Source organism: Rhipicephalus microplus, chromosome 5 (assembly GCF_043290135.1).
Source record: "Rhipicephalus microplus isolate Deutch F79 chromosome 5, USDA_Rmic, whole genome shotgun sequence".
In the NCBI taxonomy this organism is placed as follows: domain Eukaryota; kingdom Metazoa; phylum Arthropoda; class Arachnida; order Ixodida; family Ixodidae; genus Rhipicephalus; species Rhipicephalus microplus.
In genome coordinates, this window is record NC_134704.1 from 79,955,143 (window position 1) to 80,027,231 (window position 72,089).

Here is a 72,089-nt window from a genome sequence, read left to right on the forward strand (position 1 = left end):
GTGTTCATGGGAATGTCCTCGTGACAGTTAACTAGGCTATCGCCGCTATTTTGCAAGTCAAGCGAGGCATGCTAATCCTTTTTTCTGAAAAACACTATATATGTCGCACTAAAGACAGTGCGTCGGCTTGCTGAACGCAGTTATACAGATAAAAATTGTTCAAAAAAGGTACAGAGAGTCAAAAAGAAGAGACGACATAGGAGGCTCGTAGGTTGTCTTGCTTCTTCTTTTGGGTCGGTCTTTTTGAGCTATACAGATTCTTGATGATACAGGATCAGCAGACCTAGATGGCCACAGTTGTGGAGCGCATGTTCGGCTAGATAAAACGTCGGAATTTGCATCTGTGACGTCATAATGCGTGCCATCTTACGCATCCAAAGGAACAAAAAAAAAAAACTTACCACAGATTTTTCACCTCTCTCCTAACCCTTAGAACGAACAGAAGAAGCTGATGATGCAGAACCTGTGGTTAGCAGAGTTCGCGCGCCACTACAACATCGACGTCATCGACACCTTCAACATCACGGTGGCACGCTACAAAGACTTTCTGCAAGGAAAATGTGCTTGCCACTTTCACAAGGTACGATACACAAGGTGGTAGTTTTCATTCAGCGTGTTTTTTTTAAATGGTTACCTGCTTACGCTTCTTTCGCGCTGCACTTCTGGCACGTGTAATTGATGCGCTAGCACTGCAGACCCTTCATTATTATTACTGGCCTTACTTACACCCTCTCAGAAATCTTGATTTACGCGTGATGACGACGGCCCACGCATTCCCGGAATGAAGTCATTCACTGTAAAATGTGTAATAAGTAGGGTTTCACGCACCAAAACCAAGATATGATTATGAGAGACGCTGTAGTGGAGGGCTCCTGAAATTAGGACTATCTCGTGTTCTATAACATGCACCGAAATCGCACAGTACACTGTGGACCTCTATGATTTCGCCTCCACTGAAATTGTGAGCCGTAACCGTGATTGATCCGTGGCCATAGGATCAGTATCCAAGCACCTTGGCCACTGATCCACCGAGGCGGACAATAACATCACTCACAAATAAGGCAATATAATATCAAGAAGTTCACATTGCTCATGCTTAGAATGCTCAACGTTTAGATATATCTGGGGCTTGAGCACTGATTATGACACGGAATCGTGTATGAAACACAGAGCACAATTATACTTTAACTGTGTGCAACATGCTCCAGACAATTTATAGAAATGCATAACATAGCATGTAACAATGAGCAAGACGACGAAAGACAAGCGCGTTATCTACGCGCTTCATCGTTCCGATTACAGCATCCCTCTGCAAACGCCATGTGTAATAAGAAGACATTACGAGCTCGCATGATTCCCGGATATTACGTGGTATGCTCTGGCCAGTTCATAAATAGATGTGCCCGTGGGGCCAAGGAGTTCAAACGGAGTTAAAGAAGTAAAGGCATAGAAATTATGGGAATGGAAATAGCCCATTCGTTCATCATCCTTATAAAGGGGAACGTTGAATGTATATCCACCTAAACATTGCCTGCAAACTCCTTTCTGAAGAACTGGAGAGGGGTCACAGTTGGTGCCGGTTTGCAGGTGGTCCCCGTGCAAGCGCCCAAGAACCGGCCTCCGGGGAAGCCGCCGCCACCGCCTTCGTACCACGTGGAAGGCGACATCAACGCCGTCTACAGTGAGATCCTGCTCAACCGCATATGCGCCAAGTACGCCAAGGACAGCTGATAAGGCGCCTGGTCGAGTGAAGAATGTTGTTTTTGTGCTTACGGGTTCACTGGGCGCTGTTGCATCCCGCGAGTTGAAGAAACGGCGAGGATGCGTGGACTACCATTTCGACACGTGCCGTACTCCGCCACCGACTCTCAGCCCCTCACTACAGTCGTCTTCAGTTATTACCCATCTGCTGCCAAAGTGTTCGCGACAACGCCACACCAGCAGAACAAAGCGAGGCTTTTGTAATGTCAGGAGGGAACTCAGGTAGTCAATGACAAAACCCATTGCCCTTTCATTCAATGTCCGCGAAGTGCAGGTCTTGAAAGTTACGTAGTCGCACCACATGGCCATGGAAAAAGCAGTGGTTGTAGATTATTTAAAACTGTTCGCAATAAGCTAGCTGCTTTCATGAACAGATCGATCATTATCATCATTTGCAAGCCACCTATTCTCACAGATCACTCCAAATTATGCATGTGGTCGATAGATAGATGTGTGGGGTTTAACATCCCCAAACCATCATATGTTTATGAGAGACGCCATAGTGGAGGGCTCCGAAAATTTCGACCACCTGGGGTTCTTTAACGTGCACACAATTCTGAGCACACGGGCCTACAACATTTCCGCCTCCATTGGAAATGCAGCCGCCGCAGCCGGGATTTGATCCCGCGACCTGCGGGTCAGCAGCCGAGTATCTTAGCCACTAGACCACCGCGGCGGGGCGTGAATACGTTCGATGATTGATTTGTGGGGTTTAACGTCCCAAAACCACCATAAGATTATGAGAGACGCTGTATAGTGGAAGACTTCGGAAATTTCGACCATCTGGGGTTCTTTAACGTGCACCCAAATCTAAGCACACGGGCCTACAACGTTTCCGCCTCCATCGGAAATGCAGCCGCCGCAGCCGGGATTTGATCCCGCGACCTGCGGGTCAGCAGCCGAGTATCTTAGCCACTAGACCACCGCGGCGGGGCGTGAATACGTTCGAGAAAACTAGTATGACGCCCTTTTGCACGAACCGTGAAAGTGGCATCTTCGCTCGTTAGCTTGCTGGTGCACCTTTTAGGCTCGATCGAGACACCTCAGTGACTCGAGTCGGTTACAGCTTCAGAAGTCCGGAGGGGCCACGTCAAGATGACAAAAACGCGGCATCCGATAGCCTCCCCAGCTAACGGTATAGTTTCAATCATGCATTCGGTAGTGTTCGCCGCAGGTGGCGTTACCAACATTCCGGCACATGATGTCATTCTGGAGTGCGTGAGCATGGGTGTGGAACTGCGTGTGTGCGCATTCGAAAAAGATATGTACCAAAGTTGTACCCGATCATAGCTACTTTTTTACGATAATTTCAATGGAATAAAAATTACAGAGAGTCGCACATTGCATGACAAAGTTGCTTCAGAAAGAAAAAAAAAGAACATGAAACTAAAACGGAGAAGAATCGGCAATCTGGTGACATTAAAGCATAACGTGTGAACATAGGCATTGCCACCTTGAGGATGACTTGCTCTCCGCTACAGGCACTTGCAGAAACATCTGAACACTAAAAGACAACCGGTCACCAATAAATTATCAATAAATAACAGTCAGGTAAATAATCTCAATAGATTAAATAATCAGTCAGTCAGCCAACTGATCAATCAATTATTCAATTATTGTATTATTCATAACTAAAATTGATAATACTGTTTTATTTTAATAAAATATTTATGCAACTAAGCAAAACTTCTCAAATAGAGGAAAATTTACCGAAGCCGCGGTGTGTCCCAAAAGTGAGAATTCACTTTCCAGGTAGATAGTTGATGATCACTGAAAATTAAAGCCTGCAACGGGACACTGTCCTGGCCCTTCTTCTAGCACCGCTTTTCATTTACTGCTTCCAATATTGAATCGTCACTGTTCTGTCTGAGCGAAATTTCGAGAGGTTGATACACTTTTGTGCGTCATACACCCAGACACCTCTTTTTGTTCCGGTGGTGTGGTGATACTCTGGCTGTAGTTATTCAGCCATGTCCAATACGTATACCAGCCAAAGTATCTGCTTTTATAAAGCTACTCGCCTTTTTTTTTTTCGCTCTCTGCACTAATAGTGAGACCAAGGACCCACAACAAAAACAACAAAAGTTCTGCCCTGTGTCTCTAGCGCTGCACTTGACACATGAATATTAGTGGTTTAGCAAACTTTTGTAGGTACTGCACATTCGCGATCAGTGCTTGATGACCTTAATCGCGTTTCTTCACTGAAGTTCTCGGATCTGAAGTGATGCAATGTTAGAGTTTCAAAAGCCACTACCGATAGTTCATTGCAATATCACTCGCCCCCACACGTAATCTATGTGGGCTATGTTCTACTACAGTGTTCCTTTACGGGATGCTTTGTACGCCGCTAGCTTCCTAATGCTTGAGAATTCTGTCTCAGTGATGGTTGCGAAAATAAGTGTCTAACCATGCAGCCGATTCCCATGTTGACCCAGACATCATGAAGGGCGGAGAACGCATTTGTCGCCCGGGATAGCATTCAACCTATCGCAAGAGAGCGCTTAGTATCATATGCCAGAACGATACAAAGTGAGGATTGACACTGCTTAGTGGTTGCTTAGCACATTTTTTTTTTCAGACGAACGACGTCTTTCTTTCTGTTTTCTTTTTTTTCGTTTAGCTTGTGGACCAGAAAGTGAGTGTCGCACGAATAGCGGTGGCCTTCAGAATGAGTGCGAAGCTCGCAGAATGAATGGGTTGACGCTGTGAGAAAGTGGCACTTCTGTAGAACTGCTAGCATTCTAAATCGCGCCACACTGTTTTCGAACGTATACAAGACGATTGTGAGAAGCGGTGTTAGGAATTGCAATAACGTATTTACAATGTATGCAGGGTTACTCTGCGCTAACACATGCTTTCGTCATACAATGTGAAAAATATTGGATAAGAATTCAGAGAGAATTCGCAGTACTAAGGAAGACTTACAACGTGGCAGAAAGTAGCCATGTACTGCCAAAGATACCTTCGCGCTCTTCTCAAAAAGCTTAGCAGATAAATAATAGCCCTAGATGAGGAGTTCGAAACCGGTAGCATCAGCTGAACGGTGTTGTCGCTTTATCGTTTGAGTTAACTAAAAGGCTGGGAGAGTACTAGGCGAGACGGAATTAACAAAAAGCGCCGGAACGTTAATTATGGCTGAATGAGTTTTGCACTATCACTGCCACAAATTATCATACGTGAAATCTTTTCAATGATAAGCACGTGCTGGATTCTTTTGTGTGTAACTTCGCGCTACCAATGCACAAAATTGGTTTTATCAGTAACTTCGCATTCAGTTGTGATGGGTGCTACAAGGGTTGTATTTTAAGAAAGAAAGGTGAACTGTATTCATTGTCAAGGTCAATTACAGCCAAAGCTGAGGCTGAAAGTATAGGATGTGAAAACCAACTAAAGGTGACACTAACAATTCATAAACTGGCTTTGTGACGGCGGTCCTAGCCAGTGCTGAAAGAAATTGTGGTGATGTACAACAGCGTAAATAATGATAGCAACTGAGCAGCCTACATTGAACAATCTTGCAACTGATAATCATTAGTACTGTCTTTCCTATTTGACGAAAAAAAACAATCATTCGGAGAGAGAAAATTTTGTGAAGAATATCTGTAAATTGAAATGATAAATACATTTAGCGTTGATCATATTTTTTTTTCACATGACCTGTTCCCATCGACTCACCACATGAAATGTATTTCAATAGAATTTACGCGCGTGGCAACGCAAGTGTAGGTATTTTATGCATGGTCACGGGGCTGGTCATTATCATCAGCATTTTTACACAAGTAATCATTTTGTGTCATTGTGCTAAATAATAAAATGAAGTTTTGATGTAGTCGCTTAGGCCACTAATATTAGCCAGTTGTTGATAATGGAAGTGTAGAATTGTGTACCTTCTTACGTTCTGAACCACATTCTTCAATCTAGCCGTCACGCGTCAACTCGACAATTGATTGATATGTGGGTTTTAACGTCCCAACCTCAACTCGACAAAGTTGTGTGAAGAAAGTAATCACGGAAGCTCACAGGTATGTAACGCGATATAAGAGTGATAACTAGTCATATTAAATCATTGCGAGTACCAGAGCCACAGTTATCTACGTCTAACCAAAAGCTCTATATACTACTAGGCCACGTTCAGCAGCGTATTGTATCTGGTGCCTTTGCGAAGACCATGAGCTGCGCATGTGCCAGAACGAAAGTAATATATATGGGATCGCCTCGCTATCGCAACACATAGTATTGTATAGTTAAAAAGCATAGCTGGTCAAACGCTGATGTTTGGAAACAAACACCGTCCTGCAATATTAACCGGAGAATTGAAACACTTAGAAGCTTGTAGAGTTAGAGAACATGTATTCGTGAGTTTCTTTTTGTTAGACCTTACACAATGGATATCGATAAGCAGATGCTTCTCCGATGATCTTGGAACGTTTGAGGAAAGGTGTGAAAGCTGCTGAGACGATGAGCAGCGAGAACCTAGCCGAAAAGGCATCTATTTTTCTCTACGAGACAGGAATCTGCTGTTAATAAAGAATGTTACTGAAAAAAGTGTGTTTTTTATTGTTCATTCGCCAACATGTCCGGTCATGAAGTGCACATATATGAGCTCAAACGATCTCTGAAAAAAACTTTTTGAAGCCAACCTCAGTCATTCATTTACGGCTATACTTTGTTGTTAAACTCCTTGCCCTCTGTCTCTGTTTCCTTTTCTGGTTTACGCTTATGCAGCTTCCATTCTTTGTTAATAGTCAGCAACCATAGTAAGTGATTTACTACTCCAATTACTCGCCGATCAATTCGATCGCTTAATTGCATTCTAGGCGCAAAGAAAACACTACGCTGATGGTCTTCCTGGGAAACAAGCTGCAAGAACACCGCTTGACGGAGGTGGGGGGTAGGGGTAGATGGGGTGGCGATATAACTGGCTGTAGTGTCAATAAGTTAGCCAAAGTAGAAATTCTCGGTACATGAAATCACAGGACTGAGTATTCATGCTACAAAATACTCCTAACGTAAAAGTTGTGCGTATAGGGGCATACTAACTCATGTGACTAAGCCCTACCCACTATAGTAATACACACCAACGACGTACAAGAGCCGTTAAATGCAATATGCACAGATTAATGACTGCAGCACACAATGATGCGCAGTGGTGTCGGGGACAATGTTCGTAGCGTTGAAAAACTAGTTTATCAATTCTGATATATATACAAAGAAATTAAAGTGGTCTAATGGGAAACTGGAGGCTGGTATAAGAATTGAAGATGCAGCCGTCGGATGCGTTCGTACGCGCTGCAATCTTCAGCCAGGTTACCCGTTATCACGTCAAATAGTTTAAAAGGGCTACGAATGATAATCTGCCTACTTTCTTTGGCCGCTTTGTCAGTCGGTTCCATCAGGCTGAGTCTAACGAAGAGAATGAAACCTTGATCCATTCCCTTTCTTTCGAAAATTCAATTAACCTCTGTATGGCTACCAAGAATGCCCCCTGGATGAATTGAGATGGCGTCGTTGCGCCCGAGCATTTTGAAAGCGCTGCAAGTGAGGCCCGCTGAAATCAACTTGTGACCACACTGACTCCTACGTCTAGCGCAGTTTTGATTATTGAATAACGAGCTGGTGGACGTTACAACGGCATCGACTGCCCAGTATAAAGACGAGCAACCCGCTTCGCAGCTCAAGCAAACTCTTAGGTGCACACCCGGCATTAAACATAAAGCGAATAACGAAAAGAATAACTTCGCTCGAAAACGTCTCGACGTTTTCTTACCAGTACTAGCGCTGTCCATAGCGTTTCCGATATCGCAGTAGACTGAAAGGTAATGAGGAGGCCCCTTCTGACTGCAATGTGTGCCATGATCGGTTAGCTTTCTTATACGCGCAGTCGGTTAAATGTTTAGCCATTGTGCATGTCAAGCAGTTTTTTCTGAGTGTTTTTGCCGTACAACTGAATCAAGTTTCATAAAAGGTGTGGAAAAGTGCATGCCCGCAAAGCAAATGCCGACTAAGCGATTTTTTGTAACTACGTTCCATGATGTCGCGCTGAGAGACAACAAAGCGGCCACTGCGCACGATATATAGTTAAGGTTTTGGCCGACTTTACATTCATTTGGCTATCCCAGTTGTTACGTGGTCACGCGCAGCGAGGGGCCCCCTGTCGCATTATCGATAGGCTAAATCTGAAAAGAAAGCACCCCCACCCCCCAGAAAAAAAAAATGAGTTCGTATATAAGCAAAGCTCGTATGAGATCCACCAAGTACTGGGCAAGTTGGTATGACTGATTTTAACACTCATCTCATCTGTTGTGAGAGTAACAGACTAATAAATCACAAATCTTCGCTAAAGGAACAACCGGGTTCTAACTTTTCTTAGCGTTGTAGTGACTGCGGCTGCGCACCCGTGTTCTGTGATACGACATGGAAATGTAGATTCAAGGATCGTGTAATTGATTGATATGTGGGGTTTGACTTCCCAAAACCACTGATGAATATGAGAGACGCCCTAGTGGAGGGCTCCGAAAATTTCGACCACCTGGGTTCTTTAACGTGCACACAAATCCGAGCACACGGGCGTACAACATTTCCGCTTCCATCGAAAATGCATCCGCCGCAGCCGGGATTCGATTCTGCGATATGTGGGCCAGCAGCCGAGTACCTTAGTCACTTAACCACCGCGGCGGGGCAAGGATAGTGTAGCACGTCAAACCGAAGAAGCCTATTTTATCAACAAAGCAGGGGATGAATGTGTCGGGATACCCTCGGTCACACAACTTCCCATTGAGTTAGCTACCCTGAAGGAGCGTAATTATGACAATCTTTGTCTGCTAGCGCAATTGCTTCATTAACACGTGCTCATCTAACCACTTATGTATATATTTGTTGTTGTAATTAATTCTCAGCTTACAGTTCGCACCGGAGGTGTTTTGCATCTCTCCCTTTGTGCTACCGTTTCTTGCACGCCAGCGCCTTAACCAGCACGACGGAACACCATGTACCTGAGGCACACAGCCACAAAAAAAGAAATCTCCATCAAACTAAGAGACGCAAAGTCCGTAGAGCTCCATTAAATCAGCGAGCGAGAATAGCAACTTTCGCAGGACATGCCGAGAATGTTCAATGCAAAAAGTCCATATTCAAAGAAAAAAAAAAAAAACAGAAGAAGAAGGCAGTTGCAGGGCATATGTCTACTTTTTTTTGGTTAACGTCTGGCGTTCTTAGTTTTCTTACTCTATTTTTCGTTTTCATTCTAAGCACTTTTTTTTTCAGTCTTTATTCTTTTGTTTTCTCTTTTCGTATGATAGGATGAGCAAGGCGTGCCAGTCTGGCGGAGTCAATTCATGCCATTGCAGTTACGAGCCAGATTTGAACGGGACCCCTGGCTATAAAGGGTCCTGATTGAAGCCGTGGGTGCGGACATCAGTGCTCAACGAAGACGTCTGGAATCACTCCCACATCCCCTGCGACGATGGCAGTCGATGTTGCGAAAGTGTCACTCGTGGACGAGAACGATGGTGTCATTTGTCTGATTCCACTAGAATTCGCGAGCGCCTTTTCGTATGCATGCGTCCGCAGGTGTTATCTTTTTCTTTTTTTTTACATTCGCATGTGGCTGGAACGTTCATAAAGGACTCTTTGTAATGTTATGTTAAATTGATTGCTTTGCTTGATTCTAGTCGTCGTGTATTCGGCGCATGTGCTTACCCAGAACACCTTCATCTGATGGGGAGAATCTGAAATACAAAATTATAAAGAGGTAGTTCGAGAGCAAGTAGAGCTGCGAAGTTGCGTGTCGCAAAATTTCTAGCAAATTTGCAACTGCTGACTTCTGACAACATTTCAAAACACGCATTCAGTTTTTGTTTTATTATTGTTTTATTACTGGTACAAAAGTAGCGTTTTAACGCGTCATTGATTGCATTCAAAAAGTGGGTCAGAAGATTCAAACAGTGAATAAATAAATATATTTATCAACAATATCCTCATCATAAAGTATACATGAATGTTTAGAATTGAAGCAGTATGCTTCGTATTCAGAATTTTTTCTGATTGACTAAGTTGCTGTTTCTAATTAGTGAATAGCACCGAAAGTTTCAACACGGCCCTGGAATTTTTTTTTTCTCCTTGTCAGCTTCAGCTTTCTTCCACCTGTTTTTTGGTACGTTTCATTTATCATTCACGCTTGAGTTATTCTTGCTTTTTTTTGGTGTATTGTCTCAAGCACTGAAGTTTTCAGACAACGAATTTGCATCTCTTCAGCGAACAACGCTTCGATTTTTGCGGCAGCCTGGCTTTTCAGTTGCGTCAGTATGTGTAAAAACTGCACTAACTTATTCTTGGTATTATTCGATTGCTGTGAAAGAAGATATGCTCAAGAGCAACACGCTCCGGGTATCTAAGAGTCTTATCTAAGGGAGACAAGACGAAAATAATCAACAAATAATGTTGAACAAGTTTCCGGAGGGTTAGTTCAGAAAAAAAAGACGTACGACAGTAGGAAGAAGTTTTAACGCTACGTATTGCCTCAACATTATTTCCGCAACCCGTGGGAGCATCCCTCAGATGAACGATTACAACTAAACATGGACGACATGTCAGCCGCAGCCGCGGCGGGTTGTCGTCTTGCTTCTGCAACGTGATTCTCGACATGTCCGGTGCGCGTCTGCGAACTACATTTTTTTTTTTAGATGCGGAGCATCTTATACTCGCGCCTTGTAGTGCGCCGTCCGCACCGCTTCTCGAACATTCGACAGCTGACGCGCGCGCATGCGCCGTCGCGCCGTCGCCCACTCTTCCACCATCTGTGCATCCCTTCCTCCTCTACACACCGCGCGTGCTTCACTCCTCCACCATCTGTGCACCCTTCCTCCTCTACACACCGCGTTCGACATCTACAATTCTCCTGATTCTCCAGTGGACGCGCATGTGGCGTCGCGCTTCGAGAACATTCAACAGCTGACAGTGCATGCGCCGTCGAGCTGTATATGTACTCAAGGTCAGCGCTCGCTCGCTCAGTTGCCGCTCGTCGGTTGGTTTGTACGGCGCGTCGACGTCCAAGGTCGCGGTGAAATGAATTCCAACGAATCCACAAACACAATGATCGACGTCCCTTCGACCAGCGCCGCCCTTTCGCATACGTGTGTACGTGTTCACTCATTTACCACCCCCTCCTACAACCACGTTAACCAATTTAGCCATCGACCCAAGTAAGTCGCAATTTAACACCCCATTTCACAACCACGTTAACCAATTTAGCCATCGACCCAAGTAAGTCGCACTTTAGCACCCCGTTAACCAATTATATGCTCCGCATCCTCCCCAGTGTTCCCCCGAGGGAAGCTGCGGGCAATTTTTTGCGACAAGGCGAGAGGCATCAGGACGCGTTTTTCACTTGAGACGCGCGGGCCGAACATCGGCGTAATCTTAAAATTGAAACGGCGAGCCTTCGGAAAAACATGCTTCTTATCGTGTCTTACAAAATATCACGGACCAACAATGCAGCGCTGCCTTTCTAGACTTGCTGAACTTGTGAAGCTGGCATTTGGGTGCAAACAGAATGAAATAGGGACCGATACATTGGAAGACAACAATAACATAATACAATGCAATGAAAGAAGTTTATTTCACTCTGTAAGTAAAGCGTGTACATAAATGCTGCGTACAAGACAAAGAACGTGCAACGGCAGCCTGAGTGCTGCAACCATCTTACGGCGTTCATGGCAAAACAAGGTGATATTGTCATCTTACGCAATTTATACAGCCTAAAAACACGTAATGAAAACGGAAATTTTCTTGTTCGGTGAGCAGAACACACCGAGTCAGTAAAAACTTCAACAGAAAGAAAAAAGAATAACGAATGCAATAGACCTGATGATTCTTAAGCATTTCATGCGTAAAATTGTCTTAACTTCTTCGAAACGTGTGTTCGTTCGTGCGCGTGTGTGTCACACAAACTAAAAGTGTGAAAACCACGCTTACTGTATTTTTTCTTTCTTCTACTTCGTTATATTTTGCATTTTCTGATGATATCACGAACAGCATTTTTTTTGTAACACACTTTATTTAACGCACCAAGCAATCACACAATGATATTAAAATGTCCTGCTTGTCGTCATTGACTGAGCCCGCGCAGTGCTCGGGCGTATAGTCGCACGCGGTGTGAAAGTTACCGCGCCAGCGTCGACCGGCCTTGCATCTCATCAGCCTAGAGGAACGTCTTAGAAGTGGAAAAATCAGAATTGCGCATTCTTCTCGCCCTCGTTGGCTGTCACACGCTACAACTATCACCTCCACGGCGAACTCTACACCTTTTCTTTCTATATTATTTATATTAGGCCTTCGCTCAAGCGCATAATTCGTGATCTCTTATCTATGCAGACGGTAATGGAATCACCATGGAGAATGTGGGACAGCGGGTGCTTGGCACGGCTTTGTTGAAAATGCTTCCGCTGACGGGAGTGATTGCCGCTTAAGGAGCAGCCAAGAGAGAGAGAGTAATGCTGGCTTGATACTTCTTTATTCTAGAAATGCTATTGTGGAACGCGGTGCTGTTTTAGTTCTTGGTCGCCGCTCGCGCGATAACCTTCAAGCCGCGCTCGACTCTGCATCATCGAACTAGCCTGCACTCCTGCAGACCTCACGTAGAAGTCTTAGCAGTGAGGGCAACCAGTCCAGTCATCCAAGTGAACCGTCTTGCAGGGTGAGTACAATTCTATGAATATTGTCTTATTTACGCTATGTTACGGCGTGACCCGAAATCACTGAGCCCTTGTGCAGTCACTGCGGTCCGCTAACTCTTGGAAAGCTGTAGCACTTAGTCATTTAGGGAAGCCACGCTATGTTCTCGGAGAGAAGGCGTGGCGCGCAGGTGAAGCAAAATTAGTTATGGAACGACAGTGAAGCCGGACCATGGCACGTCTTGCTTCAACTGCATCGACTCTTCAATAGCAATCAAGGAAATTGCTGATGTCTTTTAAGGACCAATCAACGGGCTCAGACTTTGTTTTTTACCCCCCCCCCCCCCTAGAATCTCGGCAATTTGTAGATTAGACCGTGTCGATCACGTTTTTCGCATAATACAACGCTGTTCGCCACGCAGTGAGTCTATTTCGAAAAAATCATTCCCGAGATACTTTTTTACGCCTGAGCAATCCTCATTTCACGCGCACTGTCACAAATTTGCCAATCGACGTAGCACGCAGCTCTTCGATTGGTATGAACCAGTTTTAGAACATTGCTAGTACCTGCACGAGATGCACGTGTTCTGCTGTGGCGTGCTAGCGTAGACGACGTTGACGAAGACACCCACGCGCAGCTTTATCTGTGTGGCGCTTGTGTAGCCTGTGTGGCATAAGAGTCCTGAATTTAAGTAAATTATCTCTCTTTATATGGCGCTTCGTGTATTTAAGGACACCACGAAGGCAACACCAGTCATGACCACGGGCAGCGCGTTTCTTCCTCGCGGCTCCTGCGACCGTCTCCATCTTTCCTATCTCCTCCTCACTTCCGTTCTTCGCTGTCCCTGCGCCTCGCTATCTCCTTCCTCTTTCTCTATCTCTTTACCTTTTACTCCTGTCTTTTTATTCCCTCCTTTATCGCCACCCCTCGTGAGCTAGTGTTGAGGTGTGCTTTTTCTGAGAGAGAGCTACGGGGCTCACTTTTCTCTTCTTTTCATTTAAAGTCAGTTTCCCCCCTCCCTGTGAGAGAGGAGGATGGTGAAGCCACGCGAAACTTTGAAACCAGCTGAAAGCGATGTTTTAGCCCCTGTAAATTCCTTAATATAGCACGCATTCGCGAAATTCTTGGTGCAGCATGTTCACAAAGCAAAAGTGCACATATTTGTTTTCATAACCATTTCGGGCCTAGGTGTTGTTTACTGGCCATTTAAGGAGCGGTCCGAGTTTTACCATTTCCGCTAAGCTCAAGGCAAAGCTAGACGAGGAAAATTTGACTTTGAATTCAAAGCACATCAATGCTAAGTATATATAAAAGGTAGTTCTGCTGAAATGAGCGATGTTGCAGAAGCGTTCGCGAGAGTCAAAATTGTCGCTTCACGTGGGTGTCCGCAGAACAAAAAGATGCATCGGAAACAAATGAAGGTCTGGCATATAATATAAAAAAAATAAATTTTCGCATTTGTTCTCTCCCGCAATAGTCAGTTAGCTACCACAAAATAATGCAGTATTTAGAGTTTAACAAAAACAGTTGATGAGTGTAAACTAGTTAAGCTTTTTTTTTTTGCCTTGATCAGCTGTGTTTTCGTGAAGAATAAACAAAGCGAAGTTAAACAAGCTACTATGGCACTGTGCTAGGCTTCTCATCCATACCCCAATGTGCGAAAAAACAAACGAAAAAACTTGAGAAATACATTTTCAAAGAAAGTTCAGAGAAGCAACGATGGCCTAATTCGAGAACAATAATGTTCGAATAATTGCATTGTGAAACAAGACTCAAATGCACAACCAAGAAAACTAACCCTTTGTGCACTCTTTATTTTAAAAGCAAATAGTCCGTGTTCAAACAAAGTTTAAGACTTTATAATTATGCTTTCAGAGCATTTCCTGAATCTCAGCCCTGGAAAGATTCTGGCGTACACGTTTTTAAAACAACAATTTCTCTCATTCTTTCTACCATCAATAAATATAGTGGCTGAGGGCTACGTGTGATTACAGGTTAAAGTTTTGGGGCAATCACAAAGGCAGTACAGTCTATTGAATCGTCTCGCTAAGTCAAGTGCCATGAAGTGTTTATTTGATTGAATACCAGCATGATATTTAGCACTAGGTTGTTACACCGGCTAACTCGTGGTTATTGTGATTTGCTAAGCCAACAGAGCAAACAGCTGTGTTGCTTCACAAAATCAACGTAGTATACAGCATGGGTTGCGTTCCAACTGTGGCCTGCATTGTATTGGCACAGTGCAGTCGAGTTTTCCAATCTGACTGCAGCACCAGAATACATAGCCTAACAGACAGAGAAAAACGATGTTGAAACGGGATTGGTCAAAATGAAAACAGAGTGTCACGCTCTGCTTGAGTGGGTGGATTGTGGCCGGGACACAGAGCACGCGCGCACGCGTTCATTTTCTGCGTGCCCCTAACGGCCTATGTCAGCGACTTTGAGACGGGGCAGTACCGGAAACGCAGCTCTCTCTGGTCAGTGGAAGGTGCCTATCGCTTGCGATGTCATCTAAGAATACAGCTTGAAGCCACAGTCGTCAGAATATTGGGAAAACTTTCTGGATGACGCTCGTGCGACGTGTAGTCACCATACGTCACCAAGAGAAAGCTAACAAGAACGAGAGGATGTGTTATTTCTTCAACATTCATCGTGTTCAAGTCCTAAAAATTCAATGAAGCTTATTGTAAGCTCTTAACAGCTCTCGTACTCGTGCGTTTTTTTTTTTTGTAGTCCGTATTGACGAGACGTGGCCATCACGCTCAGCCGCCATCCTGCTTGAACAGCAAAGGCTTGAACAGCAAAGCCAAATACGTGGTATTTGTTTCCGATGTTTTCCTTGCCATGCTTTTTTTTATTTTCTATTTTGCGCGAGAATCGAGATGAGGCTTAACATGTTGGCTGTCCGCTTATTTGCTCATCACGTCGTCTGCATAGACTGCTGTGGCGTAGCCTCGTTATCAATCACATAGTAAACATGCTATAGAGAACAAGTTGTCTACAAACATTGCTTTCATTCAATCCTATTACAGTGATCGAGTTGTGGTATTTTCCAACATAAAACTAGAGCCGTCATGGCGTAAAACAGCTTCGTTTATATCTAGCTCCGAACCTCAAAACACGACTCCTTGACCTTTTTATCGTGCCAGGTTGTCGGGGTATCAAAAGAATGCAATACTCAAAAGGAACTGGCTCAGAAGGTAGTCTTTAAAGAATTATGCATCAACATCGGACATCTTCTTGCCGGGAAGCGCTGCTCATTCTTGCAACCGCCGTCCTTAGCTAGCAAACAAAAAGCACGCATCGGCGATTCTTTTGCAGTTGCATCGGCTGAAACAACTGTCCATGAAGGGTCGTTGCGTTTTCGCAATGGTAGCGAAGAGCTCCCCTTGTAACTCCATGGAAACAAAGACTGCTGTTCAATGCTGTGGTTTTTGTGTGTTAGTTTCTAGCGGGGTTCCCCATGCAACGCCGTGCAAACAAACGCTGCAGTTGGGCTCCGTGGTTCGTTGTCTCCGGTGGCACGTGCATGAAATAAGCCATGTTTGCCCATTCCCCGAATTATTCTGTTCAAAAGTTTATTGTTTAGTTATTATGTTTTAGGGTTCACACTTCGTTTCCGCAGAAACGAAACTTCAAACGTGAGCCAATACCAAGCGAGTGTATTAGGTACTGAGCTGTTTCAATGTCGCACGTGCATGCGAAAAAAGTCAAAACGATACGGATACAAGCAGACAACTTAGCACTGCAAGTGTACAAAATACTATCTGTGGGTTGAAATTGGTATGCAAGAATGAAAATGGTGGGGCATAACAGTGGGCGCAAGTGCATACTGTTGCAAGTAGCTGTTGAATGTTCGGTGAATAAGCGGATAACAATCCTCAGTGTGCAATCAGTGTGCAGTAAGTACCAAGCTGGTGGCATATGAAACGCAACCGTCATCACTTGATCATGTGCACTTTGTTTAGCTCTTGTCATCTGTGCCTAGCCTAGATGCATTAGTGAAACCAGGAATTTTAGCACGGAGGTATGCTGTGTGTCAACATTGAAAATTATAATCCGGAATTGAGCACGCAATCAATTACCGTCCAAGCATTCTGTGCAGACGGTTGAAGAGAGAGCCTGAAACGTTCCCATCAGCTTTGCTATATATGTGAACAAGCTTCGCGTGACATTTTTTTAATGGGGAGTGGGGAGGTGTTAACCATACTATAAGCATTCTTGTGCGTATGTGTGCGTGCACATATATGTATATAGAAAAGTGAAAATTTTCAGGGGCGGGGGTGGCGAGGGGAGGTTGACGTTCAACTTCCCTCGGCGACTCCAATGCCCACAGCTGTGAATGGGCGAAGGAGCGATTCTGTTTAGTGAATGTCAAACGACTGACGGGGGATTTGGGCGTCTTTGTTTAGGTCAAAATGGCCTTCACTCTGAAACACTTTAAGAATTGGAAGTCTCACGTGCGTCTGCGCGATGCACCCTTTTGTCGCTAGTTTCACGAAAAAAAATATATAAGAAAACACTTTTTCACACAGACCGAAGCAACGATGAAGCACAGCGCCATGTGGGTCTCTTTTTGCGTTCGTCCTGAAAGTAACAGTGCTGTTTAATACTTTTATAATAGAGCTTTTTTGCACGTGAGTATTCGGTGCTGCACAGGTCGTTATCCCCTTTCAGCACTTTCGCTAAACACGTGGCCAGGCAGGAGGGGATAAGGCCGATTCATGGCGACTTGTTTGGCGGGCTCAATGGTTTGACGTTTGACTGCAACTGTCGCATCCTCAGTTTTGCGAGCGAGTTTTTCTCTGCGTAGTATAATTCTTCAGGCGCTTATATGTTGACTGCGAAAATGACACGTTCAGTTCTGAACTGCGTTTCTATGCACACGAGATTGAAGCGACTGAACAATCGCACTGGCAGCAGAAGAAAGGACGCACCTGCGCAGTATGGTGAAGTTAAGCGCGCAGTTTTCGCCGTACAGCTTCAAACACTCGCCTGTGGTCTTTAATGTTTCCACTCAACATCACTTTTAAATGCGAAAAATTTCTTAGCGAACTTCGGCGACTTTGAGCGTATCTATCTAGCCGCCTACGACTTTTAGCTCTCCTGGCCGTTTCCACAGTGGTATCAATACCAAACTTTGTATGGCATAACATGACTTTGTGTAGAACATGTTTTAATAGTAATAACAAGAAAATTATGATAAGTTTGTCATGAATGTCATGTTTTATATTTCATGGTGCTGCAGCTCATGCGGTGGTTTCGTTCACTAGGCATGTTTCAAAACTAGTATGGTATGACATGATTGCATGGCGAACACAAGTGACAGACCCTATATAACATGAAAATCATGACATGCGTGTCATGTAACATGACTACATGCCACGCTATGACGCGCTCGTGACCGTTTCGCTAGCGTCACATATACGAAATTTGGTAATACGTGACGAGAACGGACGACATAGGTAAATGACACGTCCAAATATGATAATCACGACATGCGTGTCATGTAACAACATGACTACATGTCACACTGATGATGCCCTCGCGGCCGTTTCGCTAGCTTCTCCTATGCCAAATTTGGTGTTACGTGGCGGCAATGAATGACGAAGGTACGTGGCTGATGCAAGCATAATAACCATGAGGTGCGTGTCATGTGAGAACATGGCTACATGCCACAGTCAAGGTGCCAATACATTTCGACGTGACGCGGTGCGCGCACTCGCCGGTGTTTATTTCGTCACGTCACGCTGGCGGGGCCACGCCAGGCGCTGGTCCTGCCATATACTCGAAGGCGCGCGCCGCGCAAACATTGCTTTGACGCATGCGCGTTTCAGCGCGTCCGGCGTCCCCTCCCTCACGAAAAGAGGCAGATGCGGTGCTGTCTGGGTAACGCAACGGCGCGCAATTCAGCATGTCGCATTTCGCCCCGGTTGCTATTGAGCCACGCAGATGCACACTGGTCACGCCTGGCGTCACACTATAGAGTTCTCGCGTTTTGCTAACGTAGCATCGCTGTCCCCAACGTGCACGCGCGCAAACGCTACATTGGAGTATGCTGGGCTCTTCATGATGTGCTCGCGGCTGTCTCGCTCGCTCCACATATACCGAATTTGGTGTTACATGACGTCAATGGATGACCAAATATATGAATGATGCAAACATGATAGTTCTGAGACGCGTGTCATGTAAGAACATGACAACATACCTTGCTCATAATGTGCTGGCGGCAGGTTTGCTAGCTCCACATATACTAACGTTGGTATCACGTGACGTAAATAGGTGATGAAAGTAAATGAGACATGCAAGCATGATGATAACGACATGGAATTCATGCACGGCATCATTTACTTCCACCTCGTAACGATGTGCTGATTTTAAATTGACATTAAAAATAGACATTTTAAATTCAGAGAGAGGAAACACAGAGAGAAAACAAGAAAAAAACATGATTAATCCGTTTGTCATAAAAATCAGTATAACACGAAAGCAAAATGTGTATTTTGAAAAACAGCTCCGATAAGTTAGAACTTGCGCATTGTCTCTTGGTATTTGCCGGTTTATAGACACGCTTGATGAGAATGTCTATATGTTAATGCATGACTGAACATTTCTATGTCACGACTAACATCGATCGACTAACATCGAAAGTGTTTAAATGTAAACCCGGACACAACGTACGGTCTATTAAGATGGTATAAACAAGCCAAAGTTTGATCTGTGAAGGCTAGAGATGTTCCGCTGCCCCTCGGCTTGTTGAACAAAGCACTCGCTCAAACAGTATTGAAACGATATGCAATGAAATCGGAAGAGCCAGTCTCCGCTGCGCTGAGACTACCAAAGCGCGTCCTGTCATCGCTCGTCAGTGTAGTGGTGCAGTAGTTCACTTTTCCAATACGGTGACACGGCTCGAACTAGCGAAGCATCTTCGAAAATAAGGTGCGAAAGATATGCGCTCGTGAACGCGCGAACCTGAGGCTCGGTAGCGCGAACGGCTAAGCCCCGGGCTCCTATCTTCTCGAACCAAGAGGACGTTCGTTAAACTCCCAAGTAGTCTAAACTAACCACACTTTTGCTTGGTTAGTTCTTTGTGATCTGATTGGGCACATTTTGCGGACGGTAAATCCGTGAAAAAAATAACATGCGGGAAGTCTTGGTGAACGGCAGAATAAAGACACTTTCATGGTAAAAGCATTTATTGTCAGATGGCTGAGCGACTTTCCTCTTAGTCCGGGCCTATTCGTTCAAGTCCCCATTGGCTAGCGTCACACAAACGTACCCTACGGCTTAGCCGACGTTGCTTCTGAATCTCTGAGCTGGCTAATGCTGTCTCACCGGAGAAACATGACGGGGAAACAATAGCAAATTTTTATAAAACGTACAGATAGACACAGAAACTTCATTGTGGAAATAGCTTCTGTTCCTTCAATGTTTTTTTCTTTGTGCATCATGCATTTCACTCAAGAAAGTTAGAGAAAAAAATGACGAAGCTATCCTAGCCACGACAACCTTGAAACAGCGAAAATGGTCGATTCTGAAGACTAATCACGTTGCTTATAGGTTGTTTTGAGGCCTTATAGTTACGTAATGCGGGTTGTTTTAAGGATGTGTCTAGGTCGTTGTAAGCTTCAGCTAAGGGATATTCTACGTTGATTCTACGTGGATTCTCAGCACAGAGAAGATCGAGTTGAACTACAGACAGTCACAGGTTCGACACGTATGTCAATATTCCAGAGACAGAAACTTGCGCCGAAACGGTGCTTTCACACATCTCATATAGTCGGAAGACACGACACGGATGTTTAAAGTTCAGAGACAGAAACTCGCCGGGCGGAAACCGAGCGTTCGCACCTGTTATGGTTCTACGAGTTGGTTGGCGCTTCAGGGTCTTCTTGCAGCCACCATTGCGTTTTCCGTTGGTTGGCTTTTTGGAAAAAAGAGGAGTGGCTCAACCTACCATGTGGAATCAGCCATGAATCGAGTGGCAGTGGGATTTTGAACAAAAAAAGAGGGGGGGGGGACCTGCTGAGTTAGGCATAGTGTAGGAAGCAATGAGAAAATGAAGAGAGATCATAGAATAGCAAGCTCTTATCTCTTCCTTTACGATTCCCTATCCCACATTTGCCTTTTTTTGACCCCTTGCTATAAAAATTGGCAGATCCCATGTACAATGGGAATCGATGATATGCGAAGCACGAATGAGAAATTATGATATGTCACTTTAAAATCAGCAGAACGTTACGAGGTGGAGGCAAATGACGCCGTATATGACATCCTTGTCATGATTATATCATGTTTGGATGTGTCGTTTACCTTCAACATCTATTCACGTCACGTGATACCAAATTTGGTATATGTGGAGCTAGCGAAACGGCCGTGAGCACGATATCAGCATTATATGTTGTCTTGTTCTTACATGACATGCGTGTCAAGATTATCATGTTTGCACCAGTTATATACTTTCGTCATCCATTTACGTCATGTAACACGAAATTTTTTATATGTGGAGCAAGCAAAACAGCCGCGAGCGCATAATGAAGAACCCAATTTACTCCAATGTAGCGTTGACGCCCACGCACGCTGGGCACAGCGACGCTACGTTAACAAAACGCGAAGCACTCTATAGCCTGACGCCAGGTGCGACCGGCGCTACCAGCGGCCATCGGCGCGGCCCGACGGCAACTGCCGCGAAATGCGACATGCTGCATTTCACACCGATGCGTTACCTAGACACCGCGTTTCCATCTTTTTGTGACGGAGGGACGCCGGATGTGCTGAACCGTGCATGCGTCAAAGCAACGCAGTGAGAAGCGCGCATGCGAGTATATGGCAGGACCGGTGCCTGGCATGGTAACGCCGGCGTGGCCCGACGAAGTGAACGCCAATGAGCACGCGCACCGCTTTACGTCGAAATGTATTGGCGCCTTGACTGTGGCATGTTGTCATGTTCTCACGCGACACACATCTCATGATTATCACGTTTGCACCAACCACATACCTTCGTCATCCAGTGACGTCACGTAATATCAAATTTGGCCTATATATTTACAGCTAGCGAAACGGCCGCAAGCGCATCATGAGTGTGGCATGTATTCATGTTCTTACATGACACGCATGACGTGATTATCAAGTTTGTATGTGTCATTTACCAATGTCGTCCATTCGCGTCGCGCAATACAGAGTTAGGTACATGTGAATCTATTGAAACGGCTGCGATCATATCATGAGCGTAGCATGTAGTCATCTTGTTACATAACATGCATCTCATGTTTATCATGTATGAAACAGTTTCATACCTTCATCATCCATTCAAGTCGTGTAATGCCAAATTTGGTATAAGTGAAGCTAGCAAAACTGCCGCCTGAGCATCATGAGCGTTGCTTGTAGTTATGTTACATGACACGCATCTCATGATTATCATGTTTGCTCCAGTCACATACCTTCGTCATCCATTCACGTACTGTAATACCGAATTCGGTATATGTGACGCTAGCAAAACGCCCACGAGCGCAACATGAGCTTGGCATGTAGTCATGCTGTTGCATGATTTTCATGTTAGCGTCTGTCGCTTGTGTTCGCCTTGCAATCATGTCATACCATACCAGTTTTGCAACATGACATGCGAACACAACCACCGCAAAATCTTCAGGGCCATGAAATGTAAATCATGACATTCATGACATACATGTCATGATTTTCATGTTATGACTAGTCAAATATGTTCTTGATTCAGTCATGTTATGTCATACCAAGTTTGGTATCGATACCATTATCGCAACTGCCAGGAGAGCTAAAAGACGTAGGCTGATAGATAGATAGATAGATGGATGGATAGATAGATGGATAGATAGATGGGTAAATAGATGGATAGATAGATGGATAGATAGATGGATAGATGCATAAATGAATGGATAGATGAATAGATGGATAGATAGATGGATAGATAGATGGATAGATAGATGGATAGATGGATAGATGGATGGATAGATGGATGGATAGATTGATAAATAGATGGATGGATAGATAGATAGATAGATAGATAGATAGATAGATAGATAGATAGATAGATAGATACGCGCAAAGTGTCCGAAGTTTGCTAAGAAATGCTTCGCATTTAAAAGGCTAAGCTATGCTTCCACTTCGCTTTTTGCAGCAGCGCGGAGTTTAGAATTGCCGCCAGCCGCCGCTGGGACTTGAGCTTGAACAGCTTGCCACACCAAATATGCCTTTCAACACACGCAGTAGCAATTCCCTGCGTTGCACGGGAGCAGGGAGTCTCCCTCTATGAAGGCGGACTGAAACTATCTTCTCACTTGCTGAAACATAGGAGACAAGCTTAGGGCCAACTGGAGAGCCCGCGACATGGGCATGAGGGTTTAACCTCCCGTCCCGTCATGTGAGTTACTCGCTGTATCATCCCCTAAGGGTAAGTCGAGCTGCGCCTCAAGATAATTATAATGTTCTTTGCCGGCCTTCCTGCCTACCTGCAGCTGTCACGTAAGAAATATTTTCATGCAGAATGTCCTTCGAGTGTTCTCTATAAGCTACTGCCTTGGTTATGGCACTGGCACTAGATAATAAAACAAGTACAAACAAACAACTGGCAGATCCCACGAACAGCGGGAATCGATGATATGTGAAGCACGAATGAGGAAGGTTGATATGTCATTTTAGAAACACCACACCGTTAGGAGGTGGAGGTAAATTATGCCGTACATGACTTCCTTGTGGTGATTATCATTTTTTATTTGTCGTTTACCTTCATCTACTCACGTCACCTGATGCCATATTTAGTATATGTGGGGCTAGTGAAATGGCCGCGAGCACGCTATGAGAGTATTATGTTGTCATGTTCTTACATGACACGCGTGTCATGATTATAATGTTTGCACCTGTGATATACATAAGTCATCCATCGTTAAAGAACCCCAGGTGGTCGAAATTTCCGGCGCCCTCCACTACGGCGTCTCTCATAATCATATAGTGGTTTTGGAACGTTAAACGCCATATATCATATGTCATCCCTTGACGTCACGTAACACCAAATTCGGTATATGTAGAGCTATCAAAACGGCCTCGAGTGCATCATGAAGGTGCCCAATATACTCCAACTTAACGTTGGCGCACGCGCACGCTGGGCACAGAGATGCTACGTTAGCAAAACACGAGCACTCTATAGCCTGACGACAGGCGTTACCGGCGCGACCAGCGTCCTTCAGCGCGGCCCGACAGCAAGAGGCGCGAAATACAACATGCTACTTTGACGCCGATGCGTTATCAAGACAGCACGGCGTCTGCCTCTTTTCGAGATGGTGGGACGCCGAACGCACTGAAACGCGCATGCGTCAAAGCAACGCAGCGCGGCACACGCCTGCGAGTATATGGCAGGACCGCCGCTTGGGGTGGCAACGCCGGCGTGAAGCGACAAAACGAACGCCTGGACGCACGTCGAAGTGTATTTGCGCCTTTAATGTGGCATGTAGTCATATTCTCACATGACACGCATCCCATTATGTTTGCACCCGGAACATGGATACGTCATCCATTAACGCCTTGTAATACCGAATTTGGCATATGTGAAGCTAGCGAAGCGGCCGCTAGCTCATCATGAGTGTGGCATGTAGTCATGTGGTTACATGACACACAACTTCTGATTATCATGTTGGAACCATTCGCATACCTTCGTCATTCATTCAAGTACCGTATTACCAACTTTGGTATATGTGATTGATTGATATGTGGGGTTTAACGTCCCAAAACCACCATATGATTATGAGAGACGCCGTAGTGGAGGGCTCCGGAAATTTCGACCACCTGGGGGTTCTTTAACGTGCACCCAAATCTGAGCACACGGGCCTACAACATTTCCGTCTCCATCGGAAATGCAGCCGCCGCAGCCGGGCTTCGAACCCGCGACCTGCGGGTCAGCAGCCGAGTACCTTAGCCACTAGACCACCGCGGCGGGGCAACTTTGGTATATGTGAAAGTAGCCAAATGGCTGAGAATGCATCATGAGCGTGGCATGTAGTCATGTTGTTACATGACACGCATGTCATGATTTTCAGGTGTCTGTTGCTAGTGTTCGCCATGCAATCATGCCATACCCTACCAATTTTGCCACAAGTCATGTGAATGAAACCACTGCAAGAATAGCAAGACCATGAAATGTATATCATGATATTCATGACATACATGTCACTGTTTTCATGTTATGACTAGACAAATATGCTCGCAATACAGTCATGTTATGCCATACCAAGTTTGGTATTGATACCTTTATCCAAACGGTCAGGAAAGCTAAAAGTCGTAGGCGGTTAGATAGATAGATAGATAGATAGATAGATAGATAGATAGATAGATAGATAGATAGATAGATAGATAGATAGATAGATAGATAGATACGCTCAAGGTCGCCGAAGTTCGCTAAAGATTGCTTCGCATGTAAGAAGTGCGGCCCGTAAGCCGTTGCATACCCGGAAACAGTAGGTGCAACCTAAGTAAATGTATTGCTGACCTGACACCACAAGGCAGACAGTGCCAAGCTAGTTTACAAAATGCCGCTGGAGCGATTTTGTGTTTCCAGTTTTTTTAGAAGCGTCTAACTTCTGGCAGATAATGTTTGGCATCATGTCGTCTGTGTTCTTCTGAAACAGGGACCATGCCACCATTTACGAGTATGCCGTTTCGGATTATTTCGAACGAAAATGAAGGGTGTCGTCATCAGATATCGGGTATTTTCGTACGACACGAACCGGTGTAAAACGATCAGAGGAAGTTTGTGATAGAGCTACTTGGTACTCTATTATTAGACTGCGAGGTTTGAGGTGGTCATGTAGACTATGCACACGCACGCAGACCACCTTGTTTCAACAACAGATTTTTGGTTGGCGCCAATCCTCTTCATTTCTATGAGTTCTACGTCTACGTTTCCGGCTGAGCAGTTTCATAAACAATAGTTTCAATTGTAAAGAGGTCACTGTTTCTTCCGCTATCCCACCAAATTCATTCACCCACTTCACGCTATTTTATTGCCACTTCAACCCTCTTACTTCGTCTTCAGTGCATTCAGATCGTACTCTATAAATAAGCCAAATTAATGGGTGAAGGGAAGGATTCTTTGTAAGCCATCAGCTTCGTGGTTTAATCAGTGTCCAGCAAGCTAAGCTGCCTGATTGTTTTTAGTTTCAATTTAATTTACTTTGACCCGAAAGGCTGATATGCCTCATGAAACACGAAAGTAGGCCACTGTTCGGTGTCAGCATTCCCCGTCGGCAGCGTACACTCAGTTATTAAAAAAAATACTAAGTGATGACTTCATCACTTCACAAATTATGACGTCGGAAATAGCCAAAAATTATGACGTCACCTTGTGACGTAATCTCATGACATATTCGCTTGGTCTTAAGTTGGCCGATCTTGCAGGCACCGTGAAACCTCGTGAGGTGCGGAAAGCTTTTAGAGTGTGGCCGGGCAGGATCAATACGTCAACTGCGAAGAAAAAGAAATTTGCTCTTGCCATCCTGTAGTTTTAGGGGAATTCTCAAGAGATTCTCTAAGTTTTTCTGTTCATAGATCTGCAAAAAAGTGCTCCTCGCTCGGTCTCACTGAAGAAATATATTCCTGTCTGACCCACTGTAATGTTGCTCATTTTGACTGGAATTAAATGACGAAAGTTTTACTCAACCGAACACACTAACTCACTGGCCACGGATGAGTCCGAGGGAGTCGATTCACGAATGTGTTAGCATATAATTACCTTTTTAGTTGATGATATCAATGACCAGTGCAACACGACAGGGATCCTGATGGCACACTTTCGAATACGAGTAATCAGTGTTTGTAATGCAGTTAAGACATTCCTACTGAAAGGCACGACGCAGACAGCGTATTCTCAATCAAGGACTTCTCGCGAAATAAAATATCGCGGGGAGGAAATCGAGGAGCCACCCCCTTCCTTTCAGTACCTCAAGGCTCACATCAATGAATGCTGGGCAGCGGTGGGAACTCCAGTGTATTAAAATATGTGCGAGTAGACGAGGGCATAGACGTGAGCCCACATAAACTAGATAGAAACACATGTTTGCTAGATAAAGCTGAGCTCACTCACTCATGCAAGAAACAGTTCGTGCCTCGGGCTCACTCAACCTCGCTCTCCCAAATCTTTTTTAGCCGAGCTCACTTGAACTCAAACTCACGAATATTTACTCACCAGGACCCACTCTCAGAGTTTGATCTGAGTGCAGCTGTGTTTACCGACCTATGATTCGGCTAAACAGCGGCAGCTGCTGCTGCATCCATACTCGGCAGAAGCGAGATATGTTTCACTGCGAAAGTAAAACTTGACAATATTATAAACTATAGGCCTCGTTCTACCCTGGCGCCAGACATGTATTTCGCTATACAGCGTGCGCAGTGCACAGATCTGCCAAGTGCGCATGTGCGTCCTGTATCACTCAGTAGCGTGACCTCTCGCTTTCTTTGGCCATTCACCTTTCACATTTGTCGACTACGCCAGAGTTGGTGATATTCTCCTATCTCTTACTGATCCCACTTTGACGGTGGCTCGAGCAAAAGTCGGAGTGAAAAAAGCAGTGCTGAAATGTTTACTAGAAAACAGCAGAGGCATATATTACGTACCCTGAGGTGTTTTTGTCTCCCTCCTTGAATTCTTTGCAGCACTGCGTATTCCACTAAGTGCAACTGTATATATAGTAGACGTCTACAGAAGCCGAGAGATCAGGCTTGTAGTTATAACTTCGGCAGGCTCTAGACATAGTATTGGCAAAATCAGTATGGTGACGTATGCAAATATTGATAACTTATCTTAGTCGCACGTCACATTCCTTAGAGTATGTAGAGGTTAAGCAAAGTGGCGATGGAAACATGCTGAAAATGTTTATTGCTGGGCAAGCAAATGCGAATTTTTCACTGCCGGGTCAAACAAATGCGCGCTTGTTCGTTCCTTCAACGATAGTACAAAATGATAATGCCTGATGCATAGATCGACAGATCTGTACACTTGAAAAATGCACCCTATTTATCAAGAACAGCAAGAGTAAGCTTGAGTGCAGTATTCTGTCAGCGATATATCTAGGGGGGCCACAAATTTTTACGAGGCCACCACGAACAAGTCCGATAGTGGGGTGCCCGCTGTGAGAAAAATTTCGTAGGAGCAAACAGGCGTTGCACTTTTCCTTTTCCTGCCACAGGCGCCGTATATAGATAGAGTGGCTTATATAGTTACCAAGGGATCGATTTCCATTTGAAGTGCATGCAAATGACCGCAAAGGAAGCGTTCAGATAATGTTGAAAAAGAATATAAGAAACACGAAAAAAATACCAAAAACGAAGCCGCTTTCGATGCATTTTCATCTTAAGAAAACGGGGAGCCTTTTCTAAGATTGACGCTCACCAGAAGAGATGGTGGTCACGCTCCTTATAACACCAGGATCAGAGACGGGGTGCTTAGCTGAAAGGATTGCGTCAAAAAACTTCCGTATATGCTTTCAGAATTAGAATGAATGACTATACAACCTGCTTGCGGGTCACGTGACACTCACCAATTTTTTTGTCTACTTCTCTGTATATGTACATAGCAGAGAATAGGCTGGTGGCAAAGAAAGTTTGAGCTTCTCTGTATGAGTCTTTTGGTTGACAAATATACATTTTCTATGCAGCCTCATATTGGCCAGAGGAGACTGAAGTTTTAAGTAAAATGGATGAAACTTAGAGTACTTGGTATGTGAACAAAGGCCCATGCACTTTGACTGACCCTTCTCTGCTGACTGTGACAGTTGCTGAGGGTCATTTATTCTGATAGATAGGCTGTGAAGTTGACCTGTGATTGCCCGTGAAGGAAGACAAAAATGTCAGCTCCACGTAAATGAAAGATGAACGCGAGATAGAATTTACTCTTAGTACTATGAATAACTTGTAAGTAAATGTTGCACTGTAGTTGATTATCATCGGTTTAAATGCCGTACTGTAAATACATAGTGAACGTACTACCGTGAAATTGTGCAGCAAGCATAGATTACGAGCTCAAGACAAAGAAAGCTTTGTTGGCCGCGCAACTCGTTTGCTGATAGTGTATTGCAAATAACGCCTTCTTCGAATTGTGGTATATGTGTCACTTCACACAAACCCGTATATAAAACCGATGATACGGGCTTACACAATATAAACAATCCACTATAACAGAAATGCTGAAGTGAGCATTGATTAAAATCTTACAATAGACAAAATACATCATTTGCTGTCCGTGGGGCCACCTTCTGAGCATGTTGAATTTGTCAGTTCTCTATAAAACGAATCAGTCAGCGCCATCTTGATGCGTAATTTGACAAGGTTCTGTAGTGAGTGTAGCTTGATAGTCTATCACCTTCACACGCGAATAAATATGTGTTCTCTGACAATGGATGCTTGGTATCCAATGCGAGAGCACACATTCCTGTTTCCCTTGGCATCTCGGTCCCGGCGTAGCTTTTAGCAGGCTCACTTGTTCGAAATGAGAGAGAAAGCGCTTGGAACGTGTGCGGCAGATCTCCAGATGTAAGTCTTCTCGTATTGAACGGACTCTAAAAATTTATGCAGCAGACGATTCATGTGACATTATGCTTCTTAACGAAACAATTTTGTCATTACTTGGGAAAGTGTTGCAGGACCTTTAGAATCACTTGTAGGGTACTCACACACTTTCCAAGCTAGCGCTCTAATGTTTGCCACCACGTTGTCTCAGTAACAGGACGATACTGCACGTATCAATTCGTTGCAGTAAAAAGAGACAATTCACAATCCGCGTATGGTGCTATATCTGGGTGGAGAGGGGGAAGCGTATAATAATTCCGCTAAAAAAGCTAACATCTGGGTTTTCCTGAAAAATTCAAGCTACAAAAAATTGCACCTCTCTCAGAAACGTGATGTAGTTTTTTTTTTTTGAGCGGCGCACTTCTTACAAGACAATAACGTATGTAGAGTGCGATTTGCATTGGGTAGATGACGATCTACCGGTAAAACAAGGAAGATAGTCAGACAATTAGACCATAACGCAGCCCAAAGAAAGTAGCTCGCGCGTCTACATGACAAGACCTTGGAGAAATAATGACCAATACTTCCGTGTAATCCGACGTTAATTGCAATGTAGGTTGCCACTTGTACTTTTATTAGACCGCGACAGCAGTGTACGTGTAATAATTTTTTTTCACATAGGAACGATATTATCACCATTATCAATAGCATTTCAAAAGACTTGCGAATCTTGAAATGCAGTATTTTTGACGTATATAATAAATGCGTCCTCAAATATTATATGCCTAACATCCAGGCCCCAGCATACTTGACGTATGTCGAGCTCGCTCGAATCTAATTTCGTTCTCGTTTTGCTATCGAACGAATTCTGCTCCTTCTTACATTGTTTGCACCTTCTCCCTGACAACGAACGACGCAGAAAAAGAATGTTCTACTACTCCATGCAATCGCCGCTCTGCATGTTGATCCGCAGAATTCCGTGCCCTTTTAATAGCTCGCTTCATTGCAAAGGAGTCTGATCTCGCAAGTCCACTTCTTGTTACTCCATACATTTGGATGTGCTTCACGACGCATGCAAATGCGTCAAACCATACTTGTCGCAGATGGTTTGCAGACAGGAGTTACTCGCTGTAAAGAGGCATTCATAGCCGAAAAATCACAGCATATCCATAGAGTGAATGATGATTGGTGGGGCGAAGCGTTTGTCAGTCAGTCCGTGCTTTCGTCTGCCCATTCTTTGTTGCTTTCGTTTGTCCGTGCGTCCACCCATGTGTCCGTTCATCCGTGTGAGCGTTTGTGCATCTGCCCATTCTCGCGTACCTCCATGCATCCGTCCGTACGTCCGTTCTTCCGTCTGTCCATCCGCCCGTTCGTCCGTGCGTCTGTTCGTGCGGCCGTCCCTCTGTCTGTCTGTCCGTCCGTGCGTCCGTCAGTGCATCTGCCCCTCTATCTGCCTGTGCTTCCATGAGTCAGTCCGTATATCTGTATGTCCGTCCGTCCATTTAGTGAACACTCCAAGTATGGCCATCTCACATCTTTTGATCATGTATTCATCATATAGAAATGCCGCCATCCAGCACACATTCGAAGGAATGCTTTTTCGGGTAAGTGCCACCGGTGGCTACATAGACCATCGGAGGATGGATAGAACCACACCCTAAGGAGCTTTGCCCCTAAAAGTCCATTCAATTTCGACTCCATACGCAGATGTCTCGTGTTAAAAATGCTTGTCTCGAGGAAATGCAGCTAGACAGAATGAAGGTTTAATACAATCTAATTTGGTCGTACATGTGACATTCTTAAGAAGCTTTTTGACAAGACCGGGGTTTAGTTTGTGATCAGCTTTGAGTTAAGGCATTGCTGTAACCCTATTTTGAAAATCTCGTTTATTAACTGGCACCCTCAAGATATAAAGCTAGTGCACTTTGAGTATCCTCAGTACGTTCTTGTTATTTCATTGCTATCATTAATGAAAATATAAGAAAGCGTCTTAACTACATAAGTACATTTAGAAGTGCAGTAAGTTGACCGTGTTGACACCCTTAATCTATATATTTTTACTTTTTTTTCGAGTTTCGAAACTATTCGTTCCATGCATGCGATTTTGTGAAGGTTTTCACTGCCTTATGTGTACTCGAAAAACTTCACGTCCAGTGATAACTTTTCAGACTCCACGGCCGTATACAATTACATAGTGGATAACAGCCTGCAAACTTATAATCCCCATCACCCTCAACCTTGAGATAATGTGCGAAACAGACTATCATTTCACCTACTTCTCACCAATCCTTCGCTTTCGAAACGATCGCCTTACGTAGAAAACCTGCCGGTTTAGAATCTAAAAAATATGTTAGGGCAGTGGTCTTGAGCGACCCGAGTCATGGTTCCCTTAAGTATGTACAAATTAAATAGCAGTTACTTCTCTCGATTGCCCTGATTGTAATTATTTTCTTTGCGAAGTTTTGTATTTCGAGATACGTCGGTTAACTAACTTTTTTTTTCGGGTCAAAGCCTTTCCTAACTAGTGGTACCTCCTTTTTCACGTTGGCTATTCTTTCTGTCTCTTGGGTTGTTACTGGATAGCCGCTGTGATATTCAGCTTTATCATTATTGCGTGGCCAACACCCTTACATCACTAGGCAGTTTGTGATGGCGGTCGCTTTGTTTCTCATGACGCCCACTAGTACGTCTCAGTGACATAGGAACTGCCCTTCCCAGACACAGCCTTTGATCGAGGCAATCGCAAATTTATAACAGCCTGCATGCAGTGCGTACCTCTCTAGCCGAAGCGCAGCCAAAAACAGGGTCGTTTTATTAACCCAGGCGTCAGGTACGACATATGAACGCACCAATACTGATGAGCGGAAACGGAACGAAAAGATGTGTGGGCGCGTACACTCCGACAAACAACGCTCCCCTCTCAGTAGCCAAGCACGAGGAGTTACTTTGTTTCGCTCCGTTAGCGGAAGGCATTCGATTTATTTCTAGTTCGAGCCACTCGACCGGCATTATACAGGGCCTCAAAAGTCAAGTGACAATTCAAAATGAGGACGAAGACAGGCCGCCGATGTTAAGAAAATGGACCAGCAATTTGCTGGCGTTGTTCTTGGCCTTGTAAATACGCTCCCCATTGTCCTTCCTTCTTTTTGCCATCGCCTTTCCTGCTTGCTTTATTCTTTTTCTATTTTCAGGTGTCCCGTAGAAGATATTCTACTTCCATTAGAAAGCTCTAGCTTTATCTTTCTTTGTATTGTTTTTGTATGCAAGTGAGAAGCAAGGTCTGCTCCTGGGGTGCTCGTGTCAAAATATGTCAGCAGGATCACTTCTCACTATACTAGCTCACTCCACAAACGTTCATGGTGAGCTGAAATTCGCAGTAAATACACGTTATTGAATAGCTTTTTCTGCTTAGCTTAAACTTCTTAAGCTTCGTGATACCTCGCTTCTCTCGAACCACCATATTAAGAGCGACCTTATGACACACTTTTTTTCAGTCACGATGAGCTCTGACGAATTATGCTATCAGATAATAAAAATGGGAACTCACAATCAAACATCAGCGCCATTTTATCATCTGTTGTACCATCAGCGCCATCTCACCATTCGAAGACCAAGTGAACAAGCGAGGGCGTTCGCTTCGGCTGCTTCTGCAAGAACTTGAGAACTCCACTCAGATTTTTGGCAGAAACTGCTGCATCGTGCGGTTCACGAGCCAACTCCACACAAAAATGGCTGCTGCGTCCCACAGAAGTGGCGTCATGAATTTTTCCGGTTAGGCGCCTCATTTGAATTGTTGGAGTGCCTAGTTACGTCCAGCGTGCCAACAATACAAAGCAGCTTGTTGAACCCTCCCAACCGAACGGCAGCCGTGGTGTCGTTGGTTAGCGCGGCACATGCAGGACGGGTGAGTCTATGGTTCGAGCTTCACCGCAGTCTTCGTTCTAGGGGCGAAGCTCTTTAAAGCGGCACCCGTTCGTCCCTCGTCGTAATACGTAACATGTCTTACGCTTTGACCTGCAAGGTGGTACAGGTGGGAGATTTCTCCTGTGCGTTGTTGAACAATAAAACATTTGCAGCGTGCGCGTTAACTTAAAGCCGAATTGTCCTGTCTCTCATTCCCCATCAGCAGCCATTGGCATGTACATTGAACATTATCTGACATGAAAGGGTTAGGCTATACTCGCTTGGCGTAACCTCCTTGGTTTTAGAAAGGTTTAGCGAGCATTATGCCGCAGTGCCATGAATACAGTTAACTAGTAAATACCATGAACTCGAGGTGGTTAAAGGTGGGAAGTAGACCTGAAGCGCAAGCCGTAAGAAAGTGTGCGTGTGCTACTTTTCGTTCAGTCCTTGGAGTGTCTGCTGGATAGCGGTACTTATATATGCGGAATATATGACGAAAAGACGCAAGATGGTGGTACTTGGAGTGTTGACTAGATGGACAAACGGACACACAGACAGACGCATGGACGGACGCACAGAGGGCTCCACGGACGGAGGACGCATGGATAGACACAGCGGCGGGCGCATGGACGAACGCAGGGACGGACGCATGAACAGACGCACGCACGGACGGGCGGATGGACGCACGGATGGTCACACAGACGGACGCATAGGCGGACAGATGCAAGAACAAATAGACGGACGGATGCTTCGCCCCACTCTCCATCATTCACTCCGCGGATATGCTGCCGTTTTTTTTTGCGCAGGTATTGTTTCAACATTTGTGCTTCCTCATGGACCTGCCGTCAGCCTATCTTCCTGCAGCGCTGCTGGTGGCGGTGCTGTCTGAAGGCCCTTGATGATCCTCGCAGAGTTGGCTATATTACTATAATGTGTTTAGAAGAAGTGGTCAACGATTTAAAGTACTTGGTACTCTACTCTGGGAGAGCATAAATGCATCCCGTGAGCCTCACATAGCTCTGTGTTTATCATCAGCCCTCATAAACTGTTCAGAAAACGTTTATTTACACCATGTACAAAAAGCAAAGGTTTCATAACATTCCAGTCATAGGGCATTTACACTTCGGCACTTCTATGTTCTACGGCAAACATCACTACGTAGCAAGGAAGACATCATTGCTCTAATATACATGACAATGTTAGCATACATGTTCACAAGAACTCATGCGATATCATGATACAGTGTATATCGTATAACGATACAATAGATTCAATGATTAGAAAAAGTGGTTAACGATTTGGAGTACTAGGCACGCTCTTACGAGGGCAATACAATGTTTTGCAAACTAATCGTTCTGATCGGTGAGATACAGGAGGACACGCTAAATTTAAATGCAGCTGGCTGCATCAGTTTCTCAGGTACAAGCGTCAGCAATTGTTGGTCTGCACGGTTTATCAAAGTTCTGATGACAAGTGCGCACTGCCCCGTTGCTACGCTGAATATGCATCAGGGAACCTTTTTATGTCACTCAGCGTACCATGACCACCTCACGAAGTAATCGGCAGTTCGCTTCAAAATACTGACGTGCCACCGTAATTCCCTAGCAGATCAGCACTTCAAAAACGATACCCAAGGTCTAATGCCGACTGCGTTAGCTCACTTAACTGCAATGCAGTGCTGAACAGTTCGTCTGCCTTACACGCATTGTACGTGAGAGCACAGCAGCATTTACCTACCAAAGGACGGGAACGGACGCACTCGTTTGCCCTTAACGAAAAGACCTGCAATGCAAGAGCTTTGGTATTCAGAGATCACAAGCTTCGAAAAAACACTTTGCAGCCGCACGGGGGTTTTATGTGCGTCCGGACATTCACACGTGACTGTGCGAAAACATTTATTTCTTCATCGACCTTGCCCTTCACGACAAGCAAAATGGGGTATTCGGCAGCAGGGATACTTTACCTTCGAAAACACCACATTTTGATATTGCAGTGTAAAAATTTCAGTACGTCCAACAGCAATAATCGGTACTTCATACTGAAAAACTTCATGGCACACACCCAGATGAAACTGCTGTGCTGTGGACGGCCGCGCTGCGCAGCTCCAACGTCCAGGATCAGCTGCGGGGCATCCAGCGAGAAGACGGTCTACGGTCCTCCTCAGGTGCTGCGTAGTCCCAGGCCACGAAATCACCAGTTTTAAATAATGTTGTTATCACCACCACACATCGAAGCTGCCGTCTTTGCCACTTTACTTTTCGCAGCCGTAATGCTCCATGGTGCCTCCTGGATTTAAAATGCTTGCGATATATGTTTAACAAATAAACCTTGACTGTTTTGTGAAACACCTATTGAGCAACATCTTTGTAGCTTTAGCGCATTATACAACATAATTTATACATTTCAATAGCTTTGCGTTAATTTTTTTCAAAGTGACGTCACTTCCGTGCGGAGCAGGAGCCACTTCTGTGTGGGACTGGCTGCTGCACGGCGCGGCGCAGGAGACGCTTAGTCTTCCACGCAAAGCTCATTTCTTCACAATTCCCTCAGCTTACGGGTCATTGAATATCGGCATCTAGTACGAAAGCATGTCCGCCTACGCAAGGTAGAGAAAGCTGAAACGACGGTGCCAATTCCCTTCAAGCCAGGAGTGCTGCGCTTCGCCCTTACAATGCCGTTCCTTGCGTAGCAAAACGCGCGCCAGCGATGCGTGCCCAAAGAGAATCCCGAAAGCGCAAGTCGACATCCGTGGACGTCAGTAGAGTGGGTGTTCCATACTAGCATTGGAGCTACTAGGTTCCGATGGAGGCGGGAACACGAATGTCAGCCAGCTGCATAAGCCCGACGCGACAAGGTGTTTACCGTGTCCTCCTTCGGAGGGTGAATAGCTGTCGTGTATATCAACCGATCCCCCTTTCACGAACTCTGAAGCATTCTTGCGGAAATTTGTGGAAGTGTGCTCTTCCGCAGCACGAGCAACGCGCCTCACGTTATGCGTGAAAAGGAAGAACCGAGCAGCTAAGCAGAAATTGTACGTCGTGCTGGAATCTGTAGAAGGCGACCGGAAGCGAGTGGCGAGAGGGCAGAAAGAAGTCTCGAAAACCGGAACGAGTCTGTTCATTGCCTAAACAAGCAGTGTATCCTAGCAAAGTACGTTCATTCAAGCCTCTATAGTGCATAGTGAAATGGATGGGTGCTCGTCGACTGGTCTGAAAGCGAACGTTTTGTTGTCGACTGCACCGCGCACTCGTTGCATGCTTTGCATATGTTGTCGTTGCACACGTTGCAACGTATGCAACGACGTTGCATACGTCGTTGCATGCTTCGCGACGAGTCGACCGAGTCTGCACTTCAGTTGAGTTCTGTGGGTGCGGCTCATCCGACAAAAAACTTTGGTAGTTGCGATAACAAAACTTCTTTTAGGTTGACTTTCGAAACGAAGTAGTGCCCGTAGTTATCCAGGCGAACTGTTTACGGCCGCTGAGCACGAAATAACATTGACCTAATGAATAGAACTAGGAACAAAAAGGAGCCATAAAGAAAATACGGTAAAAGGGAGATTGAGAAAGGCATTCAGGAGAAAAAGAGTATTGAGGATTACACTGCTCGCTTTCTGTTACTCTGATCATCTACACGGCGGATATGTTTCGCGTTGACATGTCGCACTGGTACGTCAACCGTGTAAGTTTGCTTTGGAAGCCCCAGCTGTTTCCTGCCTATGGTTCCGGTTATGTAAGAGAAGTTATGCGTGTTATTTCGGCGTTCTGTAACACGCCATGAGTTCTCTGTAAAATGTTCCAGATCAATGAGTAGCGCGGACTAGTAGCAGCTTCGCGTGGTCTTGCAGCTCTGCCAAGCCACGTAACGCCTTTACTTCATGACGTTGCTTCTGTGTGTCGTTGATTATTTCGCGGGGAAGCTGTAAAACAGTAGACAGAAAAAAATATTGAGCCAGGTCCACACAAGTGGCGAGATGCCTGAAGTGGAGCTGGGCGGCCTTCTTAGTTTCTCTTTAGCTTTCTCTTTCGTCCCCTTTCTCTAGTCTGAATAATTGAGGTCATTTTTCTTTGTTTACTCCATGTATGTATTTCCCTTCATTAATGTGTTTTTCATTCTATGACAGGTGCTACTCCTCACCTTTGTGCTCTCTTTTTCTGCGATAGTTTTACTATACAATAGACAGGGCTCTACAATGATCTGATATCGTACCTGCATAGACAAGTGGTTATCACTCTCTGCTTCGGATAGTAGGGGCATGGGTTCAAAACCCGCATCACCAGAAAAATTTCCCCGCAAAAATTTCTTTATTGTTCTTTGTTCCTTTTTGTGTGAGCATTTCACCTAGTAAAGATTAACGCCAGCCGATAAGCAGAATATGAAAAATCACTGCAGCATAACTAATCATGTTCGGGTAGACCCTATACTACATACGATGCATAAAAATAGTCGCTTTCACCTCAGCTGCTTCTGTACAACTCACCATTTAGCAATTATTTCACAAAAGGTTGTACGCTGACCGACAAACTGAAATTCTGCTTTGATGTTTTCGCCATCGTGTGAAGGCATTTTGTTGAGTTTCGTATATTTACAACCCACTAGCCAGTAGGTAAGCAGAGCTGTGACTCAGATCACTTGCAAACTTGGCAAACAGAAACCGCCACAGCAAAGTCTGTAAAGAAGTGTCATGTTCAGCAGCCAAAAGAACTCCACTTAACAGTTTTGGAGTGAAACTGGTACACCATGGGCGAGAAACACAGAACCTTCGGGATGCTAATCGATATTTACCTTAAAATGTTGACCCCAGTTAACAAAAATTCAGGAAAACAATTCTGTGCACAGGCATTTGCTGCAACATTACACAAATTTATAATAACCAATTTAAAAATTACTCATAGTATCTTAATATACAATTATTGTATCTTAAACTTTTTTAAAGTATCTTAACAAAGTATTGTATAAATAACCTTAGTGCAAAAGTATCTTGTGTCTGTACCTATCAGATACTTCGTGACCAAGGATATTGTATAGCATCAAGGTACAATTTCATGGTATCTTTGCCGAGCCCTGGCGATTAGAAGCCCGTAGTTGGTCGTTTTCGCAGGCTTTTTCGCTTTCTGTTTTTTAAAATTTGCATCCCCGATGTTTGGTTTTCGTGGCCTGTGCGCATATGTGCGTGCGTGCGCATATTTACCTCTCTGCACGTCCATATCGAGCTGACTGCGTCGCTACGTGCCCTGCAGAATGTTATGATGGCATTCGACGTCGCATGAATTATACAAATACGCTAAAGCCATGAGTAGGCATCAGCTTGGGCAGGGAGGGGAGATGAAGGCACTAGCACGCCGGTGAATTCATCAAAGCGGGATATGTCTGAGTTGCTCTACGCAACGTAGGTTGTTTCTCTGTATGAAGGGGAATACACGGACATGACGTGTGGCAATAGTTCCAATAAAAAAAACTTAGAACGGGACGTATACAAGTGGCGGTAGTCATATTTCTACTCTGCATTGAAAATACTAAAGACACTATGAGCATTTCAAAGTGTGTTCGGTGAAAACCTGTACTCATGCCATTGTCTGTGCAGCTTAAAACGCGGTAGTGTTAGAAAGCTTGTTTTGCGAAAATTCCGGCGACGATGGTTGTAGCTAAAAATCGTGGTCTTGCGCGTGACCGGAAAATCAAGCGTGATGTAAACAAAATAAACTGGGAAAAACTCGGAGTCCGACGGTGGATCAAACCCAGGTCGTTTACATGGCAAGCGACTGTTCTGCCACACGGCCACGCATCTGTTGGCGAATGCAGTGAAGGTAACTTTCATGCATTCCAAACACACACGTCCTGTATACATGCTTCGCAATATACTATGTAATATTGCATGGTATGCATGTACAAGCGTACGTTCGTTGTAATAGAGTGTGAAACATGAGATTATCATCATGACTTTATCGTTTAAAGCCGGTCACCCACTACAAAAGGCACCCACGTTACTGCACTTATTCCCCTAATGCCACGTAGCTGGGGCATAGCAAGTTGGATGATATTTCATGCATAATGTGTTTGAAGCAAGCACTAGGAACAAGATGTTGCTATCGCGTTCGGAACATTAAGGGTCCCACTTTTTTGTTGCTGCTGTGTGCCGCTTTGCCATCAGGCGATTGCAGAGACAGTGTGAGAGGCAGAGGCCATCGTTGGCACTGTTTCAGGGCCAGGATGAATGGATTGTCAGATGCAACGAGTATAAGCCATCAAAGGCTATCACCATAAAAGTAATACTCAATATACACTTTCCTTTGTGACTCAAGGAGTGCCCCCACAGAAAGCTATTGACGGAGCTCTGTGAATTTGCGTATTTATTGGCCGAAACATTAGAATCGACAGGCCCATGGTATATTTAACATGGGTACAAAAGTTAAGTATGAGCACCCTGCATCTACCATTCTCGGCGTCTACCGAAATTCGGCGCAAACAAAGATGCACAATTCAACAACGGTTTGTCGGTTCTCGCACAAGAAACGTACTTTTCAGTGCAACCTTAACAGAAATCGAAATAGTGAAAGTAAGGAAAGCATAACAGGCAATGAATGCAATGTTTTAAGTGTATGGAACAGTGTGACCTAGATTACAACAAAGTCAATTGGTTGAATATAAAACTTGTGGCTGGCAGGGATAAAACCTACAACCTGAAAATTACGTGCTCTGAGCTCTTACTTACCGATCTGCAAGGATGCCCATCGCCTCATCCGCATTATCGAGTATTTAAGTGCAATAAACACAGGAGTGTTAGTCGGTGCCACATGCAGCTGTGACAGGTAGTGAAGAACCCCATTTTTTTAGATACGTTCCCACAGATCGGGAATATTTAATGACTGGACGGCAGACCGACAAAACCTTGTATACTCCCTTAAGGCATCAAGCATGCTGGAACGTTAACTTCGCTACAATTGAATTCCCTGCCTCCACACTGCCTTCCTTAGTGTTTTTGGAGAGAGAGGGCATGATATTATATATCAATGGCTGCCTGGACATATCGGTATTACCGGAAATCAATTAGCCGATGATGCAGCCCGCTTAGCCCATGAAGGAATCCGTGTAGTCCCGATTCCTCTATCAAGGCATGATGCAGCAAGACAACTTTACCTGCTGGCTCGAGATCTCACACACACGTTCTGGTCGTCTACCAGCTTCCAAAGGTGTCAATTTTATGAACTGGATCCTTCGCTCAAGCTAAAGCTACCATCACAACTTTCCCGCTCCGATGCGACACTGTTATGCCGCCTTTGGTTGGGTGTTGCATTTACAAAGGTGTACTCCTTTCGCATTGGTAAGGCAGACACTCCTACATGCGTCTACTGCGGAGCTGAAGAGACCATCGAACACGTACTGTGCAGCTGCGCTTGCTACGACACACAGCGATGTCAGCTCCGGATGGTTTTGAATCAACTTGACCCCGGACCATTTTGTGTGCAGAACATACTAGGACCTTGGGCGTCTGCCTAAGTTGCGCAGAAAGCGACTAAACCGCTGCTACTTTACTTAAAGTCAACAAACCTGAGCGACCGCCTGTAGACTGTGTGTGCTCACCGAGTGGGCTTCTCATCTCTCTGCAACCTCTTTTCTCCTCTTCATCCCTTCCCCAGTGCAAGGTAGCAAACGGGATGTGTGTCTGGTTAACCTCCCTGCCTTTCTTTGCATCTTTATCTCGCTCTCTCTCTCTTGGAGAGTAACAATACTTATAGCATGCCTACGCCGTGTTGCCTGAGAGAAAAAAAAATGTTAGTGACATTGGTTTGCGGAGTCAATAAAATCCCCTTGTACTTGATTAGTGGTGTACCTAAAACTGAAATATGAAGACCTCACTGCTAATACGAGAACAAGGAGCTCTAGACTCGAGATGGAGCTGGAACAACTGTCGTCCTACCATTGTTCTGTGTCTAGAGCTTTTTGTATACCCACTTTGTGCAAGAGGGACCTAAAGGACGGGAACAGAGAAGATGGTTTGTTGCGCTGAGCAAAGCAGCAAGATATAGACAAAAGAGACATTTAATTTGTCTTTGCAACGTTTAAAGGGAAGGCTGGCAACAACTTGAGTAGATTGTCGCTTACATAACTACGTGTCACATCTGCAAAAGTATAAATGGTTAATCAGTGCTGTCTTTCAGCAGAGTTGTTTCACGTTTCAAGAGTTATGTTGTCTATCCCCATAACCCTACTCTGCCTTCAGATCTAGCTCATCTGACTCCATTTCTCTGTTATAATAGTGTTTACAAAAAAAGTGCCTTAGGTATTGCGGCAATAATAATCTCGTGAAAGCAGCCCTGAAACACGAAAGAACCGGAACCCGTGCAGTTATTCAGATGAGGCAAAGCCCGCCGCGCGGAAGGAACGAAGTGTCACATCTCGGTGAAATATTCATGCCGCATCCGCATTTGCGCACCCCACAGGAAAAACCGAGCGTTATCTCTTGAAATCTGTGCCAGCGCACAAAGAGCGCACAACAATTGAATACCATTCTTCTCGTGATCCTTACTACTTTTCTTGCAGCTTTCAATCTGTGTATGAATATTCAAGAGCGGGGACTGTGGAAGGGCGCTTCGCTTCCTGCTTGAACACACGTTGGCGCTTGCCTCGACAGCTTCGCTTACCGCAAGAAAGGCAGGTGCAAAGAAACACGAGCTGCTTTGTGTCAGAAATTCCTCTCTTTCACTTTTGTTTTTATCTGATGCACAAACCTAGTCAGGCATCTTTTGGACCTCTTGCCACATCTCCTAAGACAATTGTAAACTGTCTTGAATGAATGAGTGAACGAATGAATGAATGAACGAATGAATGAATGAATGAATGGATGAATGAGTGAATGAATGAATGAAAAAACTTTCATGAGGCTGCAGCGTACAAATATATTCCGAATCTTTAAAACTGACTCTATGGGACAGACCCATATTGCAAATTGTAAACTGCAGAAAACATCCTGCAACGCAGAAAGTGGACTTCGTGGCTTCTGCATTTTTGTTCTCAAAGCCGCGTTACCAGTTGTGGAAATTAAATGTTTCGCGGTAATAACATGTTTTTTTTTGTATGGTATATAAAAAAGGGGACAGTTACAGCTTTTTAGAATTTTTACGACCAAATGACCACTCACCACACCAGGACATATTGTAATGAGCCTTCACTAATTTCACTCATTTTCTTTAGTCTGCGTAATGAAGGGTGGTTTTTGTTCACGTATCGGCAGCCTTCAAGTGGGCTCAAAGCTTCGTCTGATCCAGCGTTATTTGTGGAGGTTTTTTTTATCATATGAGTAGTCTACGGATTGCGACCACCGATTGCGAGTTTTCAAGAACTGAAGTTATGGCCCTGTCGAGATTTTGAGATATGTGCCTCTATTATTTAGGTACCCGACATCATTTGGTCTCTAAACAAGCGTATGGATCAACTGTGCAGTAATCTGTTCTTTTCATTTCCCCTTTAAAAAGTAGTAGATGTCACCTTTGCAAACAGCGAAAATTTTAAAGTCCCCATTCAGACGACGACTAAAAATAGTTTTTTCTGAGACATCAGATTGTAGTCATCTTCAGTCTACGAAGAGCTGTGTGCACGGGCCATGTAGATGCGCCCCGACGCAGTTGCGCAGTTCGCGCGACACAGTGATTTCCTCCCGGCCTCGTTTCTTTCCTGCTCTTTTATTCCCTCGATGCGGGCTGCAAAAAGTCTAGAAATCTTGGTACTAGCTTTTGAGACCGATCATTTTTTGTGCCTAAAAGTAGACACCGTGTTTTATGGTTTGGGGTTTTATTCTCAGAGCTCTTTCGCCGAAGTTAAAAAGCTTAATTCCGGAAGTTTTGGGCAGGCACATTACAGCGCAGAAACAGACCCAAAGTACGTGTTTCCTTAAGCTGTGTACCATCTCGCTGAATATCAAGTTCTTGAGCTCCGCATGACAAAACAAGGTTATGATTAGGAAGCACATTAGAGACAAGGAAAATGGGTGAATGAAAAGAGGAGTGGGAGCGAAAACAAATTGGGGTTAAGAGAGACAGGATAGAGAGAAAGAGAGAGAGAGAGGCTAACCAGAACTGTAGCACCCGGTTCGCTACCGTTAGTCTAAATCAAAAAGAAATGGATTGGGTCAGTCACGTAGCACGTAGGCAGGATAACCGCTGGTGATTAAGGGTAACTGAATGGATTCCCAGAGAAGGCAAACGCACGAAGGGGAGACAGAAAGTTAGGTGGGCCGATGAGATTAAAAAGTTCGCAGGTATAACGCGGAAGCAGAAAGCATAAGACCGGGTTGATTGGAGGATCACGGGAGAGGCCTTCGCCCTGCAGTGGGCGTAATCAGGCTGATGATGATGAATGGGAAAAAGGGCTCTCAGTTAATTTGGCCACTGGGGATTCCCTAACGTGCACCTAAATATAAGTACGTGGCCATAACTACGTTCTTTGGTCATTGAAGTGCTGGCTACGTGTCTGCAAAGCAAACCCGCGTCTTGGGGCTTAGGTAAGCAACGCTTAATGCTGCTAAGCCACCGCCACGGCATCTACTTTTCTTTCTTCATATGAATGTTACAATTCGGTCTAATAACTTTCCCTATACTTTTCCTGGCATTATTGTCTGTTAGATATCATCATATAAATATATATATATATATACCACTTTTTTCAGGTTTCCCTGCTTTACCACTAAAGGATCATTAGTGGCTCCCTTCATTAATGACCTCCAATTGCTTTTTATATTTTTGCGCACTAATAGCCCATTTAGAAAATACGCCGTGAAGACACTTTACGACTTGTGTGTAATTTAAAAGTCGCGCCATTAAGCACGGGTGCGTGACTTTCATATCGAAGAGCGGAGAAGCATGAAGCCCTAATCTCGTTAATGGATTTAATTACCAACAGTGCATATAAAAACAACTCATTGCAGTAATTACCTGTAACTGCACTAAAGACTATTAAAGTGCGTCTGTGACCATCTGCAGTGCTGTCGCTTTTACTAGGTATTGCGTGGCCATTTTGAGGCGTTAGAAGTAAAGTAGAATTACGTAATCGCATACAGGGTAAACAGTACTGCAGGGTTGTTGCTGTATATAGGAGTGTAACTTGGTCCTTTGAATTTTCAAGCTTTTGCTTATTGGCGTTAAAGAGCCAACGTCGCAAAAAATTGAGTGTCGGAATGGCCAATAAATGCTCACAAATCCAAATAAAATTAAAATGCCCATTGATGCAAAAAAATGATGGCAAATCCACGAAGTGAAGGATGGTGAGTGGGCGAAGCATTGGTACATTCAGTGTTGCGTAAATAACCCGCGACATTGACTCCTCACGCATGTGAGTTACAAGGCAGTGTTAGTTATATACAATGTTTTTTGTAAGTGCTTTATTTTTATTTCTTCAAGATTATTGCATATACAGTTATCTGGACCGATAGCCTGAGAAAGCTAGTATCCGTTCCAGTGTTCATAATATGCGTTCAGGTCAGTGCAGTCTTTTATATATATACAATCAACTATCTTAACTTTTACTTCTAAGGAATACAATACCATATCTTAACAGACAAATGAACAATGTTCCTAATAAATGCACCCGAATAGATATAGCAGATGCGTTAAACGTTCTGATTTTCAAAAATTAAAAAATTACTACCTTGCTTAAAGTAAGTGCTGTTTTAACATTTTCAAAGGTAGAATATTCGAAAATTCAGTTCTATAATTCAATCACTCTTTCCCCGTGCACATTAGTACATTTTGGTAAATTTATATTGTCTTTCAGCGCGTGTCGTGTACTGCGCGTCGGAAAACAAAAAAACGTTACGATAAATGGGAAAATTAGTGCACATAATCATACTAACTGAATTTGAAATCTTATGATTACACAGAGCTGTAAGCAATAACACTTGCGTGTCTGAAAATTGTTTATTTGTCACAACTGGTATGTTGTGTTGAGTTGCGAATTTCGTCTTGTTTTCATTGTTACTGCTTTTCGGTATCGTATATAGCCTGAAGTTTGCAAAGACAAGGTCTGGGCGTGTTTTCCTAGTGGTTGTTGGTTGTTTCCAATCATGAGAAAGGCTTCCTAGAGCATACTGATACGGCATATGCTGCACAGGTCAGTCGATGCTCATAATTATCATCATCATCATCTTATCATTAGCGTCCCCGTCATGATGCATACTGGTCAGCTTGCATATGCTATGCCGCGTATGTTAAATAGAATGTGTAATCTAGAATGTGCTTGTTCTTCTTCGTAATCAGCATAATAGTCAGTGGCAGCTACGGCGTACAACGACCCCAACGGACAATGCTTCCGCCATGAGAAGCTTCGCCCCAAACAATGAATATCTTGGTGCGATTCAGATTGGACCTTATGAATTCCGCATGGTAGGCGAGCGGTCTATCTCGGAGCCAGGACAGTACATGAGACCGCTTTTGAAAAGATCCCGCACAGGTGTCATTTTGGATGAGAGCACACTTAACAAATTGGGTTTTGCACGACAGAAGCATGTAAATGCACCAGGTGAATCACAGTGTCGCTATCAGCTACGACACCAACAATTTGTGTGGCCACGCAGGTCAGCGTGTTGTTTTATGGTTGCGTAGCTGGTAGTTGGCTGCTAGAAGAGTTTTCAACGGCTATTGTTAAGCACCGAAACATTTCTACCGTCACAGTTAAAACCTACTCGGTCACAGCATGGTTTAGGCGTCCACTGATACTAGAATCATGACAATAAAATGAGAAAGTAGTGAGAATGGCGCGCAATAATATTGTGGTGGTCTCTAAAAGGCAAAGCTGCGAACTATGCTGAACATTGACTTCCGGCGCTTCTGCCCAATCAAGAACTCGTTTTTGTCCCGTTATGTTAAAACCCAGTGGTGATTGCACGTGACCGAAGTTTTGTTCCACAGACTACTGCCAGTCGCGTAATGGCTGCTTTCTTCGGGCACACGTATTACAATTTGGAAGTAAGTAGCGTATTGATTTCTGCTACAGAGCACACTCACTCATGTATCAGCCAACACAACCTGGCCTAAACATATCCCAAAATTCCATATTGAGTCCGTCCTAGCTGAGAAATATCTATACAAATCGACGGCAAGTTTACACTTAGTGGATATATAATATTATGATGCACCGCTGTCCTAGTTCCGCCTGCACGAAGTTTTTTCTCATAATAATTTACAAACCAAGCCTGAAAAAAGGTGTCAGAATGACTTTTTGATGGACTTGTGGGTGGATATTGATACTTAAATTCTACATGAATAGATGGTTCGCAAAACTTTATTTTGTCAAAAGGTAACTGCGGACGATTCCGTGTTCGACGGCAATCAGCCCAAAAGTGACGGTCACTTGCGTGGTCCGCTCAACAAACATTGTCTGGGCGACTGGTTCTCAGGTGGCAAACGCAACCTCCCAGTGTTTGAGAGAAGTATCACGCATAACATCCTCAGTATAAAAACTGCAGATACTTGCGCAGTATATAATTTCACTACATACATATTTTTCCTACACACATTTCGAAGTATACGGCCATATGTTGCAAAGGCCTGACCCCATCTCCATCGCGGCTTATTCTCCTCTGGGTAGATATTGCTCGACTCGTATAGATTGGGAAATATCGCGTTTGCAGTTTTTTGTAGATCCATTCCTGCGGTTTAGTCGATCGCTTGGGCGGGGACAGATAAAGCTTCCGGTCTATTCTGTAACTATTGGCAATGTCTTAAACATTATATATATATATATATATATATATATATATATATATATATATATATATATATATATATATATATATATATATATATATATATATATATATTACTTATCTTTTCACATAATCCAAACGTGATATTTGCAATTCAATTGCCTCCAGCGATGATGGTTGCGTTTTAAGCGTTATGTCAGCGATAAATAAACAAAAGTACAAAGTAAGCAGTTTCACGCGTTCAGAAATTCTCGAACAGAAGTTCGGGGAGAAAGTAAATGAAGCCCGCGAATGACAGTAGAGACACCTCTACTACACTATATAAACTCAGGCGAGGCCGAGCTGCGTCATGCTGCACTCCACCGTCTTTAGTTCCGAAATGAACACACAGAGCACGTTCCGAACAACGATTCACATACACACTGGATACGTTAAAAAGATTCGAAGCTCCTTGCGGCTATGGAATACCTTCAACAAAAACCGCTAACGAAGCGAGGGTGCCCAAGTGTGTTTGCGATACGAGGGTGTTAATTAAATCCACCTCGATCATGTTTCGGGCGAGTGCCTTTTAATCGCCGGACCAACCCTAGTGGTTTAGTCTCCACCCCGATATGATCTCACCGCTCGCGCTTCGGGTTCAGCGGTCGGCTTGCTTGAGAGTTATTAAATTTGTCGCTCATGACCGTATCGGCGTGGCATTGTGGCCTGCAAGCTGCCGGTCAATCATCCGTGACAGCGCTGGAAGTGACCGAGAAACAGCCGGGAAAATAGCATCACTGTGCGTCACCTCCGGGCATCTGCGTCAAAACGGTTTATTAAGCGGATCAGTAACCACCGGAAAGCTATAGCACTCATATTGGAGAAAAATAATTTGGCGTGCCCCTTCGACAACTACCGTGGATCCGACAGCCCCTTCCCCTCTTTTCTCTATCCACGTGCCTCTGTGCGGAGTATTGAGGCCACGGAAGTAATCTGATCGAGACAAGACGCTCTGGCCGCATCTCGTTAGACGTTGCGGAATAATTACGAAAAAAACCAATAGAAGAATTCCACGTCAAGCTTCAATGATAATATTCTGAGTAGATTTCATTTTGAGGCTTTGATGGATCGCAAGCCTGCAAAGCTCCTTGTCTTAGCCATGCTGTGTGCGACTCCCTAAAAGAGAATATAGCACTAGGGTGGTCGCTTTAGCGCAGTTTTTATGCAGGATGAAACAAGCCACTACTATTGTGCAAGTTTGTTTGAAGTTAAGTTGACATAAGGTATCACTAAAACAGATATTTGAGGAAGCGATGAAGTAGGAGTTGCAGTAAAGCGTAACGTGAGTTACCATACCATCTACTCTGACAGCTTCCCCTCATAAAGTCTGCCAGGAAATAGACTGACGAGGACGTCCACTCTTTAAATTTACCATCACAATACAATTTAACCCACAATAGAACAGAACAGAGCTCTTTTTTTTTCAGTCAATTTATATTTTATAAATGATAGCAACCTTAAGCCATGCCCTAACTTTTCAACGACAACTTCAAGAGCGCACACACTTTTTTAAGTAGTTCACAGAGTGATCCACAACAGTCACATTTATGCTAGAATTAAAACCTTTCTAGCTCTATTCGTAGATGGAGAGTGAGTTGCATCGCAAAATGTTCGCAAAGGGCTTTCATCAAAAACGTTCGCTAAGGGCCTTTGCTTTCAGTCTCAGGCCTTCGATGCACATAGTGGTCGCATCGTTTACTGCTACTTTTTGTCATTGGCACCTTATCGGAAAGCAAAAATAAAAAAAATAGCGTGAAAAGAAGGAAGTGGAGGAAAAAAGGTGCCGAGCGTTGGTAGAAATGTAAGCAGAAAGGGGAGAGGCACTGCTTAATAATGATAAACAAAATGACATTGCTGTACGCCTGCGTGCTCAGATTTGGGTGCACGTTGAAAAACCTCATAATGATTGAAATTTCCGGAGCCCTTCACTACAGCGTCTCTCATAATCACGTGGTGGTTTTGGGACGTTCAACCTCCCATATCAATCTATAAGAAAATGACAGTGATGGATGAGGCGATGCGCGGTTGCAACACTGTAGGCCGAGCTGAAATGATCAAGTTCTTAATGTTTGAAGGGGCACAATCAAAAGAAGACTGTGAGCACACTTGGTGCAATGTACATCACTAAATTCCCGAGTGATTAGTTATCACGGGAAGGAAACGCGATAATCTGTGCGCAATGTAGAAAAACGTCTGTTTGAAGATGCTGTCACACATTGTGATGGCAAGATAACACAATGTTGAACTTATGCTGGCTGTTATTGTAGGAACTACTGAAATTATTTGGGAGAGTGGTGTTCCGGAATATTTCTTTTACTGAGTCGAATGAATTACTTCACCGGTAACATGAAATGTTCTCAAAAGGTTCTAAATTTCTTTGCTGTATTAAAGCAGTCTTAAATACCTGTCTTGAAGTGTGGACTGCTGTTACTTAGAGTGCTGCAGCACATATGAAACTCGTGCTCAGATTTAGGTGCACGTTAAAGAACCCCAAGTAGTCTAAATTTCCGGAGCCCTTCACTACGGCGTCTCTCATATTCATATAGTGGTTTTAGGACGTTAAACCCCTCATATCAATCAATCAACATATGAAACTCAACATTCGCTTGGGCAACTGATACAACGAAGTAATTTTTCTTCGTGCATAGGAGTATCGATAATATGTGTCTAAATTACAGTAAGGAACAACCGGTACTGACACACGAAAATTAAAAAAAAATGTCTGTTTGGCCTTAGCTTCTTCAAATCCACTTTTTTAAGTATGATATCACCAATGTCCCAGTCAGCTGTTTATCGATGCTTGACACCTCTTAATATTTAAGACTGCTCGAAATGCGACCTATTACAAAATGTTAGTTTTAATTCACTATAAATGTTCTGTTCTCGATAACTCTAAACTCACTCTTTGTTTTTCCCCAACATTATAATTCAGGTGATGTTGGGGTGCGAGTTAAGCTGATATAGACCACTTACAAAGCTGATCCAAGCACAGGCATGATGCCTTGAATGAATCTCCCGCTTCGATTATTGAATAAACACCGTGACTTTAGGTGCATTGAAGCGCGATTCCAGCCTTCTACTTTTTGCTCGGTTTTACACTTCCGTTTCTATTGATTCACAAAAAGCTCAGTTTTTACAACCCTCCCATTTTTTTTCTTCTATATCTTCCCTTCTTCCGAAAGAGCAGGCAGGTGTCGTGCCTCTCTAGGCGTAAGTTGCGAGGTTGCTCTTTGGCTGTTTTCTCTGTGTCTTTTTCTAGGTGCGTATGTAAATAAAAAATGATAAGCAAATACGTTGCCCTGAGGGTGCTTTAAAAGGTTTTAACAACTAAAAAGCACAGGGATCACACTAAATATGATGCCAGGCACCCTACAAACAGTTCACTTTGGAAAACCTCAAAGGCAATTTCACCTCACCAAGTCTAATACAAAGGCAGAGCACCCTTTACAGGCAATTATTGCTGAGCATGAGCATTTGGTTGTATACAGCGCAGTGTTGTTAGTGACATGTTTGAAAGAACCATACAGCTAAATCGTTGCCCGAATGCGCACTCATTATACAACGAAGACTACCATCATAGCAATTAGGTATGAAATCAATCAGAACTTTTCTCGCTTGGCCAAATCATATTCCTTAAACTAGGCGCTACTCAAACGTTCCGTAGTGTTACGAGCCTGCTCCGGCCCACCAGCTGAAAGGCTCCCAGAGGCAGTACCCGGGGTCACACTACTTGGAAGGTGCCGCACCGCTAGCATGTCGCGTTATGCAGTGCTCTCGCCCCTTGCTGGCCTTCCTCCAAGAGACACTAGACGCGTCCTTAGGAGACACTGGGCGCGTCTCAGAGAGACGCTGTCTCAGAGAGATGCTCAACGGTGGGGGTGCAGCCCACTGACCTCTATTAGAAAAACTGCACGACGCATCGCTGCATGCTAATTCAGGTGCTTGTAAAGCCGCCGGGAGGTACCTTCACTGCCCGAGAAGCTGGCGTCTTCTGAACGTTTTAGGCGTGTAATTTAAATATTATCTGGTGGCAGTTGTCGTTGCTATCGTAACTTTTGTGTTGTTTGTAACATACCATTCTCGTGATCAATAAACGCTACACAAAAAATGACAGATGCCTTAATGACGAAATTAGAATACGGCACAATGCTGCTAGTTACAGTGGTACAATTACTCATTAGTTAGGTAACAGAGAAAAAAATTCATGTTTTTTTACAAAAAACAAAAACCAAAAATGGCAGCATATCCACGGAGTGAAGGATGGAGAGTGGGGCGAAGCATCCGTCCGCCCATTTGTTCTTGCTTCCGTCCGTCCATGCGTCCATCTGTGTGACAATCCGCGTGTCCATTCGCCCGTCCGTCCATGCGTGCGTCTGTTCGTGCGTCCGCACGTCCGTCTGTGCGTCCGTCCATGCATCCGCGCATGCGTCCGTCAATGCGTCCATCCATCAGTGCAGCCATCCGTGAGTCCGTCCTTGCATCTGTCTGTGTGTTCGTTAGTCCATCCATTCAACACTCCAAGTACCACCATCTCGCATCTTTTCATCATATATTCCCCATATAGAAGCACCGCCACCCAGAGGACATTCCAAGGAATAAACGAGAGGTGGCACACGCACACTTTCTTACGGCTTGCGCTTCGTGTCTACTTCCCACCTTTAACCACCTCGAGTTCATGATATACACTAGTTCACTGTATTCATGGCACTGCGGCCCAACGCTTGCTAAACCTTTCTAAAACCAAGAAGGTTATGCCCAGCGAGTATAACGTAGCAACCCTTTCTTGTCAGATAGTGCTCAATGTTCATGCCAATGGCTGCTTAGGGGGAATGAGAGACCAGGAGAATTCGGCTTTTAGTTAACGTGCACGCAGCGAATTTTTTATTTTTCAACAACGCACAAAAGAAATATCTCACCGGCACCGGCTTGATCAAAATGTAAAACTGGTTACACACTGAATACTACTATGACTACGAGGGACGAACGGGTTCCGCTATAAGGAGCTTCACCCCTAATAGTGCAATGATATCCAGGAGTGCGAAAGTTTGACTTTTGTCAGTGATCCGCCAAGGAAAACAACGCTGGGATGGCATCGTTTTGAAAATAAGTTTTTGAGACCGAATGCTCGAAACATGAATCTGCAAAATGGTCACCGCAAAGTTTGCTTCATGGAAACGGCGCCTAGTTTTTCCTCTTCAATTTACTGACCCACTTCTTCTATATTTGAGGCCTTGAGCGTGGGAAGATACATATCAAAAAGCTAAACACCTTCAACACGCCTTGCTGAAAAAAAAATAGGCGCTCAGCTACCATAATTTTCTCGCAGAATGCGTTAAAAGGAATATAATTTTCATGCGTAAAATGTCTTCGCAATGATATTTCTGGTCTATTCGTCAAGTTTACTGCTCTACAGGCCGCTATGTTATTAAAGACAGGCAGATGCCATGTCTTGTGGTATTCAATGATATGCGATGCACAAATGAGAAAGGTGGATATGCCACTTTAATGTCGGCAAAACGTTACAACGCGGACGTAAATTATGCCGTACATGACTTCAACGCATGAATATCAAGTTTGGATATGTCAGTAAGCTTCGTCATCTGTTCATGTAATGTATTATTATATTTAATATCACGTGATGTGATGTGTGGAGTTAGCGAAACAGCCTTGAGCACGCTATGAGCGTAACATGTAGTCATCTTTTACATCCCACGCATGTCATGATTATCACGTTTGAACGTTTCATTTACCTTCGTCGCCTATTCACGCCACGTGATACCGAATTCGGTATACGTGGAGCTAGCGAAACGGCTGCGAGCGCGCTATAAACGTAGCCTACAGTCATGTTTTACACGACACACATGTCATCATTATCATGTTTGGACGTGTCATCCAACTCGTCGCCCATTCACGTCACGCAATACCAAATTTGCTATATGTGAAGCTAGCAAAAGGGCCGCGAGTACATCATGAGCGTCGTATGTTTACAGCTTTCATCGTGCTTGATGTTGGTTATTACTTCGTTTGGCCAACCTGCACTCTCCTGATAAGCAATACGTTCCAGCTCTACTAACACCACTGAACTAAGCTTATCTTCATACTGTTAGGGGCGAAACTCTTTATAGCGGCACCCGTCCGTCCCTCGTAGCCGTTGTAGTGTGTAACAAGCATAACATTTTGACCTCCAAGGTGGTGCCGGTGAGAGATTTCTTCTGTGCGTTGTTGAACAATAAAAAATAGTGTTCAATGTACATGTCAATGGCTGCTAAAAGGGAATGAGAGTCAGGAGCATTCGGCTTTCAGTTAACGCGCACGCTACAATCCCCATTAGCATTCATTGGCATGTACATTGAGCACAATCTGACAAGAAAGGGTTGCTATGTTATACTCGCTGGGTGTAACCTCCTTAGTTTTAGAAAGGTTTAGCGAGCGTTGAGCCGCAGTGCCATGAATACAATGAAATAGTATATACCAGTAACTCGAGGTGGTTAAAGGTGGGAAGTAGATACGAAGCGTAAGCCGCAAAAAAGTAAAAGCCGAATTCTCCTGTCTCTCATTTCCCATTAGCAGCCATTGGCATGTACATTGAGCACTATGTGACAGAAAAAGGTTGCTACGTTATACTCGCTAGGCGTAACCTCCTTGGTTTTAAAAAGGTTTAGTGAGCGTTGGGCCGCAATGCCATGAATACAGTGAACTAGTATATACCATAAACTCGAGGTGGTTAAAGGTGGGAAGTAGTCCCGAAGCGCAAGCCGTAAGAAAGTGTTCGTGTGCCACCTCTCGTTTAGTCCTTGGAATGTCCGCTGGATGGCGATGCTTCTATATGGAGAATATATGATGAAACGATGCGAGATGGTGGTACTTGGAGTGGTGAATAGACGCACGTACGGACACACAGGCAGATGCATGGATGAACGCATGAACGGACGCAAGGGCGGATGAATGGACGAACGCAGGGACGGACGCACAAACAGACGCACGCACGGACGGACGGATGGACGCATGGACGGTCACACAGACGGACGCATGGACGGGTGGAAGCAAGAACGAATGGGCGGACGAATGATCGCCCATTCTCTATCATTCACTCCATTGATATGCTGCCAATTTTTTGTGTTCCCGTCCTTTGTCAGTAAATGTTATGAACCAAATGAACGTCCTAACGATCCCGTACCATTGATGAACACATTGTAATCAGCAATTGAACCAATTATTTTTTTGCTACTTGATAACTCGCCTTGAGAGAGTAAGTAGATCCCGATTCGGTGTACTAGCTGAAACAGTCGAACACTCACACTCGCTCAATAGAAACGCCCATGGACATTCAGGACTCCTAAAAAAGATACTTGAATGCTCTGTTACATTTTAGGCGTCCGCAAGTTTTTGAGGTAAATTGTGTGTTGGCGTGATTGGCCATGCGATATTTCTGAATAGAATTCTAATTAATTTTCTTGGCCAACATCTCGCTGTATCAACCACAGTAGCCACACGACCACATCACATGACTGAGCCCTAGTGACTTGCCGAAACAGTCGAGATAGCTCCAAGTGCACAACCCCTAGTTTATCGCTCAATGCATGCCCATGAATGGCTGACTCGTCCTTTTTCTTTTTTTGGCTTCTCCTATAGCCTGACAAGAGAGTGGAGGTAGAGGAACGAGGCGATGCTTACTGTTAAAGGGAGCTGACGGGCGCCGCTTCAGTGGGAATCCCGGTCACGTATTCGGAAACGAAGTGGGATGTACGAACAAAGATAACGGGAACACTCCGTTGGCCGCCGAGAAGTATAAGCCCATGGATGCTGCTGATAGGCTTCGAGAAGCGTCTTGATATTTTCGCCGCCAGCATGGGAAGATATCTTAGTTTTGGGCATGCCTTGCGTAGCCTGTCTTTCTATATATTTTTTCATCTGGTCTTGTCCGCTGTGATCAGTTAGGGTCTTTGAGGAAGAAAGATAGGCAGATTGGACCACGTTGTGCAGAACATCATTGGCCTTCTTTCATTGCGTGCCCCGATCATTCTAAGGACTTATTGTAGTGTCCGTTTGCTAGTTGGCGACCGCGGTTGTTCGCGTAAAAAGGGATTGTGTTAACTGACGAGAAATCGATTTTATTGACAAAGAGCATTGCGAGTTGTGAGTATAAAAACAAAACTTGATTGGTCCCAATTACACACAAATACACAAAAGAAAAGCGTGTTTTTAGGTTGTTGCAGCTTTCTTTTTGTGAATAAATGCAATAGCGTAAATTTCCAGAGCCCCTAATGTAAAATAAATCGCCTCTAATTGAGTCACTATTCGTATCTTTCACGTATCGTGGCGCCGCTGTAAGCGGATGCGGCGGGAAGCTCTTAAAAATGATTGAAGTTTTCGACCTCTTTGAAACAGCAAATGTTGGTGCTTGTTTTCCCGCGTTTGTGTTCGCTTTGCAACGTCGTGAAAAGCCTCGATATTTTTGTGACCATTTTAGTTTCTTTAATTACAGGGAAAATACAAAAAAGTAGAAAGAAACAAGAATTAAGAATCACAGCATATACGCGGAGTGAATGACGATGAGTGGGCCGACGCTCGATTTGTCCGTCCGTCCGTCGGTCCGTCCGTCCGTCCGTCCGTCCGTCCGTCCGTCCGTCCGTCGGTCCGTCCGTCCGTCCGTCTGTCTGTCTGTCTGTCTGTCTGTCTGTCTGTCTGTCTGTCTGTCTGTCTGTCTGTCTGTCTGTCTGTCTGTCTGTCTGTCTGTCTGTCTGTCTGTCTGTCTCGAAAGATCGTTTGATGACACTGGAAGCAAACGAAGCAATGGAAGCAAAAGTATGAGAATGCGTGTCTCTGGAAATGCCTCTGATAATACTAAAGAATTGTTGCTGAGGCTCCTATTAAGATACTTTTCCAACATGACAGAAGAAGTTTCATGCGATTACGCGAAACCAGCAATGTGAAGAGTGGGTGTATCTTATTTACCATATTGCGCATTTCATCTACCCAATGTGCCAGCGAATATTTATTTATTTAATGTAGTACGTTAGCGCTCCCTACTTTCACAAGAACAGAAATCGAAGGGCCGCTGAAACGCTTAGTAGGGTACCGGCTTTCAACCACGGAGCCTTTACGATGATCATATATTCTGACGCCCATTGGCAATGGACGTTTGGAACACGCATTATAACTGTTGCAAAATCATGATGGGGTTGGCCGTTTGATGCCGTTTGAGGTATCGTTAGGGTGGACAAACAGACAGACAGACAGACAGACAGACAGACAGACAGACAGACAGACAGACAGACAGACAGACAGACCAAAATGTTTTCGTCAAAGGTCCGCAAGAAAAACTATCGTCTTTAATATGTGGCATCCACTTGATGATGCCATGGCCAGCGGCATGACCATGGAACGATCTGAGATGCCAGGCCAGCAAGACGATAGTCGTCGTCAATGCACAAGTTTTCGTCATCAGCAGTGCCATGGTGGTAACGCCGACCTTGCGCGACTTGTTCCAAACCGGCCATTGTCGCGTCTTCGACATTCGTCACGCCAAGTGCACCGCTCTCAAGAACGCCAGGAACACGATGTGCCTTATAATGGCCGGTCTCAAGCACGTGAAGGTATATGACAGCCGCAAATCCATGACCGCAATGCCCAGGCCCTCCCGGAAGCAAAGAGGGTGGCGTGCAAGAAATTACGTGCTGTTCATCAACTGCGAAAGCCCGCTCAAGAACGTTTCGACCGCAGACCACAGAAGGAACCCAAGGAGCGCAACAGCTCCTTCGAGGACAATGCCTACGATAAGAGAAACTTGGCGCAGGGCAATTCTCCAGACTACGCGCCTCACATTGACCATATGCCATCCAGTGGAAAAGACACATATATGGTTCGGCTTGAAGAACCCCATGATGCTTATAAGCCTGGCTCAACACTAAAATCAACAGCAAACTGTATAAATCGTCCCGCTAACGCAACTCAGTTAGGCATCACACCACGAAGGTGTCGGAACAGTGATCCCGACCACCTCAAACGCTTCGCACTGTCCCATTGCTTACTGACGGATCAAAACATTTTGCTACGACACCATATCTCCACCTTGGGGCTTTCGAAAGAAATGTATTGCAACGCAAGGTTCGTCATCGCTAACACTTTGCTGTTGGCCAGCGGAAAACAAGTCAGCGAGCCCCCACCTATCTTTGTCAGGTCATATTGCTACCGGGAAAGTTTAATCGACGCGTGTGATTCATCTTGGCTCCCCTTGGATTCATCTTGGGCTCCCTAGGTGAAGGTTGCATAATAATAACGGAGGAGGTTGGAGCATGCCGCACTCTATCGAAGAAAAGAAAGCAGAGGGAGAATTGGGGCACGCGCATGTGGTCGGGGGAATTCACCGCTACAATTGGCAATAAATGAACGTCTCTCTTTCACGTCTGGGCGACGAGTCATTTTGCTACATTTACTGCAATATTTCATGTTGCATTGTGAAGAATGCATGTAGGACGCGTGTGTTTGTGAAGCATGAAAGCTACTTTCACTGCATACCCAAGCAGCGGAAATTCTTTTCACTGTTTTTACAAGCAGAGGCGTGGCCATGTCGTAGAACATTTGCTTGCCCCGAAACATCCTGTGTTTGATTCCCACTTGAACGCTAACAACCTTGGTTTGGTCCCCACTCTGCTCCAGGTCTGCACTCTGATCCAGCGCGCAACAATAATTAATTAGAGCGGCAAAGCTGTTTCACGGGTGTATTTACTTATTTTATTTGCATTGTGCTTGATTTTTTCGGTCACGCATGAGATGATGAAATTTTAATTTTACTCACAACCAACGACGCCGATGCCAACACCAGAATTACTGCGAAACGAGATTTTTAACGCTATCGAGGTAAATTCAAGCCATACGTATCTGTCGCTCGTGACAAGCGCGTAACAATAGTCAATTTTAGCGGCGAAGCTGTTTCACGGGTTCATTGCGTCTGCGGAATCCCCAAACTAATCACCATCAAGCGCAGGCCTGCCATCTCTTGCAGAACGTGGTATACTTTCTCGGTTTTGTTCCAACTCTTAGATAGCACGTAGACAGTTTACGCAGACAGCTTAGGATACAGCACCGAGCCCATGCTGTCCGAGAAGTGAAACACGTTGGGACGTCTTTTACGCTACAAGGCGCCACCTCGCGTCGAGAAGAGAAAGCTATCACAAACGAACGTATCTGTTATATTTGCTGGCTTATTTCGTGTTCAAATCTAAAAAATAAGCATTACTCACATTGAGCGTCTGGAGAAGCATCTGTTTACGTGCACACGACCATTCCGGTGACATCCGATATATCAGAGCGATTCGCTGAGCCGCCATCTTGTTCGGACAGCAAAGTAACCTGCATTGTATTTGTCTGCAATGCTTTCTTCTCCGAGCTGTCTACCTTGCCGGCTACGTGAGAATCGGAAAGGGACTTAAAAGCCAACTCCGGTGATTTTTTGACCATGTCAAGGCAAGGGTATTTCTATGTTCCTGAGACTCTTGTCACGAGCACAATAGCTTAAATGCTCAGGAAATGTGAGAATTATTTTTATTAAGTAAAAAGGTGCATTACCATAGCCAAACCGGGTGCCCTATCTGTGTATGACGTACTATTTGATAAAACCGGAGACCGTATAGAGGTACCACGGGCGCTGAGTATGAAAAGTGTGAAAGCTAGACCAACGAAGCGCCAGTCAAACACCACAGAGGAAGGAAGAAAGCTTTCCTGTGCTATACCCATGCCACACACCACCACCATCAACTTGTGGCCAGCATAATAAACGCTGTAGCAGCCAAAGTAGCGATGCCATCGGCTACGTAACTTCTGTTTACATGACAAACATGACATCACACAGACAGTGTTGGCAATATTTCTGTCAATACTTCATTTTTAAACAATCAGCGAATCTCTCAATCCTAATCCTATAATTTGGCAATAATGACGTAATTGTGTAAAGTAACGTACCCAGCGACTTTCATTGAGATTCATTGAGCTCAAAAAATCCCCGGAGTTGGCCATTAAAATGGCCGCCGTCTACTTAGCGGTCTATTTAGCCGTTTACGGTCAGTAATGAAACACATCCCCCATGGGTGTTTCTGAAGTGAGCTATAGACGGTTTTAAGATTGCAAGCGTTGTGAACCAAAAAAACTTCTGGTCACCTCATTTACCAGCTCGTTATGTCGAAACTGAAAGGACATTTTCACGTTTCTAAGCGTACGGAAGGTCTTATTAGTTGTTCAGATAAAGAAAACGTGCGTAATGTTCAAGGCAATCTCTTGTAGTTTTTATGTACCTCAAAAACATTTATTTAATTATATTATGCCAAATAATGGAATGAAAGTGTAGAAAATCATCAGGCTATTTTCTAACGCTCTTCCTACCCCCAGATGCTATTCAGGCACATCGGTAAACCAAACCAGATGCCATCGAGGGTGTGTGTTTGTAAACAGTGAAAATGTCCTCAGGCAAACGCAGCACTAGGATGCTAGCACGAAGCGGAGTTGAAGTTTAGACCAGCTTGTCAGTATACATTAATAGACATTGAAAAATACTGGGATGAGACTTGTATAAGGAGGGTCATCTAGAGATAAGCATTGTCCAGCTTTATATAGCGTAACCATTGTAATGCGAACGTGAAAGTTTGATATGACTTGCGAAATATGTCCGTAGTGTACTAAGGCTTCAGGGAAATTATGAAATAACACAATATGGCTGCGCCTTGCAAAAACGACTGCATTGAAAGCTAGTCCCGGCCTTTTTTTTCATATCATTTATTTTTTTATTAATTACAAGTCAATCACCAATTTATTTCCTTCCTGTTTGAAACATTGCAATCCCTGGATGAAATTCGTACGCAGCGGCAAAAATCTCTCTGAGATTTCATATTGTTACACGACATCGGCTACGAGAGAGCATCAGGTAGACGACGAGGACGATCAAAGTGACGCGCTCGTGTTGTTGTTGCTGTTGTACCTCCATCTTGACTGCAGCTGTCTCTGACTCTCCCTGTATACTCAGTAAATATATTTATTTCATTCATTCTCTCACCCCTATGACATTTGGTGGAGGTGCGGGGTACAACACAATATAACAGGGCTTCGCAATGGCCGACGCTTGGACTTTCCATCATCGCAAACCAAAGACCCGCTCCCGCCAAGGCGACTACAACAACTGTTGTCCTTGCGCAGCTAAAAGATTCTGGCACGTTCTATGGCACTGATGATGTCGACATTGAAGCATGGTTGTCGTTGTACGAACGTACAAGTAAAAATTACCGCTGGGATCCAACTGTTATGTTAGCCAACATCCTGTTCTACTTGAGAGGAACAGCAAAAGTGTGGTTCGAGAACCACGAAGATGAAATTGGAAGCTGGGATGCGCGCAACGAAAAAGTGCGTGCCCTTTTCGGCTAGTCTGTGGGTCGAAAGGCAGCGGCCTAGAAGGAGATGGCATCTCGTGCGCAAATGTCAGCAGAGTTCTACGTGACTTACATACAGGACGTGCTCGCTCTTTGCCGAAAAGATACAATGGTATTGAAGAAACCGAAAAAGTAGCACACATATTGCAAGGCATTGCAGATGATGCGCTCAATCTTATCATATGCGAATAGACTGCCACGCGGTCGATGCCATCATCAAGGAGTGCCAGCGTTTTGAGGCCTCAATAAGTCGACGTATCGCCCACCATTTCCCTGGACTACCAAACACAGCAGCAATCTGGTCGTGCGAAGACGGGCCTGCACTACAGACGTCGTTAACTGCAGAGCACGTGACCAAGATCATCAGAAGTGAACTTGAAGCTCTGTATCCTGCGTCCACGTGCTCCCATGCCTGTTACTCTAACCTTTAGATTGTGCCACTGGTACATGCCATTGTGCGACAAGAAGCCAGTCCAATGCTGGACTGGCTTCTGAGTGCACTACACCTCCCTCTCAGCCGATCGACCATCGTCGACCGCCTGTTTCGTATGTCCAAATCCGAAACCGTCGGGTGCGCCCTCGCAATCTAGCCGAGTGGAGGACTGCTGACGATCGTGCGATTTGTTTCAACTGCCACTGTATCGGACACGTGGCCTGCCATTGTAACACTCAGTGGTATTGGCATCAGACACCCTGTGGTTACGCCCATAGCCCAGAGAGGGATCATGAAGGGTTTCAAACTTACCGAGAGTCACCTCAGGCCACCAGTGAAGACGTTTCTTCTATGCCGCCATATCGTCGTTGCTCTCCATCTCTGCATGCTCACCAGTCCCGTTCACCGCTCTCCCGTCGCCTGTCGTCTAGCTCGCCACAATTTCGCCGACCAACGTCACTGACTGACCACCTGCCGCGAAAAAACTAGATGATGCAGCTCCCGGAGGTGATGCTGCATCGACCACTTGCCTGCAAAATCCTCTGACCATGCTGCCGACTCGACGCAACCTTATTGACATTGAAGTAGACGACACACCCGCTATTGCACTTGTGGACACAAGGGCTCACATATCAGTGACGAATTCAGAACTTCGATGCCGCCTTAGGAAAGTTTTAACGCCACCCACAGTACCACTCATCCAGGTCGCCAAGGTGGCACGTTTCCCGTGCTTGGCATGTGCTCCGCGCGTATAAGTGTTGCCAAGCGCTCCACGAAAGTGCTATTCGCTGTGCTCGAGAAATGTTCCCATGAACTTATCCTTGGCATGCACTTTTTATCTGCCCACTCTGCTCTTATTTATTGTGGAACCGGCATGCTTCAACTTGATTTATCATGTTACCATGATGACCCAACACCAGCTCAACCCCGTCTGTGCTCTGCAGATCACGTTCACCTAGCACCTCAAGCTATTACTTACGTGAAACTGAGATCTGTCCCTCCTGTTTCCGATGGTGACTACATGTTGACACTCATTGCTGACGTTCTGCTGGCCAAAAATGTTGCCGTTCCTCACACACTTTTGACAGCTGGTGCGCTCAAGTTATCCCAGATGGTATGACTTTGGCAACAGTTTCTTCTGTAGATGCTGCCACTTCGGCGTTCGTTGCCGAATCTTCTTCGTCCTCTGCTCCATTCCGCTACTCAAAGAGCGCAGCGGATGCCACCATCAACAAGATGATCGCCTCTGACCTTCTTCCAGCACGGACAGCTGATATCTGGCACCTGCTGAAATCCTACCATGACATCTTTGATTTTGATGACGGCCCTTTGGGTCAGACATCCTTTGTAACTCATAGGATTAACACTGGAGACGCCAACCCATTCAACGACGTCCTTATTGCTGTCTAATGCTGAACGACAAGTTATCCAACATGAAGTTGAAGAAATGCTCACAAAAGACGTCATCGATACTTTCTGCAGTCCACGGGCTTCGTCGGTCGTGCTAATCAAGAAGGATGGCAGCTGGCGCTTCTGCGTAGACTACCGTCACTTAAACAAAGTAACACGTGAGGACGTGTATCCACTGCCGCGGATTGACGATGCTCTCGACTGTCTACATGGGTCTGCCTACTTTTCATCTATCGACGTACGATCAGCATACTGGCAGATTTCTGTCGATCATCGAGACCATTCGAAAACCGCATTGATTACACCGGATGGACTTTACCAGTTCAAGCTTATGCCATTAGGATTGTGTAATGCCTCAGCTAAATTTCAAAGGATAATGGACTCTCTCCTGCGTGGATACAAATGATACACGTGCCTGTGCTATCTTGATGACGTCATAGTATTTTCACCTACATTTGAAAGCTACCTTAGCCACCTATCGGCTGTTCTCGAGGTTTTCCTCACAGCAGGACTTCAGTTCAACTCTTCCAAATGTCGCTTTGTCCGTCTAGAAATCACTGTGCTAGGTCACCATGTCAGTGCTCGAGTCGTGCGACCTGATCCTGACAAAATGCGAGTTGTCAAAGGTTTTTCCGTACCACGTTCCGCAAAATATGTACGTAGTTTCATCGGCTTAAGTTATTACTTTCGGCGTTTTGTGAAGAATTTTGCTGACATTGCCTGACCGCTTACGGAACTACTAAAGAAGGACATACCTTTTTATTGGAGTACTGACCAAGGGACTGCCTTCAGCACCCTTACAACATTACTTACTTCCCCACCCATCTTGGCCCATTTCGACCCGACAGCCCATACTAAGTTCGTACCGATGCCAGCGGACATGCAATCGGTGCTGTTCTCAAACAGCGGCAACGAGGACAGGGTCGCGTCGTCGCTTATGCCAGTCGCCTCCTTTCCCCTTCCGAGAGCAGTTTTCCATCACTGAGAATGAGTGCCTCGAACTAGTCTGGGCAGTCGGAAAATTTCGATCATACTTGTTTGGCCACACCTTTTCGTTAATTACAGATCACCATGCCTCGTGCTGGCTCTCGTACCTTAAAGATCCAAGTGGACAGCTTGGCCGTTGGGCCTTGAAACTACAAGAATACAGCTTTGATGTGGCATACTAATCTGGCCTAATGCACCAGGATGCCGACAGTCTATCCCGTCACCCCGTAGACCCACCCAACCTTCCTGCATATGATTCTGACCCTTGTGTCTTCGCCATGTCGGCTTTCACCGACATAAGCAAGGAACAGCTCAGCGATGTCCACTTGCGCTCTATCATGCAGAGTCTACGTTTTCCCCACGTAGACCCGTCGCTACACTTGTTCGTTCTACGCGATGACATTCTTTACCGACGCAACACCAGCGCCGAGGGACCAGAGCTACTACTCGTAGTTCCCGCGAAACTCTGTTGCGCTGTTCTTGAACAGCTTCAAGACGCCCCAACCACTGCACATCTCGATGTCACGCGCACGTACGGTCGCGCGTGGCGTAGATTCTTCTGGTCAGGCCTTTACTGTTCTGTGCGCCGATACGTTGCTGCTTGTGAGTCCCGCCAGAGCTTCAAACATTCCACCTTGCCACCAGCTGGTCCGCTCCAACCAATAGACATATCCACCGTCGGCTTCTGCCGCGTCGGTCTTGATCTCGTTGGACCATTTCCTACTTCTCTCACTGAAAACACGTGGATAGCCGTAGTGACTGATTACGCCACAAGATACGCTATCACGCGAGCGCTACCGACAAGCTGTGCCACTGACGTCGCGGACTTCTTGCTTTATGACGTAATTCTTCACCATGGCGCTCCTCGATAGCTGCTGATTGATCGTGGTCGCTTATTTCTTTCAAAAGTAGTAAGTGACATCCTTAGCTCGTGTTCGACACGTCAAAGCTCACTCCGGCCTATCACCCACAAACAAATGGTCTTACCGAGCACCTAAATCAAACCTTGACAACAATGCTCTCCACGTACGTTTCCAAAGATCACCTTGATTGGGATAGTACTTTGCCTTATGTGACATTCGCATACAATTCGTCACGCCACGACACCGCTGGCTCCTCCCCCTTCTACCAATAGTTCGGCCGCCATGCAGCGTTGCCCTTCGAGACTCTTCTCTCATCAACAACGCAAACGGTTTCAGGGTACGCCCGGGATGCCACTGTTCGGGCTCAAGTGGCTCACAAAAGATCACATGGCAACGTCTTTTTGGCTCGCAGCTCTCTCAGAAGGCCCGCTACGATAGCCACCACGGAAGGGTTTCCTACTTTCCAGGTTCATTGGTCCTCCTCTAGACACCATGCCGCCACATAGGCCTCTCTTCGAAGCTCCTGTCTGGCTACTCGGGGCCTCACAAGGTCTTACGCCGGCTTACCGAGATGACATACGAGATCGCTCCGTTGGACAGTCAGTCGTCGTCGTGCGCACCCGCCACTGACGTCGTCCACGTGACCCGCCTGCAACCATACATCTCCGCATATGATCCTACTCTTCTTTAGGCGCCGAGACGGCGCTGCCAGTGGCTGGCTGTATATGTTAGACGACATATGTTAGAGGACGAAAAGACAATGTTAGACGATGAAAAGACAATGTATATGTTAGATGACAAAAAAGACAATGAAAGCGACCGCGCTCGTGTTGTTGTTGCAGTTGTACCTGCATCTTGGCTGCCTCTGACTCTCTCTGCATAATCTGTAAATATATTTATTTCAATCATTCTCTCACCCTTCGTGACAATATTAAAGTTCAAATGAAAACAATAAGTAACAGATGTTGATAGCATATTCATCTGAAATCTTTATCATCGTTGGAAGGTTTTACACAGTGGAATCTGAAACAAACACTTGCAAACATCATTTGCATTGAAATTTCATGGCCTCCTACGATGTATCCCATTATAATACACAGCTTAAGTGGGTACTGCGTTTCCATGTATCGCTTTATTGGGACGGCTCGGTGCTCTCCAATAGTTGAGTACGAAGTACTTGAAATTGTTAAACAATTTTCTAAACATGACACTGACGTTGCCACGGGACGGCTTGATGCTCTCCCATAGTAGAGTACCTAGTACTCAAAATCGTTAACTACTTTTTCTAAACCCACGACGTATCCCCATCGTGGCGGGTGCCAGCTGGTTAAGGAGGTCCACGGGACGGCTTACAGCTCTCCCATAGTAGTACTAAGTACTCTAAATCGCCAACCAATTTTAAACAACACGACGTATCAATTTTTCTTTTCCAAAGACGGCTTTCAGCTCTCCCATATTATAGTAGAGTACCGAGCACACTAGATCGTTAACCACTTCTTCTAAACACACAGTACTCTAAATCGTTTACCAGTTTTTTTGCTCTAAACATGGCGTAACTTATTGTGTAAAGTAGTAGACAGCCGTTCTTCTTCGTTAGCCGTGAACACGTTCACGGCATAATTTTTGTCGACGCGGTCTCATCAAGTGTGAGGTCCACGGGACGGCTTTATGCTCTCTTACAGTACAGTACCAAGTACTAAAAACCACGTTTAGCCACTTTTATCTTTGCATCCATCCGTTCATCCATGCGTCTGTCCATCCGTACGTTCGTCCGTGTGACAGACAGACAGACAGACAGACAGACAGACAGACAGACAGACAGACAGACAGACAGACAGACAGACAGAGAGAGAGACAGAGACAGACAGAGACAGAGACAGACAGACAGACAGACAGACACACAGACAGACAGACAGAGCCAGCGGATGATTCCCGGTTTGCCGATAAAACCCTCCGAAGCTTCGCCCCACTCATCATCATTCACTCGACAGGTATTGTTGTAATGGTAGTGGTTAGAAGGAAGAGGAAAAAGGCACCTAATTTCTGTCTGCCTTCAGGCGACACGGCGCAGTGCCTTATAGGGGTGGGGGGAAGGAGGGATAAAAAGAATAGCAGGAAAATAGATGAAGAAATAGACAGGCAAGCGACGGAAAAATGGCAGCATATCCACGGAGTGAATGATGGAGAGTGGGGCGAAGAATTCGTCCGTCCATTCGTTCTTGCTTCCGTCCGTCCATGCGTCCGTCAGAGTGGCCGTCCATGCGTCCATCAGCCCGTCCGTGCGTGCGTCTGTTCGTGCGTCCATCCCTGCGTTCGTCCATGCAGCCGCCCTTGCGTCCGTTCATGCGTCCATCCATGCATCTGTCTATGTGTCCGTTCGTCCATCTATTTAACACTCCAAGTACCACCATCTCGCATCTTTTCATCATATATTCCCCATATAGAAGCACCGCCATCCAGCGGACATTCCAAGGAGTAAGCGAGAGGTGGCACACGCACACTTTCTTACGGCTTGCGCTTCGGGTCCACTTCCCATCTTATCACCTCGAGTTCATGGTATATACTAGTTCACTGTATTCATGGCACTGCGGCCGAACGCTCGCTAAACCTTTCGAAAACCAAGGAGGTTACGCCCAGCGAGTATGACGTAGTAAAGTTTTTCAGTCAAATAGTGCTCAATGTACATGCCAATGGCTGCCAATGGGAAATGAAAGGCGGAGAATTCGGCTTTTACTTTCTTACGGCTTGCGCTTCGTATCTACTTCCCATTTTTAACCACCTCGAGTTCATTCATGGTATATACAAGTTGATTGTATTCATGGCACTGCGGCTCAACGCTCGCTAAACCTTTCTAAAGCTAAGGGGGTTACACCCAGCGAGTATAATGTAGCAACCCTTTCTTGTCAGATAGTGCTCAATGTACATGCCAATGGCTGCTAATGGTGATCGCAGCTTGCGCGTTAACTAAAAGCCGAATGCTCCTGTTTCTCATTCACCATTAGCAGTCATTGACATGTACATTGAGCACTATTTGTTACTGTTTAACAACGCACAGAAGAAGTCTCTCACCGGCACCATCTTGGAGGTCAAATTGTTATAGTTGTTACATACTACGGGGGACGAACGGGTGCCGCTATAAGGAGTTGCGCCCCTAAAGAGAAGGAGATAGGAAAGTGGGGATCCGGTAGAAGCCGTCCAAGGGCGGGGCGCCACAATGCGAGAGCTGCACGGCGTCAGGAGACCGCGGAGGGCGAACCAGTCGGCGGGAGCTACGCTGGCGTCGGAGACAGCGAGGGCACAACCGTCCAGCTTGAAATACTGCGAGCGAATCTAGATATGCTGTGAGGTGGTTACTACATACATGCACACATACAGGTGGTGACTGACCCTCGCCTTAAGGAGCATCACCCCTAAAAAAATGTGAATTGCACTAATATCGGCGAAGAAAGCCACTCTCTTCAAGGAGAACTTTCAACGCATTTACGAGCACTTTGTAAACGTCTTGTTGGATACGGGCCCAAAAGCTTCATTAAACTTAAAGGTGTGTAATATAAAGTCATTAGGTATGATCTAAGTCGGCGTCTAAGTGTTTTGTGGTGTGAGTATTCCAAAAGGATGTGATACAGGTCTTCGTCTACAAATCTGCAATCACATTTAGAAGTTGCATCGCGACCAATTCTTTGTAAAAAATGCTTGGTGCAGGCAGTGCCTAATATTAATCGATGAATAAAGGTTTCGACATTTCTGTCTAGGAATAACGCAATTTCAAACTCAAGTAGTGAGTCTTTAGCATAGAAATCAGAGCTTTAGGAGTTTTGGTTAAGCCCCGTATTTTTACGCATATTGAGGGATATTGTTTTTAGGATGCAGGACAATTCAGTTTTTTTGATATTGGAATAGAAACCAAAGCATCTTGATGATGTTCTTGGCATGATGCTGTTTCTTGAATCAAGCTATCATTTATTGTTTTCTTCTTTTGTGTTGTGGAGTGATGTCAGTGCTGCTTGTAAATCACTGAAAATAACATATTTTGAAGCCTCTCTGACAGAATTCGTAAATAATAAAGTGCTTAGAATAGCAAACAGTTCAGCTGTTGTATACGACGTCAGGAGAGATAATTTATATCATGATGTCTTGTACATTAACGGGTGGTACAATAAATGCTGAAGTCGAAGATGTTGGTAGACTGGATCCATTTGTATACACATGCATGTAACCATGATATCGCATATATATCTGGTAAAGCGCTAGTTGTTGGACGGCTCGAATGAACATGTCACTTTTCCGGATTTTACCGTCTTCTGACACTTCGATCTTTGGTCACGTGAGCAGCTATGGAGGATAATTGATGTCCGTGTTGAAATACTGATTTTTCGGCAATGTGCTGGCTTTTTTGTCAAATTCTTTATGAACGCAGTATCCACTCTTTTGTCATATCTCCAGAGCCTATGGGGAATTTTCATGTTGTGTCTGACAACGAAAAAAAAAAACGTCAGCATGTTTGTTCACTTCTCAAGACTGCAAACGACGATTGGGGAGACTTCGCTATTACAAGAGAATCTGAAGTCACTTGCGGAACTCCTAAACATATGCGTAATCCCCTGGCCAAAAGTCTTTGCAGCCTTTGTTCTGATATGGGTGAAATGCCATGCAAATTTCTGCAGGGTATGCGATTCTTTTTCGTATAAGAGCATTATGAACAATGAGGAATGGCGATACTGATCCGTCCATGAAGTGCCAGCAGTCCTGTGAAGTACATTCACTATTGCATTACATCGCTTTCGAGTTTGTTTGTTTTTTTATGTGGAGTTTAGGATAGCTGTCGATCAAGTATTATTCCAAGATATTGATAATGTGTCACAATCTGTAAAGGTGCTCCTTATTGACTAAGGTTTGAATTCTTTAACTGTTTGCAAATGAAGCGCAACACAGTTGTCTTCGCATGTGACAGAGGCATCCCTCTGTCTATTACAACGTTGTGGATAGTACTATTCCCTACTAACGCAATCTTAATAACTTGAACATCAATTTCAGATGCCCAAATTTACACATCGTCTGTATACAGTGAGAATCGCAAATAAGGTGGCAGTCTTTTAGCTAGATTAGCCATGACGCAGTTGAATAGAAAAATGCTAAGCTCTCTTTTCTGTGGCACTTCCTGCTTAACATCGCGTTCAGCACTCTTTCCTTCATCCGTCTGGACAAATATTTTTCGACCTGATGAGAAATGAGAAATCAATCGCAAGGACCTGCCGCACATTCCGAGGTCTAGCATACTTGCTAGAACATGCACATAACTGACGGTATCAATCGCCTTCTTTATGTCCGAAAATACTGCAACCGTCATGTTGCCACAGGTACGTACGTTGGTGTTCCATAGCATGCATTGTGAATATCTGTTTTCAAAAACCCGCTAATTAGTTGGCGAATGCATCCAATTTGTTGCACCACCACTCAAGTCGCGCGTTAATCATCTTCTCCATGACCTTGCATAAGCAGCTTGTCAAGCTGGCCGGACGAAAAGAATCAAGGCCTAAGGGCATCTGTGCAGGCTTAAGAATTGGTATAACTCCAGCAAATTTGCAAGGTGGTGGTACCATTTTTTCCGTTCACAGATTATTATATAATTAAAAAAGAGCTTTTTTGCCTCTTGGCCTCAGGTTTTCGAGCATATTGTAGGTAAGGCCGCGTGGTTTCACATCCGTTGATCATCTTATGTCATTCACCAAATCTTGTGAACATAAAGTTATATCTATACAGCTTGAATATTTATACCTGCGAATGAACGTTGGCGATCCGTCATGTCAAATGGTCAAATTGCATTTCTCTATAGCGCTGTCTACGATGATACCACGTGCGTCACAGTGATCACTGCCCCAGATGACGTGATGCGCATTGAAATCTCCACATATAAGGACTTTAGAAAAAGAAAATTTGAAGATGTCCACTAGGTCTTCCACATAAATACGACTTGAGGGTTGTGGATCGATATTAATCACTGTTACGCACAGATTACCAAACGTTACCTCACATGCGAATTCCAGAAAGTCAGAGTCGCTTGTCTGATCTTGATGAGATGGTAGATCTTTTCTGACCCACAGGTGGACTCTGCTTACCCACATCGAAGAGATGACTTGCATATTACATAGTTCGAAAGGGGGATGTCGTCATTCATTCTAGCCTCTTGAATGGAAATGGGAAAGTTGATCTTTACAAGCAGTTCACGAATGTCAGCACACTTTGTTCGAAGACCGTTAGCATTCCACTGGAATATGAAGACATTTTTGTAGCGGTTATATATACACCACGTATCACAGGTTTTACCCGGCTTGGTAGCACAATAAAGCTTCGGAGGCAATAGGGTTTCGACTTCTTGTAGGCTATTTGCTTCCGGAAGATCTGACAGAATTGCCCTGATTGCGGTGAAAAGCATTGGCAGAATCAGTTCCGTCACTGATGTGGTGGTGTACTAGGTATTGGCTGGTATTCTCCCCGAGGTGTCGCTGAGAGGTAGGCCGAGTTTCACTCGTATAGCTTGGGAAAGCATTAGAGCTCCTGGAATCAATGCTTTCTGCCTGATGTCGCGTGGGTGTTCACAGCATTGAGTCATAAGTGGGAGTACTTAACTTTTCTACCCTTGTTTTGTTCTTCGGCTGTACTCTTTGTGGCTCTCTTGGTGCATCGCTTAGATGTGGTGGTTGCTGCGTCCACTGAGTTGGATGATATCGTATTGGGTGAACGATCTCAAGATTTGGAGAGGCCTCAGTGCTGCACGATTGTCTTCCATGGTTAAGTTCTTGTCTTCGTATTTGTGCAGTGACTTTGTTTGACGGGCAGCCTCAGTAGAAAGCAGTGTGATTACCCACACATTTTGCGCACTTAGGCTGAAGAATTGACCTGCACTCCTTTTGGTCATGGTCTTCCGAGCAAATATTGCACCGACGTGTGCTGTGGATAATTTTTTGCCATGGGTCCAAATCGCTGGCGATTAGAGCAGCGAAGTGATGGGCCAAGGTATTCCTCTATCATACGACAACCGGGCAACCTACTGAGGCCCAAGGGACGGCTTTCAGATCTCCCATAGTGGAGCACCGAGTACTCTACATCGTTAACTTTTTTTAAACACAGTGTGTGAGCTGAACGCTGTTGGGTCCTTGTATTGCGACAACGTCCAAGGTAGTCACAGTGAAATATTTCTTCGATGTGGCCTCATCAAGTGCGAGGCCCACGGGATGGCTTTATGCTCTCTGATAGTGGAGTACCAAGTACTTTAAACTGTTAACCACCTTTTCTAAACCCAATCTCTCGTAGTAGCCATCATCATCATCAGCCTGACTACGTACACTGCAGGACAAAGGTCTCTCTCATGTTCTACTAGTCAACTCGGCTCTGTGCTTGCTGCTGCCATTTTACACCCGCAAACTTCTTAGTCTCATCCGCCCACCTAACTTTGTGTCTCCGCCTAATCCACTTGCCTTCTCTGTTACCCTTAATGACCAACGGGTAACAGGAAAGCCACCTTGTTACCCGCTGTCCAGAGAAGGCACTCTGTCCGGAGCCAGAATCTCTGGGTCCAGACAAGCCGCTATTGTAACCTGAACTTGGCAACGTTTAACGCTTGCCTCACTGTCACGCAGAATGCTTGTGCTTGATTCAGGCAGAGATACAGATTTTAACTCGTTGCATTCGTCTGATGTATATGCTCCCGATGCCATTTTTTCTTTACGCTATCGCACTTGAAGTTTAATCAATGTCATCTCTTGCCATTACTGAATTGATCCAAATGGCAAATCACCTGTTGCGCATATCCACATATCATGGCCCATGGCATAAGAGTATGAGCCACACGTGTTTGGTGGGAAGTGTTTGTCGGCACATTTGACGGCATTTCCGTGTTAATATTATCATGACAAGCCACATATATTCTTCTTCTTTTACCAACCCATGCTTATTTTGTTCTACACCAAGTTTACGAGGCGACCTTGAAAGCTCACAGAAGAGAGGCAGACAGACGAACAGACGTATGGACGGATTTCTACATAGTTAGATATAGATAGAATTATAGGTAGATAGAGTTATAGATTTTATGGATAGATTCAGCGATAGATTTTGAGATACAGTTATAGATAGTTATTGATATTATAGATAGATTTAGAGATATATTTAATGATTGCTATGTTGAAAGATAAATAGATAGTTTGATAGGTTTAAGCGCTCCAATTTTTTGAATTCGCTAAGAAATGTTCTATACTAAAAAAGGGTCATGAGTATGAAGTTGAGTAACACAACCCTAACTTAGAAAATGCAACTCTGTCATACGGGCACGAAAAGTGTATATGCCAGACGCGACAAGGTTAGGCCGAAATGAAGACGGCTGACAATTT

The 72,089-nt window shown here is 44.7% G+C and overlaps 1 protein-coding gene across 1 annotated transcript; it reads left to right on the plus strand.

Moving 5' to 3' along the window:
- Window positions 1-447: 447 nt before the first annotated feature.
- Window positions 448-4,698, plus strand: LOC142817843 (cadherin-like and PC-esterase domain-containing protein 1). Its single transcript, XM_075895725.1, has 2 exons — window positions 448-580; window positions 1,588-4,698. The coding sequence occupies exons 1-2, from the start codon at window positions 452-454 to the stop codon at window positions 1,729-1,731; spliced, it is 273 nt and encodes a 90-aa protein (XP_075751840.1). The 5' UTR covers window positions 448-451; the 3' UTR covers window positions 1,732-4,698.
- Window positions 4,699-72,089: the final 67,391 nt, after the last annotated feature.

Bases quoted from the DNA above. Each gene is read 5' to 3' on its own strand.
- LOC142817843 (XM_075895725.1), top strand. From the start codon at position 452: ATGATGCAGAACCTGTGGTTAGCAGAGTTCGCGCGCCACTACAACATC. The intron at 581-1,587 runs GTACGATACACA...GCCGGTTTGCAG, and splicing joins GTGCTTGCCACTTTCACAAG to GTGGTCCCCGTGCAAGCGCC.